General features: G+C 40.6%; 2 protein-coding genes and 2 long non-coding RNA genes across 10 annotated transcripts in view; 2 read left to right on the forward strand and 2 right to left on the reverse strand.

The window, feature by feature from the left end:
• The window catches only part of LOC119722106, a 1,731-nt gene extending 741 nt beyond the window's left edge, over positions 1 to 990 (reverse strand). Inside the window, exon 1 of the long non-coding RNA XR_005270408.1 lies at positions 937 to 990. This is a non-coding gene — a long non-coding RNA (uncharacterized LOC119722106). The remainder of the gene's footprint in view (positions 1 to 936) is intronic.
• A 3,416-nt stretch (positions 991 to 4,406) lies between these two features.
• LOC119722112 lies at positions 4,407 to 13,037 on the forward strand. Of its 2 annotated transcripts, none has more exons than XR_005270409.1 (2): positions 4,407 to 12,555; positions 12,732 to 13,037. XR_005270409.1 is itself a non-coding variant. In XM_038192141.1 (2 exons), the coding sequence occupies exon 2, from the start codon at positions 5,809 to 5,811 to the stop codon at positions 12,139 to 12,141; it is 6,333 nt and encodes a 2,110-aa protein (XP_038048069.1). In that variant the 5' UTR covers positions 4,407 to 4,588; positions 4,765 to 5,808; the 3' UTR covers positions 12,142 to 13,037. The 2 variants fall into 2 exon arrangements, 1 of the variants encoding a protein (XP_038048069.1); XM_038192141.1 differs by having other exon boundaries at positions 4,407 to 4,588; positions 4,765 to 13,037.
• Positions 13,038 to 17,131: 4,094 nt separating this feature from the next.
• On the reverse strand, positions 17,132 to 53,552 carry LOC119722134. Of its 4 annotated transcripts, none has more exons than XR_005270413.1 (8): positions 53,137 to 53,552; positions 46,133 to 46,317; positions 40,708 to 40,850; positions 29,669 to 29,818; positions 28,836 to 28,884; positions 28,444 to 28,507; positions 18,995 to 19,030; positions 17,134 to 17,169 (listed from the first exon to the last, which is right to left on the reverse strand). It is a non-coding gene; the product is annotated as an uncharacterized LOC119722134 (long non-coding RNA). The 4 variants fall into 4 exon arrangements; XR_005270414.1 differs by lacking the exons at positions 17,134 to 17,169; positions 18,995 to 19,030 and adding exons at positions 26,069 to 26,108; positions 28,147 to 28,182; XR_005270416.1 differs by lacking the exon at positions 28,444 to 28,507 and having other exon boundaries at positions 17,132 to 17,169.
• A 19-nt stretch (positions 53,553 to 53,571) lies between these two features.
• LOC119722121 lies at positions 53,572 to 60,355 on the forward strand. 3 transcript variants are annotated; one of them, XR_005270410.1, is made up of 5 exons: positions 53,572 to 53,672; positions 55,131 to 55,332; positions 57,866 to 58,070; positions 58,848 to 59,038; positions 59,631 to 60,355. XR_005270410.1 is itself a non-coding variant. In XM_038192159.1 (5 exons), the coding sequence occupies exons 1-4, from the start codon at positions 53,658 to 53,660 to the stop codon at positions 59,007 to 59,009; spliced, it is 576 nt and encodes a 191-aa protein (XP_038048087.1). In that variant the 5' UTR covers positions 53,574 to 53,657; the 3' UTR covers positions 59,010 to 59,038; positions 59,631 to 60,355. The 3 variants fall into 3 exon arrangements, 1 of the variants encoding a protein (XP_038048087.1); XM_038192159.1 differs by having other exon boundaries at positions 53,574 to 53,672; positions 57,866 to 58,062; XR_005270411.1 differs by lacking the exons at positions 53,572 to 53,672; positions 55,131 to 55,332 and adding an exon at positions 56,518 to 56,759 and having other exon boundaries at positions 57,866 to 58,062.
• The last annotated feature ends 6,639 nt before the right edge of the window (positions 60,356 to 66,994 follow it).

Consider the following 66,994-nt stretch of genomic DNA (forward strand, 5'->3'; position numbering starts at 1 on the left):
TCCAACTTTCACTCAGGAGGTAACACACTCATACAGTGTTTATACGTCAGTGTTTATACGTTGGTTATTTGATTAGAGTTTTATTCAGCATGCAGAGTCCTGTGGTCAAAAGGTTCCTGTGTTTGACTCATGCACGATGTTATGTTGAGTCAATCTTGACAGGGGACACGGTGCTGGTGTTCTTGGGCAAGATACATTACTACAATTGCCTCCATTGAGTACATGTGGGGGGGGTGCAGACCAGATAGGGCTGATCTCGAGCTTATAGCAGGAAAGTGTTCTCATGGCCTGATGAACAGGGGTAATAAGTGTGAGCAATCTGAGAGTGTTGTATAAGAGTGCTATATGAACACTGCACTATGATCATCAAATATCTTAACATCAGCACAAGGTGTTGGGCGACAATGCGTTCAAGAGTTCCCCCTAAACCTTTTCTTAAGAGGTATTACTGGGCAGTGTTGTAGGACTCGAGTCTAGGACTCGGACTTGAGTTGGACTCTAGTCACATTGGAAAATGACTCAGACTTGACCATGACTCCTCGAACTCGATGACTCGCGACTCGAGTCACGTAATTTCATCAAAAGTAAAAACCTAACGTAGGGATGGGAAAGGATCATTGAGGAATACTGTTTGGATGATAAAACATGGAGGGAAGGGTTGGAGGAAGATTTTTTAGGGATGGGAATTAAAAGGAAAACACATTTTGGCTGTAAACAAAATGTACACACACTACTATATACACTGGGATTTACTTAAAAGACAGAATGGAGGATCGAAAAATAATAAAAAAAAAACTATTAGTTCGGTGAACAAGTGACTTGTGTCTCGGACTCGGACTCGAGGCTTGTGACTCGAGACTTGGACTCGGACTCGGACTCGATGTTGGTAACTCGACTACAACACTGGTACTTGGTCACAGAGTCCACTGTACCTACCAGGTAATTCTGAGTTGACCACCCCAGGGTAGACAGGCAAAGGCCCCCATGAGGTGACGACATGAAGCTTGTCCCTCAGCTCAGGATGGCCCTTCATCTGTAAGGCCAGGGTGTTGGAGTTGATGCCTGTACCGTCTGCCGTCTTATTAAGGATCATCTGGATGGACTTCAGATGGGAACCTGGGCAGGAAAAAAAAAAATTATGAGATGTAAATTAGCCTTTTTTATATTTGATTTTTTGTTTGCCCTTCGCTGACATATTTTGTAAACACTGTGCACTTAGTGTTGTCCGAAGGCTTAGGTGGGACTCAAACTAATGACCTCCTACACAAACAAAGTTGGGTTAAGCGCAAACTCAGTGGTCGAGTGGTTAATGCGTCTGCACTAGGAAGCAGAAGGTTGGGGGTTTGTGTCCAAGCAGAAGTATGCTTGTTGATTTTTTTTCTTGCAAACCCTCGGACAAAACTCAATGTGTACAGTGTTTGTAAAATACTTCAGGGAAGGGCAACAAAAAAAATACATATATGAAAAAGAAGATCAATAATTATATGGATGAAATTGAATAAAGTTGATTCCTACTTTCTAATTCACAATTTCGAATTTCACAACTATTCACATAGAATTGAGATGCAGACCAATTGCAAAGGAGTCTTCACAGATGTTTGTGTTACCCGACTGGATAATTTTACCGAAGAAACTGGCCTTGTTCTCTCCTATCTTTTCGAGTCCTCGATGGGTAATCCCGAATCCGCTCAGTGAATGGACGTCATTGTAGGCCCAAACAGATCCACGTAGGTCCTCAAACACTTTATATCTATCAATGAAATATATTCAATACAATTATGATTAGCATTGAAATATTTACATAGAATCAGGGGGGGATGTCAGGGGAAGAAAAGGGGATGGGGATTATATTCCCCCCCCCCAACAAAAATGGACAAACACACTTTCCCCTTCCCAATTGTCACATTTGTGGAAGACAGTGTTCTAGTGAAGGTTTGCAGTTTGCAGTAACACCATGTAGGCATGTAGAGTCTCTTTTGGGAAGATGTGTGGTTCTGAAAAGAACCACACATCTTCCCAAAAAAGACTTCTACATGGTGGTACTGCAAACTTTTACTAAACCATGCCACCACGTAATTAGACCAAGTAGTTAGCCCTTGCAAATTGTCTTGCAAAGATGTTCAATCAACAAAACTGAGAACATGACAACATCAACTTGATCGTAAGGCAAGGCAGAGACTGATTTCAAATAATATAATAATAATAACGTAAATTTATACTGCGCCATTATCCGCCATAAATGACACTCATGGCGCAAACAAACATTATATCAAATCAGAAATAACAAAACAATTAAATGTAACTAAACCAGAACATTCTGAGTGTTCTGAAACACATAGGTCTTTAGGGCAACTTTAAATTCAGAAAGCGATGAGATATTGCGAATGGCGAGGGGTAGTTTGTTCCAAAGATGAGGACCTGCGTGAGAAAATGATCGATCACCCCAAGATTTGTGAGTGTGAGGGACAACCAGCAAAGAAGCATCAGAAGATCTCAATCGCCTGGATGGATTGTAAGGAGTTAATAGGTCTATGTTGTATTCAGGAGCTGAATCATGAATGCAATGAAAAACAAACAGTAACAGTTTGTACTTAATCCGGTCAGCAATGACAACAACCCCAGAAAGTGAAGAAGAAACTCTGATCAGATGACAACCAACATTTGCCCAGGAAAAAAAAAAAGGCAACTGATGAACAGAAATCAAATTGTGAATTGTGAATAAAAACTTCCATTTGACTTCATTCCTTATCAGATCAAATTGAATATCAAACAGAAGGGAATTACAGAATTGTTGTATGGGTAAATAAATCAACATCCAGGGGAAGAACACAATTCATTATGGGGAAAAGACAAGAAGGATTGATAGAAAAGAAAATCTCCTCCTTTTTTGCTGTTGTCTACATCTACATATACCTTTGTACAAAGTAAAATGAGTGCTTAAAGATGTTTTGAGTGAATGTTACTTTCCGTCATCAGTAACATGACCAAATTGAAACCAACTACCAACTACCTGCTCCTCCGTCCAATCACATCCATATACTGTCATTATCCCCAAAGCCATTTTCAGGATGTATTCATCAAGTTTATTCCCATGTGAACGGTTGAACCAACTACAGGATGAGTCAAAAAGAAAGTGACCGAATTTGAAAAAAATGTTTCAAAAATTTGGCTTGTTTTATGTTAATAAAAAAACATGGATAAAGTATATCTTATCAGACTTGTATGACTCGTGACTCGGACTCGGACTCAAGTCCAACTCGAGTCACATTTTTAATGACTCGGACTGGGACTCGAGTCACTTTGATTTACGACTTGGACTCGGACTCGGGGCTACGGACTCGGACTTGGACTTGAACTGACTTGTGACTCGATGGAAATTACCGCACTGCACACGCGCACATATATAATTCGATCGTTTTCTTTACTGTGCAATACATGTACAGGGCGCTCGATGTGGTGCGTGCGTGGCCGTGGCCGGTTACCGATATATTGACTTATAGAAATCAATGCACTGAAACTTGTACCCCGCCATCAACACGCAATACTGCATTGGTGCAAGATTGATAGGGTAAGGTACCAGACTTTTCTTGTCAGACGTCCTGTCGTTCACACGTGTATTGCTGTCGCATCGCAATAACGCAATATGAATAGTCTGCTGATCTGCCCGTTTCGGTAACGTTACATGCAAGTTGCAACGTACGTAGATCATGATGGCATCCACTTCAAAAATTGTCAATTTTGGATATCTTAACATCAAGAGAAATGCCAATGGAAGATCAAGTGCAGAATGCAAGTTCTGCAGGAAGAAAATAGAGGAGAAAACCGGCACTACGCGTACATGTACGTCCAACTTCAATCGCTACCTTTCACGACGTCTATAGAACTTAGAAGTCTAAAAAAAGATATTTGAAACGCCTGAACTTCAAATGCAAAAGTTAGGCCAATACCAGTTTTGTCTGAATTGCCTTTATAACTGTTTTTGCAAATGAACTCCTCATTTCCAGAGAAAATTAGAGAAAAGCTGTGGGGAAAAATGAAAATTTACAGCACCTGAAATGTACGTATTTCCATACTATATCAAAGGTGACTCTGAATCTCTGAATTCCCTAAAATGTACGTTTTTTGATACAAAGAGGTGACTCGTGACTTGGACTTGGACTCAACCTTTGTGACTCTCTGACTCGGACTTGAACTGGAGGACTTGGGACTCGGACTTAGACTCGAGAAATGTGACTCGAATACAAGTCTGCATCTTATTGACTATTAACTGTGAAAATTTCACTTAAATTGCAAACTCTATTCCCAATTCATGTCTATTTCAATAAAACGATCGCAAAACTTGGCTGTCCACCAAAACTGTACCGTGCTGCAAACTGATAATACATCGCCCAATGAGGATTGTAACTGCAGCCTCTGCAAAACCTATAGGGCGCCCTCTTTTGACAACTAGGATTGTACTTGTTGAAAGCACATTGTTTTTAGTAGCCATCTTTATTGCATGTTGTAAATTGTACTCCAGAGCATCTAAAAGGACCACCAGAACCTGATTGTTTTTAAGGCCTAAATAACCCCCAGAAGAAGCAAGGAGGTATTGTTTAATGATTACTCATATCATTGAGGACTTTCTAGAGTCTTTTGAAGCTTTAGTTTATTCAGTTTTTATAAGAAAGGCACTGGACTCTCATTTATATGTTATTTGCATGTAAACATAGTGTAATTCCATGATATTGAACTTTGTATTTGGATTTGTTCTTGTAATTGCAGTTTTCACGGAGCTTTGCCAGTTCATGTTTCGTATTCAATGGATGGAACTGTAGCCTAGATCACAGAGCCTCAATTATTGGAGATTATTTGAACTTGAGCCTGTGTGCTGATCCCTGATCCTTGAATCTTTGTTCTGTACTGGAGCTGTTACCATACTGAAGTGAGAGCTTTACAATACATTCTTGAAACAGCAAGCTTCTGTCGAGACCCTTGTTTATTTGTCTTCATCTTATTTTGCGAGACACTGCGCCCCCTAGTGGCACACCTTAACATAGGCCACCGACTTCATGCGAATCGATAAGGCTGCCGCTACAGTGAAAACTCCGAACATAACTTGAAATCATCAAGAACTACGAGATTAGCCTGTCCTCATTTGGAACCTGGAATGCTGAAACATCTTGAGACGAGACTTTCTACCAACTCACCTTAAATCCATCCTGGCTTTGATGTGTTTCCTGCGAACAACTGGAACTACAGTACATGTACCTGTCATTCCTGTGTACTACGAGTGCGACAGTTTTGCGAAGTTTCCTCTCACCGCTGCCCCCCCCCCCCCTGTCATCATCACTGCGAGAACAGCCAAGCAAGAGGACATGCACCGACACCGTAGGAGAGAGGGATCATTCTCTGAAGCTGTATTCTGAACTGCTGGTCCCAAGAACTTATTTGAAATAACTTTTGTTACACAATCAAGTTAATTTGTGTGCCTTGCGTATAATTATTGTAGATTTGCATCACAAATTGTAAGCATAAAATGGGAATGTTTCCATCAGCAGTAATTGTGTAACATACAGACCTGCATATTACAGTATTGCGGAATTACATTTGCTCATCATTGTATCATAACGTGTATTGTACATGCGTTTCATACATAACCTTTTGTATATGTAAACAAAAATGGGTTTGTGTATACTGTACAACATACATGTATCCTGTAGGTTTAACCACTGTTTATATGATGGTGCATACTATTAATATGAATGTACATTGATGCGCACACTTTCACTTGGAGGTTTATCCCAATACAGTAAATAGGTTTTGGCCATGTCACGCACAGACACAGACGAAAGCAATGCTGCGACTGCCCAGGCTGAGGGAGGTGAGGATGGAAATGGAGTCGAAACCGCCCGAGAAAGACAACTCACAGAGAAAGGTTTACTGTGGCAAGTCAGCCTACATGAGCGGAGGTTCCGAAGTTCCCTGTCAGCCTGGCATAGATGTGCCAACCAATTGGAGGAATTATTATCAGATTCAAATCAAGTCTCTGCAATTAAAGCTGGACGAGATGCCATGCATAAAGCCATGCAACAGCTGCAGGAGTCAAGTCACCAACTTGAAGAATTGCAGGCAGCAGAATATTGGGTCAGTGAACTTTGTAGAAAATATGAGAGGACTGAAGAGGAAAACCATCATCTTGTGAAAAGAGCTTGCGAACGCATCATCGACCTTGAAGATAATCTGCGTGAGATGAGATCCAGAATGTCTGAAAAAAGTCATTATTCAAGACGATCTGCAAGCTCGAAAGGTTCCGGTGCTATTGACAGAGCTGCTGTTGCTGCTGAAGCTGCAGCCCTTAAAGCCAAGCTGAAATTCGCTGACATAGAGGCAAACAAACGAGCAGAATTGGAACTTAAGAAAGCAGAACTCGAGCAACTAAACACAATGAAAGACTTGCACGCTGCAGAGGCAACGTTAGAGGCAATTGATCAGGCACAAGACCAACACTTGTTTGGCTCCCAAGGGAGTCTGGCTGGTATACCTGCACAAGAGAAAAGTGCCCTTGTTGCAGATTACTTGATGAGACAAGGGGAGCTTGATACTTCAAAGGGTGTTACTAACGACACAACACCTGCATTTGGCATGAAGCCACCGGCAGATACGAACAACCATGCGAACAATTCTCCAGTAGAGATGTCTCACACTCCAGCATCTAAGGCAAATGTTGAGCAGCCAATGACAGGATCGATGTGCCACCCTCAGACCATGCAAAATTCAGACAAGTGTGGAGCCACTAAACCTGCCAGCAACTCTCAAAGCACTACTGAGAGCACGAACAATTCACCACCTCTTGCAGTCACATCTACAACCCAAGTACATACTACTGAAGCGGTTTCAAACGAACCACAACAGCAGCTGATAGACTTTACCAAGTCCCTTGCGAAGCAACTGAGCTTAAGTCGGCTGCCCCCTCCAGAACCAGGAGTGTTTGTGGGTGATGCACTTAAATATCCCAACTGGAAAAGTGCATTTGAAACACTGATTGAACAACGTGGGATTCCCTCATCAGAGCAACTCCATTACTTGAAGAAATACACTGGAGGTGCAGCAAGAGAGGCAATCGAAGGCTACTTCTATCTCACTACCGACGATGCATACAACCAAGCAAAGAAACTACTAGAGAAACGCTATGGAGATCCATTTGTCGTCGCAAATGCCTTCAGGAACAAACTGGATTCTTGGCCAAAGATCCCCACTCGTGATGGAATAGCCCTGCGAAACTTTGCGGATTTTCTGAGACAGTGTGAAACCGCCACAAGGAGCATTGGCACCTTAGATGTTCTCAACGATGAACGCGAAAACAGAAAGATGCTCTCAAAACTCCCTGACTGGTTAATCAGCCGATGGGCCAGAAAGGTTGCGGATAAGAAGGAAAAGGATGGAAAGTTTCCTACCTTCTGTGAGTTTGCTAAGTTCATTGAAAAGGAAGCAAACGTTGCGTGCGATCCCGTGACCACCCTGCAAGGCCTGAAGGGAGATGACAAACGATACAAGTCTTCAGAATCTCACAGCAAGCCTGACAAGAATGTCGGAAAACGAACTCCAGGAGCTAATTCCTTCCCTACCAGAGTAGATGAGTCTCCATCCAAGGGACAGAAGGGAAACCACATGCAGCAATGGAAGGAGTGTCTTCTATGCAACAAGACCCACTACCTAGACTCCTGTCCTATCTTCCTGTCGAAGGAAATAGGCGAGCGTAAGGAGTTTGCAAAGAAGAAAGGCTTATGCTTTGGATGCTTGTCAAAGGGGCACATGTCAAAGTACTGCCGACGAAGACTGACCTGCAGAACCTGCTCTAAACACCACCCTACATCCCTGCATGGCGACACCAAGGAAGAGGTCAAGATAAGTGTGAACTCAAGTGCAGAAGGAGCCCAACAAGAACATAAAGCAGTCAGCTCAAACACTCGAATAAGTCTCTTCAGCGGAGTTGAGGATTGCAGCCAGAGCTCAATGACTGTTCCCGTATGGATTTCCCATTGTGATCGACCAGGACATGAGCGACTAGTCTACGCATTACTGGATACACAATCTGATACCACATTTATCCTAAGAGACACATGCGATGCTCTTGGCCTGGATGGACCAAAGGTTCATCTTCTGCTTTCTACCATGACTGCAAAGGAGCAGAGGGTATCAAGCCGCAAGATTAATGGACTGCTCGTGAGAGGATACAACAGTGAGACCAAGATTCCACTACCGAGTACATACTGCAGAGAAGCCATCCCAGCTAATCGTGATCACATACCGACGGCAGACATGGCCAGAAAATGGCCTCACCTCGAAGGAATGGCAAATCACCTGATGCCTGCAACGGAATGCGAAATAGGTCTCCTGATTGGGTACAACTGCCCACGTGCTCTTGCGCCACGTGAAGTCATCCACCCAGCAGAAAGCGGCCCATACGGTCAACGAACAGACCTCGGATGGTCTATTGTTGGCATTGTCAACCCTCACTTTGGAGAAGACGAGGGAAATGACCCCATAGGAATCAGTCACAAGATAGTCACCTGCAAGGTGCACCCTTTGTCGGAAAATGATCAATCGACAAGTAAGCACGTGATCTTTTCTATCAGGAACAAGGTGAAGGAAATCACTCCAACTGAATTTTCACAGATGCTGGAGTTGGATTTCCCCGAGAAGAAACCAGACGATACCAACCTGTCGCAGGAAGACATCCAGTTCTTGGACAAGATCAGAAATGGTATTCATCAACGAAATGATGGTCACTATGAAATGCCATTACCATTCCGTGGGTCTGAACCGGATCTCCTGAATAACAGATTGATGGCACTGCACCGCCTCGAACTTCTCAAGACTCGCTTCAAGAAGAATCCCACGTACCACTCGGACTACACCAACTTTCTACAGGACATCATTAGTAAGAACCATGCGGAGGAAGTGCCTGGCACCCATGTCAGCAAATCAAGTGGAGTGTGGTACATACCACATCATGGGGTTTATCATCCCAAGAAACCGGGGAAGATTCGCGTGGTGTTTGATTGCAGTGCTCAGTATAAGGGAGAGTCCTTGAATGACCATTTACTTCAAGGTCCAGACCTAATGAACAGCCTCGTCGGGATACTCTGCAGATTCCGATTGCGTCCAGTGGCATTCATGTGCGATGTCGAACAGATGTTCCACCAGTTTAAAGTCGAAGCAAGGCATAGAGATTATCTGCGATTCGTATGGTGGAAAGATGGCAACTTCAACAACGAACCCACAGAATACCGAATGGGTGTACACCTCTTCGGTGCAGTTTCATCACCCGGATGTGCAAACTTCGGCCTGAAACAGATCGCAGAAGACTACGAAGCTAAGTACGGCTCTGATGCTGCAGACTTTGTTCGACACAACTTCTATGTTGACGACGGCCTAAAGTCAGTCTCGTCCACATCTGAAGCTGTCACCTTGATTAGACAAACCAAAGAAATGTGTGCACAGGGCGGACTACGACTGCACAAGTTTATCTCGAATTCCAGAGAGGTCATGGAAAACGTCCCACTTGAAGACCGAGCCAGTAATGTGAAAATTCTTGACCTCCTCCACGATGCCCTTCCCATAGAAAGAGCACTCGGAGTTGAATGGTGTGTGGAATCTGATGCATTCAACTTCCGCATTATCTTGCGAGACAAACCTTTGACGAGGCGTGGAATTCTTTCCACCATCTGCTCCATCTACGATCCTCTTGGCTTCGTTGCTCCAGTCATGTTGGTGGGCAGACTCATTCTTCAAGACTTGTGTAGAGTTCAAGCTGACTGGGACACCCCCTTGAATGAAGAAATGAGATCACGCTGGGAAAAGTGGAGAAAGGACCTACCTCTTCTAGAGAAACTCAAGATTCCACGATGTGTTTGTCCAGAGAAGTTTGGGAAGGTGATTGCTACAGAAATTCATCACTTCTCTGACGCGAGTGCTTTTGCTTATGGTCAGTGCTCGTATCTCCGTCTCATTGATGACAAAGAGAATGTCCACAGCACATTGATAATGGGAAAGAGCAGGGTCACTCCTCTTAAGCCCATTACCATTCCTCGTCTGGAGTTGACCGCTGCTGTCGTCTCAGTGCGAGTCAGCACCTTACTGCAAAAGGAGCTCGACCTAGATGCCATAACCGAAGTCTTTTGGACAGACAGTAAAGTGGTTCTAGGCTACGTCAAGAATGAATCGCGACGGTTTCATGTGTTTGTTGCCAATCGGGTGCAACAAATAAGAAGTCGCTCTGATCCTGACCAGTGGAAACATGTGGGGACGAAGGAGAACCCGGCAGATGAAGGATCTCGAGGTTTGAGAGTTGAGGAAATTCTCACCTCGAAATGGCTGAAAGGGCCAGACTTTCTCTTGGAAAGAAAACTACCACCTCAAGAATCAACCGAATATCAGACTTCTCCAGAAGATCCAGAAGTAAAGAAGACAAGCGTGCTGCTGGTGCAGACAGTGAAATCTGCCGTAGAGCTTGAGCACTTCTCCAAATGGCGCTCTCTTAGACGAGCCATAGCAGGATGTCAGAAGTTCATGTCTCGACTGATGGAGGCTGTAAAGGACCAACGTGGAGAGTTGACTGAGAGTTACAAGTCAGAGGCCAACCATCTTCCTCACTATTCCCCGGCGACTGTTGAAGACCTGCAGCGATCCGAACGAACTATCATCAAGCTTGTACAAAGCGAATCCTTCCCAGAGGAGATACGGATACTCACCAGTCTAAATGTCAACGACGGTGACATAGATAGACACCTTGCACGGAAGCGGAACAAGTCAATGAAGCGTACAAGCTCACTCTTCAGGCTGGACCCCTTCATCGACAACGAAGGCATCTTGCGTGTTGGAGGACGTATCAGAAAGGCAGACATGTCATTCGAATTCAAACATCCAGCCATCCTTCCAAGAAGACACCACGTCACTAGCCTGATAATCCGTCATTTTCATGAGCTAGCAGCTCATCAAGGTCGTGGTACGACGACAAATGCCATACGGTCAAATGGATTCTGGATACTGGGATGCAGTGCTGCAGTTGCCACTCAGATCTCCAATTGTGTCAGATGCCGAAAGTTGTATGGAAGGGTGCAAGAGCAAAAGATGGCCAGCCTACCTGATGAGAGACTTCAGCCAGCACCTCCTTTCACATTTTGTGGTGTAGACTACTTTGGTCCATGGCTGATCAAGGAAGGACGGAAGGAGATTAAGCGTTACGGGGTCCTCTTCACTTGTTTGGCCTCCCGAGCCATCCATATTGAGGTTGCCAACTCGTTGACTACAGACTCCTTCATAAATGCCTTACGCCGATTTACAGCCATACGTGGCCCAATGCGGGTGCTGAGGTCTGACCAGGGAACAAATCTAGTTGGCGCAAGGTCAGAGCTAAAGCGAGCACTAGAAGAAATGGATCATGACAGGTTGCGACACTTCCTCATTGAAAGAGGGTGCGACTATCCAGAATTCAAGATGAATGCTCCTACAGCGAGTCACACTGGGGGAGCATGGGAAAGGCTCATTCGGTCCGTGAGAAGAGTTCTCCAAGCTCTCATGGAACACTCGGGAACCCAGTTGGATGACGAGTCTCTCCGAACCTTCATGTGCGAAGCAGCAGCAATAGTGAATAGCAGACCATTATCGGTAACCACTCTGAATGAGCCCACCGCCTTAGAACCTCTGACACCCAACCACTTGCTCACTCTGAAATCAAGTGTGGTTCTGCCACCTCCTGGCGAGTTTCAGCGTGTCGATGTCTACTCCCAAAAACGTTGGCGAAGAGTGCAGTATCTAGCCAATGAATTTTGGAATCGCTGGAAAAGGGAGTTTGTGCAAACTCTTCAAGCAAGACAGAAGTGGACACGCAGGGTACCTGACGTCCAAGTCGGAGATGTTGTCCTGATTGTTGACAACAATCTACCCCGAAACCAGTGGCAACTTGGTAGAATCTCCGAAGCTATTCCTGGCACTGACGGCCAAGTCAGAAGAGTGAAGCTTGTTGTTGCCGACAGATCCTTAGATGTCAAGGGCAAACGAACACGACCAGTGACAACCCTGGAACGCCCCATCCAGAAGCTTGTCGTGCTTCTTAAGAGTCAGGAGCACTGGGGATTCCCCATCGGGGAGCCTTAGTCCCAATTTAGAGTTTCTTGTTGATGAGTTGTGTTTGACCAGTGTTCGAATTATTGAACTTAGATTTGAAGAGCTCTTTAACTAGTGTTTTTTGGCAAGTTGTTGAACAGTATAGTTTATACCTTTTGATCTTAACATGTAAGTGACGAGTAGGAATTGATATTCAATGTCAGTTTGTAAGGCTTTGAAATGGAAAAATTAGAAGTCACTAATTTTGGGGAGCCATGTAACTGCAGCCTCTGCAAAACCTATAGGGCGCCCTCTTTTGACAACTAGGATTGTACTTGTTGAAAGCACATTGTTTTTAGTAGCCATCTTTATTGCATGTTGTAAATTGTACTCCAGAGCATCTAAAAGGACCACCAGAACCTGATTGTTTTTAAGGCCTAAATAACCCCCAGAAGAAGCAAGGAGGTATTGTTTAATGATTACTCATATCATTGAGGACTTTCTAGAGTCTTTTGAAGCTTTAGTTTATTCAGTTTTTATAAGAAAGGCACTGGACTCTCATTTATATGTTATTTGCATGTAAACATAGTGTAATTCCATGATATTGAACTTTGTATTTGGATTTGTTCTTGTAATTGCAGTTTTCACGGAGCTTTGCCAGTTCATGTTTCGTATTCAATGGATGGAACTGTAGCCTAGATCACAGAGCCTCAATTATTGGAGATTATTTGAACTTGAGCCTGTGTGCTGATCCCTGATCCTTGAATCTTTGTTCTGTACTGGAGCTGTTACCATACTGAAGTGAGAGCTTTACAATACATTCTTGAAACAGCAAGCTTCTGTCGAGACCCTTGTTTATTTGTCTTCATCTTATTTTGCGAGACACTGCGCCCCCTAGTGGCACACCTTAACATAGGCCACCGACTTCATGCGAATCGATAAGGCTGCCGCTACAAGGATAATGAAACATCAATTGTTTTCCCACCTCCATGAATGAACAAGAACTTGCAAAGGAAAAGATACAAAATCACCATCGATATTTCGAAGAAAAAAAGAGAGTTAACTTGCTTCTCATATTCAAAAAACACAACCTGATAGTAAAAATTCTCTTGATTTCAATTATTAAAATCTCATTTGTATTTGAATACTTGTGTGTAATCTGTAATTCTCACTTAGCTCATTTAGCTTTCAATATTATCGCATTCCTTGCACAGCTACACAAACAGGTTCTTTTTAGTAAAACATGCATAACTTTGGATGGCACGATCAAATTTAGTGATTGGGTTTTTTTCAGATGAGTGTAAGAACATGCTCTTTTAAGACATATTTCTTCGGGTGTATCTAATTTGATTGCTTAAGTAAAAAAACAAATCTTGAGTGCGGGTCACTTTTTTTTTAATCACCCTGTATAAACACAATGTGAACATGCATCTCTCATACACACTAAACTTAATTGTCTTCATTTTCTATCATCCTCTTTTTTTTCTGTCTTTTCTTCTTGTGCGGTAGCCCTCACATTGAGTGGCAGTTATGCCTTGTGAAGGAACGACTTGTATAAAAAGAACAATTACATGTACACAATACGCATGTTTAATCTGGAGCCAATCATTAAAACTGAAACAAATTCAATTCTCAGATTTCATGTCAGTGCAAGTAGTGAAACTGACTAACATGCATCTGCTTTGGTTACAGGAACTGATACCACAAGATAGTCACATGCATTAAAATCGGACAGAAATGTTGGGGGAAAAGAGAAAAAAGAACAAGAAACTTTCTGTTTCAATTACACTTTGCTCAAGGTCTCACAATCCCTGTAAGTATAAATCTGGAGTGATCTTGAAATAGAGAAGAACATTCTTTGCTGCATCTGAATGAAATGTAGCTCACGAAGCTCAATGCTACATTGTGCATGAACTATGGGTGATGGCTACCAAAACAGCTCCACTCCATCAACTGGGTGGAAAACTGAAGTTGAAAAGCATATTGAGAACTATTACATGAGTGAAGAAAGAACTAATCAAATATTACGGTTAAGTACTGAAATCATTACACCAATCGGACTCTGCTTAAACTTTGTCTTTCTCTTCACAGTCATTCTAGTGAAGTCCATGCGTACAATCATCCACATCTACTTATCCAATCTGGCTGTGGCTGACTCCCTCTACCTTATGACTTACTTCATATTTGCATTGTTTGCACCTATAGAGTACAACTTATTGGTCTACAATGCAATATCAAGTGTCCGATGCACGTTCATCGCTACTTCTAATTTTTTTGTGGTTACCATAGCAGCTGAGAGATTCTCTGCAGTACGAAATCCTCTAACATTCAAGGAAAAAGCCTCTAAATCTCGAGCAGCAAAGATATCAGCAAGACTCTGGGTGCCAACAATTATTGTCAGTGTGATTCTGATTTTCTTACCATTAACAGAAGCTGTCTTCGCTAAAGTCTACTTTTGGATTCTTTGCATTATCAACATTGCCTCTTTGATAGCAACTCTTGCTTTGTACATCTTTGTAGTAGTTAAAGTGTGCAAGCAATCAGCCCTGTTGCCGAACCGTCCCAAGCGAGCAGGCAAGGTCCTCTGCATGGTTATCATCAACACTGCTGTCTTCTTCATTCTAAACTCACTGTACACTGCAGCTTCAATTGTGGTAATTCATGCAGGTGTAGTGGCATCAAAGTATACTTCAAGTGCTCAGACTGTTGCCGTTCTGGAACTTGGAGAGACAATACATATTCTGACTATATGCATTGACATTTTGCAACTGATCAATAGCTCAATCAATTCCCTGGTCTACAGTGCCACAAACGCTGACTTTCGTGAAGCTGTAGTCAAGGCTTTCTCATTCCTCAAACTGTGCTGTCGTTGCTGCTCAAGACGGAATCCCAGCCGACCATCGCAGCCAAGGAAGCAGATTGAGCTTCATGTGATTCCACAGGCAAAAAATGACAAAGAGCACCGTGCTGCCAGGCCAAGCAGCAGCAAGCCACCAGGCCAAAGGCACACAGCAAGTCAGCAGTCACTGGACAGCTGTCAAGAACAATGTTCCAGGCAAAGCAGCAGCAAGGCATCCATGCACAGTCAGCAGCATGTTCAAGTGCATGTTGAGGTACATGCAGAACCAGCAGGGACCCCAGCGATTGTAAGTTCTCATCAGGAACAATGCTCTAGTCTGACTGACTGCAAGCCATCTATGCAAGGAGAATAGTGTGAACATCCAAAACCAGCAGAGAGCCAGCAGTCACTTGCAAGTACTCAGGAACAATGTCCTGGGCTGACTGGCACTGAGCCATCAGCACAAGGGCAGCAGTATGCACATCCAGAACCAGAAGGGATTTAATCTTTGGAAAGTTGTCAAGAACAATGTTCACTGGTACCTGATAAGTGCAAGCTGTCTTTAAGGGCAGCAGTGTGTAGAGTGAGTGCTGCTTTTGAACTTGCTGTGTTCAAAGTGTAGAGCAGATTTAAGGCCGTTTCATACATCTTCTTCATTGGAATGCCAATGAAGTAGATTTGACATCGAGAAACATTAACAACACAATATGCTGGAGTTGAAATGTGTTTTACTTCAGCGAATTGCCAATACATGTACGCACCATGACATCAGTAATGTGCAGGCCTGCCCAGAGCAGATTGCAACCAACTATCAGTAAAGGGAACAGCTGGTATTCATGCAATGTATGTATGTAAAAGGTTCAGAAATGAACAAATCCCAAATAGTTTAATTATTTGAATCAAACATTTGTTCGTGTTTAAAGGTAGAGTAGATCATTTGCAGCTACCCAAAAAGTAACTGACAAAATTACTGTTAAAAGGCTTTTGGTTTTAATTAATGGCACTAAACTCCCTGTGAAATCATTCTTTCTGGCATGCTGTCATTTTGAAGGAAACAATGAGATACAGAAATTTTCAACGATGCATCATGTTAGTTAATGTAGTTGGTTTGTAAATTTGGTGAATCCATGAATATGTGCGCAAGCGTCGACACGACGCACACGCACACTAGGTTGCTATTATATGTCAGTTCAGTGCATGACATCGCGTAGCTGCAATTGACTGAATGAGAATGTGTCCCTGGGGCTGAATTCGGACGCAATATAAAACATGACTCAGCAACTTTTGAATTGAACCTGAGATCTCAGAGTATATGTTTGGAATATACTGCATTCACAGAGCTAAAACTTCATCATGTTAGTTGTTAAGCACCCGTTTTTAAATTTTGAACACTTTTGTAGCTTCAAATGAAAAAAAAAAATGCACAAATGACAAATGATCTACCTTTCCTTTAAATGAGCAAGTTTGTTACTTTTTTCAGTGTGAAAATGTACATGTATTGGTACTAACATATGGATAACCCTGAAAGTTCACTGTAAATAAAGATTTTTTTTTAAGTGCTTTTGAAACAGATTTGGAGGTTTTTATTTTAGGAAACGCACCTCTGTATTCCAAGTCTTTGGATGTTTCAGGCTTTTACATATTTTCATGATGGTGCCAAGATGTATGTTCATGAGAAATACAGTGATGTCATGAGCTGGAACTTCAGTGTCACTGCTGTTTGAGGGGAAAATAATGATAACAAAAGTGTTTTGATCAAGTTTGATGTGACTGTTACATTCATTAGCACATACCATGCAGCCAATGAGATATTTAAATGTACAAACTTTTAGACATGAACAATGCAACTAATTTTAGGTTCATTTAGGTGCATTGCAAAAAAGAGTACGTTAAATGTGGTCAAACAAACACAGGGCTTGGATATTTCATGTTTTAGTGAAATTCATTTTACAGCCTTTTGATTCTGTTATTAACAGACCTTGACAAATCCCAAGCATGGAGCACAATACATACATACTCCTAAAAGGCACAAACTGTATGGTTATTGTTATTGAGGGTTCAATATTTAGGGAGCAAACTCACCGCAAATCCAAAATGTCTTGGGAGGTTTTGGATCTCAATCTTGAAGATCTCTGAGGTGAAGTGCTGTTGCGTCAGATAGTGATAAGGATCCGTTATGGCAGCGCCAGTCACTGGTACGTCATAGGTGCTGGTGGAATGGTTCTCTTGTGGGTCAAGACCTGATGCACAAATGAACAGATTACAAAAATTGATATGGCTAGAGCTATATTGTCTAGGTCTTCACCCAAAACAATTTCATGGGATCAATCTGACAATAGCCGTAGCCATAGCTCTAGAAACGCGTTTCAGACACAGTCTAAGTAACAGATCAACAAAGTTGCAAGTTATGCATTAGGAGCATCCGATTCCAAATGTATACCAATCTTTGTGCATACATGTAGCACAATGTGGATAACTTTTTTTGAAGACCAAATAAAGTGCTGTTTCTTATTCAAAGTTTCTTGAAACATCCTTTAGCAAGGAGAAATCCAGGGTATAGGTTTTTTTGTTGCAGAGCACAGATATATAACTTAAACAAGACCATTGTAGGCTTTAGATGTACCGTATGGGATTTAAGTCTGGAGGATCAAAGGTGTCTTCACAGCTACTAGCTGGAAAAAATGCAGTTGATAGTTAAAGTCAGCAATTTGTACTCCACTTCTGTCAATAGAGCGTGCAAGTTGACCTCAAAATCCTAGGTGATTTTACTAGGTTTATCCAGTCAAGGGCAAAGAATGGGTTCTGAACAAGAAATAAACCATTCCAATTTACAACACATTCAAAAAATATTGCAAGTTGATTACTATAGTAAATCGAAAAAATGTTGACCTCCACTTCCGTTCATTGGGTGAATTGGGTGAATTCAAAGACGGGAGTCTGTGGCTAGACTAGTCAGTGTTTGGTACCAAGATGTTCACATGAAAAGTGAATGTGAACTGGCGAGACTTGCATGCTCTATAATTGTACATAATCTGTGTAGCCTCACTAGTCTGTTGTATTACATTATGAGCTCCATGTCTGTATGATGTTTAAATGCAAAGCAATATTCTAATATTTCTTATAGATGGACTCAAAGGTACTTCGAATTTGGGTAATTGAAAAATCAATGCTGTAAAATATGAATGTCGTTGTAAAGTTAGCATCACACAAGATGTATCTTAATTTGCACAGTATCCGAGGAATTGCTGCTTTTTATATGTTCATTAACCCTAACCCCCAAAGGGCTGTTTGGGGGTCAAGTACCAAATACCACAGAATACTACATGTGCTGTGCACACTTGTATGGAAAGAAATTAATACTACAGGTTACTACTCAATGGTATTTTGTAGCATTGGGGGCGGTTAGGGTTAAAGCTGCTATTTCCTTGCGTTTTAAACTCTAAACACAAATAATACAGAAATGTACTATCACCAAATTGGTGTTTGAGCTCTTGCATCTTTCTGACACCTAGTAATATTTGAGAAAAAAAAAATTGCAGGGCAAACCATGTTTCTAAAAGTCACATACTTTTTACAGGACAAACAAATCTGCGTGTAAAAGCAAGATCAGTGATAAAATACACAAAAGTGTACACTAGCAACATTTAAACAAACAGTGATTTTCCTGAATTTTGTATTTAAAACCTAATTCTTGCTTGTACAAATGTAATTGTTGAAAAATCCCTACTGAGTAAAAGAGCTTGCTGGTCAATGTTGAAAGTACAAACATATACCCTCAATATTCATGCCACAAAAGTAAGCCAACATATTGGTTAGCAAAGGGGATGACAAGGGTTAAAGTCTTTTGTGGCTTGTTTCTTTCTTCTCAATAATTAATTCCTGACAGACATATTAGACAGTGCACAATATGTACACCTGTCAATCTTTCTTAGTGTTGCATTCTGATTGGTTGGAATTGATCAGCATTAGCTACTAATAGGCCACGCCCCTCGACAGCCGATCCAATCAAACATGAAAGCTGATCTACGTCTTTTGCAAAAAGGAAACTTCTGAGGAAATACTTACCCTTGTAAGCGCCAAGCCGGAAACCAACAGTGTTATCTGTCAATGAAAATAATAAGACATGAAACTGAAACGTTTGCACAATTTATTCAGGCCCAAGTTTCATGAAGACCAACAAGAAATTAGGGAAAAAACTGAGAAAAAAAATCCAGAAACTTTCTGTTGAGGTGTTCATAACAGGCACATTGTATGAAAATATGCTATGTCCATTCCAGGTAATGTGCACTTTTAACTTAATGATGCAGTGCCTTGAACACCAATACTGGTGGATAGGTGTGCTCTATCCTTAAAAAAAAAACAAGAAAAGAAACACTTTTATGTCAAATTTTACTTTCATTTAAGATTGCCTAGAGTTACTCTTTGCTTATTTCAGAACTACTTCAACTTCTTTGTAAAGCCATGCTGACAGGATTCAATGAGCAGCATTTTCCCCAACACATGATAATGCCATTGCCCATTTCCCCACTGCCCTGGTCAAAACATGGATAGGGATAAATCCCCCACCCCCTGGTGTTTATGCCGTGAGACCCAGTTTTCCAGTGGGTCCACGGACAGTTGGTCTCAATCTACTTCTGAATGAGAGAGTTTCTATAAGCAGGGGGATGGGGTTCACATCCCACCAATGACACTTCAGAGTTGCCCAGAAATCATCAAATCAAAGGGATGTAGAACAAACATGAAAAGATTGGATATAAATAAAAATGAATGTCAGTTTAACTTATCGATGCCATCTACACTCTTGCCTATGGTAAACTCACACTTGTGGCGTATAATACTGGCTGTGAGTGGGGACACAAAAATGAAAATGAAGGAACAAATGCAGCCTGACTTTTATTCAGTTCTCATGTGGTTGACTGTTTCCCACCCCTATCAGAATATACAATGACCAGGAACCAGTCTACTCAGCAGGAGGGTCTCATAGTGTGCAAATACAACCAAAAAGAACTTTTTTTCAGAGGGTTGCATACAGATGACTAAAATGGCAAAACAAGTACAAGTACTTTTCCCTTAAAATAAAACCTAGCAGTTGAAAAATTCATCAGCAGAAGAAAACATTGTTGAGGATAGGCAGCACTGACTTTTAAAATGAAACTTGTCTTTTTGTTGTTATCTACCATACAAAGATCCGCATACATGAACAATGTGAATTCTACTTTCCATAATCAGTACCATGAACAAATTTAAACCAACTGGTTGGTGATTTTTGTGATTTAAAAAAAATAAAAATAAAAAAAATCAGATTTATTTGATTTAAATCAGATTTTTGAGTGGTCGGGCACAGCCCGACCACTCTGGATTTGTTGCGATTAATCTTTCTTTCTTTTTTTTCTGGGCAATACTTCTCCGTGGGTTTTCTCTTAAACAGTATATGGTATGAACTATGATTGGAGACTCGGACTTGGACTTGACGTTGGTGACCTGACTACAACACTGGTACTTGGTCACAGAGTCCACTGTACCTACCAGGTAATTCTGAGTTGACCACCCCAGGGTAGACAGGCAAAGGCCCCCATGAGGTGACGACATGAAGCTTGTCCCTCAGCTCAGGATGGGCCTTCATCTGTAAGGCCAGGGTGTTGGAGTCTATGCCTGTACCGTCTGCTGTCTTATCAAGGATCATCTGGATGGGAACCTGGGCAGGAAAAAAACATTACGAGATGTAAATTATCTTTTTTTATATTGGATTTTTGTTTGCCCTTCCCAGACATATTTTGTAAACACTGTACACTTAGTGTTGTCCGAAGGCTTAGGTGGGACTCAAACTAATGACCTCCTACACAAACAAAGTTGGGTTAAGCGCTGCTACATCAGACTCCAAATGGCCAGCTGGCCACAGCAAGCTCAGTGGTCGAGTGGTTAATGCATCTGCACTAGGAAGCAGAAGATTGTGGGTTGTGTCCAACCCGAAGAAAGCTTGTGTTTTTGCTCCGTGCAAGCCCTAGGACTACAATCGAGTGTACAGTGTTTGTAAAATACATGTACTTCGGCCAGGGCAACAAAAAGTACATATATGAAAAAGAATAGCAATAATTAAATGGATGAAAACCAATTGTACTGAAGTTGATTCCTTCTTTCTGATTCACATTTTCAAATTTCACAAGCATTCACATAGAATTGAGATGTGGACCAATGCAAATGAGTCGTCACAGATGTTTGTCTTACCTGCCTGGATAATTTTACCAAAGAAACTGGCCTTGGTCTCTCCTATCTTTTCGAGTTCTCGATGGGTAATCCCGAATCCTCTCAGTGAATGGGAGTCGTTGTAGGCCCAAACAGATCCATGTACTGTAGGTCCTCAAACACTTTATATCTATCACTGAAACATAAACAATGCAATTATTGAAACATTTACATAGTATCAGGTGCGGGGGGGGGGGGGGGGGGATGTCAGGCGAAGAAAAGGGGTTGGGGATTACATTCCCCCCCCCCATAACAAATAAACAAGCACACTTTCCCCTTCCCAATTGTCACATTTGTAGAAGACAGTGTTCTCGTGAAGGTTTGCAGTTTGCAGTAACACCATGTAGGCATGTAGAGTCTCTTTTGGGAAGATGTGTGGTTCTGAAAAGAACCAACCGGTTCTTTTCAGAGCCACACATCTTCCCAAAAGAGACTTCTACATGGTGGTACCGCAAACCTTTACTAGTTCATGTCACCACGTAGTAAGGACCAAGTAGTTAGCCCTTGCAAATCGTCTTGCAAAGATGTTCCATCAACAAAACTGAGAATATGACAACATCAACTTGATTGTCAGGCAAGGCAGAGACTGATTGCAAATGACAACAACCCCAGAAAGTGAAAAAAACAATAACCCTCTTATCAGATGACAATCAACATTCGCCCAGGAAAGAAAAAAAAGCAACAGATGAACAGAGATCAAGTTGTGATTTGTGAATAAAAACTATCGATTTGACTTCATTCCTTATCAGATCAAATTGAATATCAAACAGAAGGGAAGTACAGTATTGTTGTATGGGTGAATAAATCAACATCCAAGGGAAGAACACAATTCATTTTGGGGAAAAAAGACAGCATGGATTGAAAGAAAAGAAAATCTCCTCTTTTTTGCTGTTGTCTACATCTATACACCTTTGTACAAAGTAAAATTAGTGCTTAAAGATGTTTTGAGTGAATGTTACTTTCCATCGTCAGTAACATGACCAAATTGAAACCAACTACCAACTACCTGCTCCTCCGTCCAACCACATCCATATACTGTCATTATCCCCAAAAACATTTCAGGAGGTATTCATCAAGTATATTCCCACGTAACCAGTTGAACCAACTACAGGATGAGTCAAAAAGAAAGTGACCTAATTTAAAAAAAAATGTTTAAAATATTTGGCTTGTTCTATGTTAAAAAAAAACACGGATAAAGTACATCTTATTGACTATTAACTGTGAAAATTTCACTTAAATTGCATACTCTATTCCCAATTTATGTCTATTTCTATAAAATGATCACAAAACTTGGCTGTCCACCACTTATCAATTACCGTGCTGCGAACTGATAATACATGTACCCATTGAGGACAATGAAACATCCATCGTTTTCCCACCTCCGTGAATGAACCAGAACTTGCAAAGGAAAAGATACAAAAATTACCATCCATATTTCAAAGAAAGAGAGAGTTGACTTGTTTCTCATATTCAAAACACACAACCTGATAGTGAAAATTGTCTTGATTTCAATCATTAAACTCTCACTTGTATTTGAATACTTGTGTGTAATCTGTAATTCTCACTTAGCTCATTTAGCTTGTAATATTATCACATTCCTTGGACAGCTACACAAATGGGTTCTTTTCAATTTTAGTAAAACATGCATACATGTAACTTTGGATGGCATGGATCAATGTTAGTGATTGTTTTTTTTTCAGATGAGTGGAAGAACATGCTCTTTTAAGACATACTTCTTCGGTGTATCTAATTTAATTGCTTGTTAAGAAAAATACATCTTGAATGCGGGTTACTTTCTTTTTAACTCACCCTGTATAAACACAATGTGAACATGCATCTCTCACACACTAAAATTGTCTTCATTTTCTATCATCCTCTTTTTTTCTGTCTTTTCTTCTTGTACGGTAGCCCTTACATTGAGTGGCATTTATGCCTTGTGAAGGGATGACTTGCATTAAAAAAAACAATTACATGTACACAATATGCATGTTTAATCTGGAGCAAATAATTAAAACTGAAACAAATTTAATTCTCAGATTTCATGTCAGTGCAAGTAGTGAAACTGACTTACATGCATTTGCTTTGGTTACAGGAACTGAAACCACAAGATAGTCACATGCATTAAAATCTGACAGAAATGTTGGGGGAAAAGAGAAAAAAGAACAAGAAACTTTCTGTTTCAATTCCACTTTGCTCAAGGTCATACAATCCCTGTGAGTATAAATCTGGAGTGATCTTGAAATAGAGAAGAACATTCTTTGCTGCATCTGAATAAAATGTAGCTCACGGAGCTCAATGCTACATTGTGCATGAACTATGGGTGATGGCTACCAAAACACCTCCACTCCACCAACTGGGTGGAACACTGAAGTTGAAAAGCACCTCGAGAACTTTTACATGAGTGAAGAAAGAGCTAATCAAATGACATGGTTAAGTGCTGAAATCATTGCACCAATTGGCCTCTGCTTAAACTTTGTCTTTCTCTTCACAGTCATTCGAGTGAAGTCCATGCGTACAATCATCAACATCTACTTATCCAATCTGGCTGTGGCTGACTCCCTCTACCTTATGACCCACTTCATATTTGCAGTGTTTCCACCTATAGAGTCCAGCTTATTGGTCAACAAGGCAATAACAAGTGTCCTATACACTTTCTTTGCTACCTCTAATTTCTTTGTGGTTACCATAGCAGCTGAGAGATTCTCTGCAGTGCGCCATCCTATAACGTTCAAAGAAAAGGCCTCTAAATCTCGGGCAGCAAAGATATCAGCAGGACTCTGGGTGCCAACAATTATTGTTGGTGTGATTCTGATTTTCTTACCATTAACTGATGCTGTCTTCACTAAAGTCTACTTTGGGATTCTTTCCATTATCAACATTGCCTCTTTGATAGCAACTCTTGCTTTGTACATCTATGTAGTGCTGAAAGTGTGCAAGCAATCAGCCCTGTTTCCGAACCGTCCCAAGCAAGCAGGCAAGGTACTCTGCATGGTTATCATCAACACTGCTGTTTTCTTCATTCTGAATTCACTGTACACTGCAGCTGCAATTATGGTAATACATACACTTGCATCAAAGTATACTTCAACTGCTCAGATTGTTGCCTATCTGGAACTTGGAGAGACAATACTTATTCTGATTACATGCATTGAAATTTTGCAACTGATCAATACCTCAATTAATTCCATGGTCTACAGTGCCACAAACACTGACTTTCGTGAAGCTGTAGTCAAGGCTTTCTCATTCCTCATACTGTGCTGTCGTTGCTGCTCAAGACGGAATCCAAGCCGACCATCGCAGCCAGAGAAGCAGATTGAGCTTCATGTGATTCCACAGGCAGAAAATGACCAAGAGCACAATGCTGCCAGGCCAAGCAACAGCAAGCCACCAAGCCAAGGGCATGCACAACACACAGCAAGTCAGCAGTCACTGGACAGCTGTCAAGAACGATGTTCCAGGAAAAGCAGCAGCAAGGCATCCATGCACAGTCAGCAGCATGTTCAAGTGCATGTTGAGGTACATGCAGAACCAGCAGGGACCCCAGCGCTTGCAAGTTCTCATCAGGAACAATGCTCTAGTCTGACTGACTGCAAGCTATCCATGCAAGGGGAACAGTGTGTACATCGAGAACCAGCAGAGAGCCAGCAGTCACTTGCAAGTACTCAGGAACAATGTCCTGGGCTGACTGGCACTGAGCCATCAGCACGAGGGCAGCAGTATGCACATCCAGAACCAGAAGGGATTCCATCCTTTAAAAGTTGTCAAGAACAATGTTCTCTGGTAACTGATGAGGGGAAACCATCCACATAAATTGGGCAGTATGCACAGTCAGTGTGCCTTGAACTTGCAGTGTAGTGTTCAAACTGTAGAGTGGTTTGAAGGCTTCTCTTTTTCATACATCTTCTTCATTGGAATGTCAAGAAACATGAACAGTATAATATGCTGCATTGAAAATGAAAATTCCTTTTGAGATTGCCAATACATGTACAAATCATGACATCAGTAATGTGCAGGCCCAGAGTAGATCGCAACCAACTATCAATGTATGTGCAAGTGGTTCAGAAATTATTGTAATTGTTACTTGAATGAGGTTTTGTGTACATGGTTGTATGTTTATATGAGCAAGTTTCTTCTTTCTTTTCTGTATGAATATATACATGTATTGCCACTATTAACATATGGCCCTGGCATTTTCCACTGTAAATATGCTTTTTAAGTGCTTTTGAAATAGATTTTGTGGTTTATATTTCAGGAAATGCACCTCCGTAATTTACGTCTGAGGATGTTTCAGGTTTTAAATATTGTTATGACAGTGCCAAGTTGCATATTCCTGAGCAATACAGAGATGTCATGAGATGGAACTTCAGTGTCACTGCTGTTAGAGGACAAAAAGTTACAAAGTGCTTTGGTTGCGGTTGATGTCACTGATTTGTTCATTATTTAGCAGGTACATGTAGTCAATGACATACTTTAATATATGCACAAACTGATATCTCTGCATGTATAAATTATAGGTTCAAAAATTACAAAGAAAATTCCAAAGATTTTAAGAGTAAAATACCTAAATCGACATCACGGCTACATTAGAAACAATTGTGCAAGTGCACAGGCATTGCAAAAAGTGCGCTTCAAAAAGATACCAAGTGTGGAGCTGTTTACCATTACTTTCATATATGATTATTTTCATGTTTCATTTTCAAATTCATTCCACGGCCCTTTAATTCAGTTGCTGTTTGTTTATCATAATCGAGGGTTGAATGTTTAAGGAGCAAACTCACCGCCAATCCAAAATGTCTTGGGAGGTTTTGGATCTCAATCTTGAAGATCTCTGAGGTGAAGTGCTGTTGTGTCAGATAGTGATAAGGATCCGTTATGGCAGCACCAGTCACCGGTACGTCAGAGGTGCTGGTGGAATGGTTATCTTGTGGGTCAAGACCTGATAGACAAATGAACAGATTAAAAAAATTGATACGGCTAGAGCTATATTGTCTAGGTCTTCATAGCTCTAGAAGCCCGTTTCAGACACAGCCTAAGTAACAGATCAACAAAGTTGCAAGTTATGCATTAAGTGCATCTGATTCCAAATACATTACACCAATCTTTGTGCATACATGTACATGTAGCACAACGTAGAAAATACTTTTTGCAGACCAAATGAAGTGCAGAATTTTTGTTCAAACTTTCTTGAATTCTATCTTTGGCAAGGAGAAATCCAATTGAATAGATGTTTTGCTGCAGAGCACAGGCCATTGTAGGCTTTAGATGTACAGTATGGGATTTAAGTCTGGTGTATTAAAGGTGTCTTCACACCTACTATCTGGGAAAAAATGTAGTTGATAGTTGAAGTCAGCAATTTGTACTCCACTTCTGTCAATAGAGCGTGCAAGTTGACCTCAAAAACCTCAGTGATTTTACTAGGTTTATCCAGTCAAGGGCAAAGAATGGGTTCTGAACAAGAAAAAAATCTTTCCAATTTACAACACATTAAAAAAATATTGCAAGTTGATTACTTTAGTAAATTGAAAAAATGTTGACCTCCACTTCCATTCTTTGGGTGAATTGGGTGAATTCAAACACGGGAGTCTGTGGCTAGACTAGTCAGTGTTTGGTACCAAGATGTTCACATGAAAAGTGAATGTGAACTGGCGAGACTTGCATGCTCTATAATTGTACATAATCTGTGTAGCACCACTAGTCTGTTGTATTACATTATGAGCTCCATGTCTGTATGATGTTTAAATGCAAAGCAATATTCTAATATTTCTTTGAGATGGACTCAAAGGTACTTCGAATTTGGGTATTGAAAAATCAATGCTGTAAAAAGTGAATGTCGTTGTAAAGTTAGCATCATACAAGATGTATCTTAATTTGCACAGTATCCGAGGAATTGCTGTTTTTTATATGTTCATTAAAGCTGTGATTTCCTTGTGTAATTTAAAACTCTAAACACAAATCGGTGTTTGAGCTCTTACGTCTTTTTGATACCTAGTAATATTTGGAAAAAAAAATTGCAGGGCAAACCATGATTCTAAAAGTCACACACTTTTTAGAGGACAAAAAAATTTGCGTGTAAAAGCAAGAGCAGTGATAAAATAATAAAATTGTACACTACATGTAGCAACATTTAAACAAACAGTGATTTTCCTGAATTTTGTATTTAAAACCTAATTCTTGCTTGTACAAATTTAATTGTTGAAAAATCCCTACTGAGTTAAAGAGCTTGCTAGTCAATGTTGAAAGTACAAACATATACCCTCAATATTCATGCCACAAAAGTAAGCCAACATATTGGTCAGCAAAGGGGATGACAAGGGTTTAAGTCTTTTGTGGCTTGTTTCTTTCTTTTCAATAATTAAAGGGAATATACATCATTTGTTCGAAAATGCTATAAAAACCAAGAAAAACAATCATTTTCCTGTAGTCTGCTTCCCTGACTCCATTTAAGAAGAAACAGAGCAGTTTACATATATTGGGGAATTGTAAGGTCAGGGAACCAGTCTAGCTGGCTTGTACCCGTTCATAGGTTTGTAATCGATTGCAAACAAGTGTGATGGTCAACTGGGGCCAGTATTTGAAAAAAAGCCATTCTTTTCCAACGCTGATCGGCCGATCAGCGTTGGAAATTGATACAAAAATACCACTTTTCTTGAAAATGACAGTATAGTAGGTGCCATGATTTTACAGGATGCTTTACACTGTCATTCACTAACAGTCCAGCAAGGTATTTCAAAATGATTTGGTAGTTTTATTTTTTGAAGTTTGCAAATGTTGTATTTTCCCTTTAATTCCTGACAGACATAATAGACAATGCACAATATGTACACCTGTCAATCTTTCTGTGTGCTGCATTCTGATTGGTTGGAATTGATCAGCATTAGCTACTAATAGGCCACGCCCCTTGACAGCCAATCCAATCAAACATGAAAGCTGATCTACGTCTTTTACCAAAATGGAACTTCAGAGGAAATACTTACCTTGGTAAGCGCCAAGCCAGAAACCAACAGTGTTATCTGTCAATGAAAATAAGAAGACATGATACTGAAACTATTGCACAATTTATCCAGGGCCAAGTTTCATGCAGACCTGACAAAAAAATTAGGGGAATAACTGAGAAAAAATCCTGGAACTTTCTGTTCAGCTTTCATAACAGGTGCATTATTGTACATGTGTGCACACTTTATATCCAGGCGAGGGGGTACTTGTGAATGGAGCACATACACGCAAAAAATGAAGAGATTGCATAAATAAAAAAAAATGCCAGTTTCACTCACCGATGCCATCTACACTCTTGCCGATGGTAAACTTACACTTGTTGCGATAACTCTCTCATACTGGCTGTGAGTATGCAAACAAACAATGAAAATGAAAGGAACAAATCAGACATCTCCAATGTCAGGAATATTTACCCCACAAAAGATTCACATGCTGTATAGTTTATCTAACAAGAAATCCAGGTTGAAATATAAATTTAGTACAAGTACGGTGACTCTATCTATCTATCTACCCGAGTTCAAAGATCACACCAGTCAAGCTAACCTAACACTATGTGCCAATGTGAACTATTATTGAGATTATAATTCATAAAATCATTCACAATACTACAAATAAATTTAAATAAAATCTATATTTTTATCAACAAATATTTGTCACCTAGCTTACTCACCGATGGCTTAATTGGCTCCAACTCACATGCCATCCTACTGTGGTTCTTCCTGTCAATCAAATGAAGAGTGCACTATTAAACATGAGGGTGTGGGTTCGAATCCCACTCCAACAGGCTTGTGAATTTCTTGTGGTAACCACAGCTATATATGCACAAGATTCAAACTGGCCCACTAACCTTTGCAAGCTCTGTTATTGAGTGGTTAAGATGTCTGCACTAGTAAGCAGGAGGTCATGGGTTCATGTCCCACCCAAGCACTCTCAGAGAGCACTGAATATTCAGTGCATTCAAATTTACATTGGTGAAGGGCAAAACCAGGTATTCACATTCAGAACTCCCCTACGTAAACAATTAATTAAACTCATTGATTGTGGCACCTGCTATATCAGATTGGGACCAGCCAGCCAACCCCAGCAAGCCTGATGGTCAAGTAGTTGAGACATCTGCACTAGGAAGCAGGAGATTGTTGGTGGGAGTCTCACTCGAGCAGCTTATGAATTGTGAAGTTTTGGTTTTGTGTTCATTTTTCTGCTTTTTGTTTGTAAACATTTTTTTTACCAACTCCCCCCCCCCCCTTTTAATCTTTGGGACTTTCGTGTGTGCAAAGGAAGTTTATGTCAGAAGTTGGCCCAAAGTTTGCTGAGTTTTAATTGATTCTCAAGAAAAATGAGGCATCATTTTCTGAACTTTTAATGAAATTTCAGGGCAGCTGTACATCATGTACATGTAAGTCCACTTGCCAGAAAACTGTGTCTGGAAACAGTTACTTGTCAAGGAAGATCACATTTCCATTCTGGCCCACAACCACCCCGTGTCTTTGGCGGGTAGCTCACCTTTGTTGCTTCAGCCACGGAGACATCTCCCCAATGTTCCGTTGCAGCATCTTGGATAAATTCCTCAGAAACTCCCTGGTGTTGGTCTATTTGGTGGATAGCTGGTCCTCATACAGCTGGTTCCACAGTGGAGTCACCATGTTGTTTAACCTGTAGATTGGGAAAAGATGTGAAAAGCACATTCAGTATTTCAGAGTCTTAACAATTTTGGAAAAAGTGAATAGCTCAACTGCTCTAAGCCTTTTGCGATATGGCAGACACAATACAAGGGTGTTATTTGATTTGGGTATATTGGGGTAACTTATGCAATAGACTTAGACCCAAACCAAATAGAGCCCTCGTATTGTGTCCACCGTATCTCCAAAGGGTAATGGATTGGGTGTGGAACTTGTCATCTTTCTACATACAACCATTCTCCTAACTACAGTACATAGTTCTGGTAGTGCATGAGCAAATTAAAGATTAAGCTTGAAACAATGAGGGTAATGTGTTCAACTTAGACAGTTTATCAGATAAAATAAGAATCATCTGAAACTGTGAATCGCACACACACTCTACACAGACATGCAACCTTTAATGCTGTACCTTCTAGGGAAAAAAACAAGGAAAACTGACCACATAACAGTTTTGCTCAACAAATGCCAGATGAGGTACTGAATTTTCGAGATTCATCCCGAAAAATAGATTTCTTTACCAATCTGCTATTTTTCAAGCAATACAAAAGTTACTCACTTTTGAATGAAACATTAAACACAAAAAGGCTCACGTTCAGTTATTGAATTATTACTTTACAATTCTAAATTATTGGCTGCCAAACATAATTTCTGTTCTTGCTGGATGGGCTGGTCCCCCCCCCCCCACCACAATCAGTATCAATAATGTACGGACGGGAGCCAATCATGGGTAATTTCTTAGTATAACATTTGATAGCAGAAATCTAAGTACACTTTCAATTTCAAGCAAGACAGTGTAGGAATTCCATGGTTTCAAATCTTTGTTGATGCAGTTGTATCTGTATTTTAAATGTCTTTCTTGATTATCCAAACACCAAATCTAAAGCTTGTGTCAAGTTTCTATATGTGAGATATAAATAAATATGTTGTAAGCAAAATGTAGTGAACGACCTGAAAGATTTTGTGTCATTTTTTGATCTGCATCTAATTTTATTCAGTTACCGATAATTCAAGCGTTACGTTATGTCTGTGATCTTTTATGAGCTGCAAAACTCTACATGTAAAAAGTGCACAGTGCCATTTCACCTTTTTTAAAGAAAGGCCAAAAAAAAAAGTCTCCGGTTTCTGGTATGGAGCTTGCCCAAAAAGTGGTGTGGCGACGCGGCTATTTTTTTTTTTTTTTACCTGGTTTGTTGCTTCAAATGTCGGCTGATGACTGCAAATGGTGCCCGACTAAACTTAGTGCAAATGTATGGGAGTCCAGAGAGGCCACATAAAGCTTTTTCTCGACCATAACCCCATCTAAAAACATGTGAAAATTGTGCAGCAGCAGGATTCCAGTCAAACCGTTGAGTTTGGCAGTTTTGAGACATCATCTTTCATTGAAAAAAAAACTCTTTTTTTTGGGCATAACCTAGATTTGAGCAAAACCTTAGTGACGGATTACACAATGAACATATAAACAAGTATGCCAAAGTCAACTGTGAAACTCTAATGTCAACTTTGGTTTAGTATGCATTCAAAACAAGGAACAAAGAACTTATCCTTACAAATCTTAGAGATAAAGAAACACTAAGGGGAAAAAATGCAGAAGCTTTTTATTTCAATTACACATTGCTCCAGGTCTTATATTCGCTGTTAGTATAAAACTGGAGTGATCTTGAAATAGGACAGAACACTCTTTGCTACATCTGAATCAAATGTTGGATATGGAGAACGATGAAGTTGAAAAGCACCTTGAGAACTTTATCAAGACTCATAAAAGAAATTAACAAATACCATGGTTAATTACTGAAATCAATGCACCAATCGGCCTCCTCTTAAACTTTGTCTTTCTCTTCACAGTCATTCGAGTGAAGTCAATGCGTACAATCATCAACATCTACTTATCCAATCTGGCCGTGGCTGACTTGCTCTTCCTTATGACTCAATGTATATTTGTATTGTGTGCATCTGAAGTGTACAAAGCATTCCAGAGTGTCAAATAAAACCCGGGACATACCGTTATTTCGTTTTACCGTTTTGGATTTCCTCAAAAACAAAAACAGTAAACGAACCATTGACCGTTTTGTCGTTTTACAGTTTTATAAAACGACAAACAGTATTAAGATAAATACGGTTTATCCGTTTTATAAGTTTAGGAAAATTCATTATAGCACAACGATCCATTATTTTTGTTTTACAGTTTTACACAAATAACTTTGAAAAACAGCAAAACGGTCAGTATTGAATACACACTGTTTTTTTATTTTAGTGTCATAGTTAACAGTCCGTGGTGCATTTTGTGGCGGTGGGCAAGGGGGTGGAGGGGGACCCTGCTTTACACGAGTGTTGGCTCGGCATAATTAATGCGTGGTGTGATTCCTGGCGCGGACCCTGACCCCTTCTCATGTGATTCAGTTGGTGGGGCTTAAAGAGTTGCAAGCAAAAATGGCGCTGGAAAACTGCAAGGGAGGGCATTACTTTTCACAATGGATACAGGATGGTAAGACGTTTGATGAAGTTGCAGATATTTTGAAGGAAATTGGAGTTTAAGTCGACGCGGCTCTTCAATAGCTAATTCGCAAATTCTGTTGTGAGAACGAAAATGTAAGAAGGCCCAGGCAATGACTCGATCCCAAGGACGCATTAACATTCCTAGGTGCATTGCTTAATTGCCGAACCTAAATCCAAATAAATGGTCGGCAAGACTATTGACCGTTTTGTCATTGTCATGATTTTGTAAAACAACACTCTAAAAATAAAGCAACTAACCGTTTAATGCTTTCTACAATTAAAAACAACAACAAAAAGTATTTTTTGTGTGTCGACTTAATACCGTTTTACAAAACTGTAAAATGACAAAACGGTCAATTGTTCGTTCACGGTTGTTGTTTTTGAGGAAATCCAAAACGGTAAAACAAAATAACGGTATGTCCTGGGATTCAAATACATATTTGTTGCTGTTTCTAGTTATTTTGTAGTGATCATAGCAGCTGAGAGATTCTCTGCAGTGCGCAATCCTCTGACATTCAAGGAAAAAGCCTCTAAATCTCGAGCAGCAAAGATATCAGCAGGACTCTGGGTGCCAACAATTATTGTTGGTGTGTTCCTGATATTCTTGCCAGAGACTGTCTTTAAAGACATCATTTTTTCGATAAATATCTTACCACTCGACCACCAAGCTAACGGGATCGGGTGGCCGGTTCGAATCTGATGTACATACATGTAGCAGCGGGTACCACTAAACTATTATAAGATGGAATTTTCCGTTCAAACTGGCCACCCGATCCCGTTAGCTTGGTGGTCCAGTGGTAAGACATCTGCACTAGAAAGCAGGAGGTCGTGGGTTCGAGTCCCACCCAAGTGATTTTTTCCAACTTTCACTTGGGAGGTAATACACTGAGTATACAGTGTTTAAAAAACGTCGGTGCAGGGCAAAACCTAATTTGATTTATATCACCCCGACGCAAAATTCCATCTTATAATAGTTTATGCGGTACCCGCTGCTATGTACATCAGATTCGAACCGGCCACCCAATCCCGTTAGCTCGGTGGTCGAGTGGTAAGACATGTGCTGTCCTTGCTTCCCAAGACGGAATCCCAGCCGACCATTGCAGCCAGGGAAGCAGATTGGGCTTCATGTGATTCCACATGCAGAAAATGAGCAAGAGCACCATGCTGCCAGGCCAAGCAGCAGCAAGCCACCAAGCCAAGGGCATGCACAACACACAGCGAGTCAGCAGTCACTGGACAGCTGTCAAGAACAATGTTCCTTTTTCTCGGTGCTTGCACACGCGGTACACAACGCATTGATATTCATGTATGAGGCAACTTTCTCTCGGGAGGTAAAGCCCCTGTCACACTGTCTGCGATCTTATGTGCGCTCTTACTGCATCCTTGAAAAATAGCTGGGGCGCAAAAACAACTACTAGATCGCAGCGACAACAACATAGGTCGCCAGATGGGCGCCGGAGGGTCTTAATGGTCTCCGATGAGCGCCAAGGTCTTTGAACATGCTCAAAACAATAGCAACACCTCTGCGCTCTGGCCAGGGCGCAACTCGGGCGCTGTGCGAGCGTGAATCGTGCGACATTGAAGTGGCATTGAGGCAGCCTAGGCACAAGACAGTCGATGTAGTCTCCATGAGAAAGTAACTTGACTGCGATGAACTTGTAGAATAATTTTGAAACTGAACTGTGTATTGACCGTTTTGTCGTGGTATTTATACTGCGCAAGTGACATCACATGAGCGTATTTTAATAGAGAGCGCGACGTGAGCTACAAGGACATATCAACAGCAAACAGAGTGTAGTGTGAGCGCAGTGACAGCGCAGCGGCAGCGACTAGATCGAGTAATTGAGCTTGACGGGGGCGAATAGAAAGCGAGTTGAGCGCATCGTAAGCGTGGGAAGAGCACAGTATGAGCGTAGCTTGAGCTTCTTTGATACAGAAAGTTGTCATTTTCTTGCGTCCTCGCTGCGATTGTTAAATTTATGAAATATTTTTGGTCGCCGTCTCCTATGAGATCGCATATAATGTGACAGGCCCTTAACACACTGAGTAAACAGTGTATATACGTCGGAGAAGGGCGAAACTTAATTTGATTTTCATCTGCAAAAATTCCATCTTGTGATTGGCGCATATTACCATGAAACACCTTACTGGTAACGAGAAACATTCACAGCATATTATCAAGAATAGAAACGTATTTTACTTTAAAGTAGGGAACTGTCAATACTTCCTGTGTCATCAGTAATGTGCAGGCCCAGAACAGATTGCAACCAACTGTCAGTGTCACATTCCCTGGTTTGCCCTTCCCCAAGAAATATGACCCTCAGAAGTCTGGTACACCCGTCACACAAAATAAATTGTCACACAAAATAAATTGTCAATTTACTCGACAATTTATTTTGTGTGACGGTGTACCAGACTACTGAGGGTTATATTTCTTGGGGAGGAGCAAACCAGGGAATGTGACAAATGGGGGCTCGTCTGGGAAATGAAAAAAAAACAAATGTAAAAAAGCCAGTAGTCTTAGGTGTGTGGTTATACAGGATAGATGTTCAAGGTGGTTTATGGAAGCCCTTGCTAGGCAGCATGCATTGAGAAGCCCAAATTGCGATACCTAGACAGATTGTCATGTCATGTTGGCGATTATGTAACGTAAAGTCACATGGAATCAAGCTGTTGTTGCGTAAGTTACAAATGTAGGTATTTCTGGAATCTCCCCTCACAAACGCACTTGCACTAGGATTACATTGTAGTTTGATAGTGCTTGTATTGTTCTTGTTCATACGGCTATGTAGCTCAATCTGCCAGTCTGGAAGTAACAGAACGAACCGACGAAGAAACAGGGCAAGAAATTCAAGAAGTTGCTGGGTGCATAACCAAAAATTCATCGCTATCAGGCCTCAATCTTTACCGCGGCCAATGGCCGCATGCCCTTCCAACTTGGCCGCAATGCCCCTTCAAAAAATACACGTCGCGGCCAACTTGGCCAGCGTGCCCTTTTGTCATGTTTGTATTTTACCTCTGCATGTCCCGTCATGACAATCACACATCACGGATATTGTGTAGAGGATCTGTGCATACATGTACAAACACCATTCAACAAACGTCTAGTCGCGGCGAACTAATACACGTCTTTTTATGGTTATCGTTGTTGTGTTCGTACGTACGTACACACGCGGGTCATCTCATACACCATACCCCGGCGCGCAGCCCTTCCCGATCTTTCGGCTACGGCCCAACATACGACGCGGTGCCACTGTACGATGTACATTATGCATATATGCCAATGCAACAACCGCTAACCGGAGCGTAATTATCATACTACACTAATATATTCAACTACCAGGAAAACCTTAGCGTTGATTGGTCAATATTGCAACGTTAATATCATGTGTATTTTCACGTGACTGACATATTGTGCGGGCAAGTTGTCAAGTTGATGAGTGCAGTGAAATCTGTTCAATGACGTGTTTGTTTTCAATCAACTTTTTAGAAAATTTTTATGTCTTTCTGCACCACGAAAGGTACAGAAAATAGCCCCAAAAATTTTAACACAAATGGTGTAAGGCCGACACGATACTTAAAAAATGGGGGAATCGCCGCGCTGGACAAGTGACTGTCGTCATGTTTACCGCATGCCACGCTACATGACCGGCCGGGGCTGCGATGTCAAACACAGCATGGCAACACGCATCACACGGTGAGAGGCTCAGACCACGAAGAGTGAAGGCTCTTTGTAGCACGCGGTTTTTGCTGAGGCGGATGTTGTACGTGACCTTAGAAACTAAGATAAACTGCTTTGAGTTGAACTTGCTATACTTAAAACGATGTCTGGACGCTCGGTAGTTTTATTTTTTACGACGGCCGGACCTCCCGTGGCGAGCGACCGTTTTAACTTTTACCGTTTTAGCTAACACGGTGTCTGAACATGGCCAAATGAATGTTTCACCTGCATTAATTAAAGGTTTATTTATTTCAAACATGAGGAAGTCTAGTCTTTAGTTTATGTTTAGGTAGACTTGCATTGAATAGTTTTTAAAGAAATTTTTTATGAGTAAGATATAATCAATATCCTTATTCATGCAAATTGTTTGATTGGGTTTACCACCCGCAGGAAGACCTCTGGTCATTTTTTTGATAACTTTAATTAAGATGTATTAAAAATGGAGCATTGCAGCCACATTTATTTGTTCGTATAGCCCGTCTATGCATATTTTTGAAAAATACAGTTTTGTAATGAAAAATGCAATTTTTGGAGATTCAGAATACAGTTTTTTGATCCCAAAGGTTGGTGGGTCTGTGCTTATCGAGCCGCATTCAGAGCCGTCTCAACCTCGTCTCAATGGGTATCGGGCAAGGCAATGTTTGGACAAAATGCAACTGCGAGTTGGTCCCCATGAGGAGGAGGTTGAAACCCATGAGGAGGAGGTTGAGGCGGCTCCGAATGCGGCTCGATAAGCTAGTCTGGTTCCCAGACCAAAAGATTTCTGACTATTCCTGATGAATCTTAGGTCCGATAGCCTCCAGTAATACATTGTATTACAATTTACGTCACATGACTAAAACGGGAGGAATTCCTCCTTTTACCGAAAATTTCTGAAGTTTCGCCGACAATCGGATAGCGCCCGAGTATAATATAGTTTAATTAACTGCTAACTGCTAATTAATTTTATTTTAAATGAGTTGATAATTCATATTCATTGCTTTCGTTTAGAGAAAACTGTGCATCAAATATACTGGGATCGTATGGGCGAATTTTTTGCTGTGTTATGTACAATTTTGAATTTGACGACCGTTACCGAGATTTTCCAAAACTCGGTCTTCTTCGGCTCCGCCTGCTTACAGTGCTTTTTGGGTGCCTAAGTTTGAAGATTCCAGATCAACATTAGTCAAATGTTATCTTACAGAAACATCAACTGTATTATATTACAAAGAAAGCGATTTATTTAAAAATTTGATCAGAACATTAAAAGCTACAAGCGATAAAGCGAAATCGGAAACGAAGCTCTTTGGACATGGTGTACATTTGTACGAGAACTGAATACTCTGAGATTGTTTATGTGACCTAGAAAATAGGCGCGTGTACACTGGCTGTAAATAAATGTAATTTAAAGGTTTTGAAATGATTAGCCTTGGTGCCCCCTTGAGTTGGCCTTGGTGCCCTGTGGAATGTTGATGGGGGCAAGGCCAAAGTGGCCTGCCCCTTTTTTGCCCAAGATCGAGGCCTGCGCTATGCGAATGTGCAGGTCAAATAGGAGAAAATTTGAAACTGTCTTGTGGGCATGAAGTCCCCATGATTAGTGTCACGTGTACAATCGGTAATCAAATTCCAGTAAGGCAACAAAACGGTTAAGGTTCTGCGTGATAGCGGATGTAGTACGGTTATCGTCAAACAGAGTTTAGTTAAGAAGGAACAAATGTTGGAGCCAAAACAAAAGTGTGTTCTTCTAGACAGTACACGGAATGTTTCAGTCGCGCGTATTGAAATAGATTCGCTGTATTTTGTAGGAACCGTGAATGCATTGTGTATGCCAAATCCCTTGTACGATCTTATAGGGAAACATAACAGGTGTTAGAGACCCGCGTGATCCTGATCCCAGTTGGTCAGGTAAACGAAATGACACACCGGAACAGAAATGCCAAAGCCCTCGCGACGAGAAAACAGCTGCAGTTGAGACAAGAGCACAAAAGCTAAAGAAAGTCACGAACTTGCGTCATCTTAAAGTTCCCGAAGTGCAAAATCTCTCCAAATCTTGTACGGAAATAATTAAAGCGCAACATGAAAATCCGTTGTTGGAAAAGCTATTGACCCTCGCGGAAACAGGTCAAAGCCGACGAAAGGGTAAGGATAACGAAACTAGGTATTACGTCTCGGACGGATTACTCTACCATGAATTCGCTTCACCGTCGACAGAAAACTATCGTGTAATCACACAGTTGGTACTCCCAAGGAAAATGCACTCGCAGGTATTGAAGCATGCACACAATTCCACCATGGCAAAGCATCTCGGTATCAAGAAAACAACAGACCGCGTACTTGCAAATTTCTTTTGGCCAGGTGTGCAAGGCGACGTCCAAAGATACTGCATTTCCTGTGACATATGCCAAATAACGGTCGCGAAAGGTCGTGTCGGCCAGGTTACTCTACATGTAGGTAGAATACCTTTATTGATACGCCGTTTAGACGAGTAGCCGTAGACTTGATAGGACCAATTCACGCCATCACGGAACGAGGCAATAGATACATTCTGACTTTGGTCGACTATGCGACGCGCTAGCCGGAAGCCGTAGCCCTATTGAAACAGAATGCGTAGTGGAAGCGTTGTTTGAAATCTTCACTCCAATGGGCGATCCAAATGAAATGCTATCAGATATGGGCGCACAATTCACATCGGATCTAATGAAAGAAATAGGCAGACTTATGTCAATGAAACAACTGCAAACTACACCCTACCATCCAATCTGTAATGGACTTGTTGAGAAATTCAACGGTACACTGAAATGAATGTTAAGGCGCATGTGCAGTGAGAGACTGCGTGATTGGGATCGGTATATCCCTGCGCTGTTGTTCACGTATCGAGAATCTCCGCAAGAGAACACGGGGTACTCTCCCTTTGAGCTCATGTACGGTCGTTCAGTACGAGGTCCTCTTACTATCCTCAGAGAGTTATGGACTGGAGAAAAATTAGATGAAGAGGTAAAGACAACTTACCAATATATCATAGACTTGTGTGAACGGCTAGAGTCTACTTGCGAACTAGCTTGAGAAGAACTCGCAAAGTCCAGTACTCTCTATAAGAAATACTACGACGCGCGTACTTGATGTATCGAAAGTTTGATACCGGCCACTGAGTATTAGTTGTCCTGCCAACTGATGCAAACAAATTACTCATGCAATGGAAAGGGCCATTTCCTGTATTACGGAAAGTTGCACAACACGACTACTGGATTGAGATGAACGTAAGCCACACACATTTCACGCAAATCTCCTCAAAAAGTACATAGTTCGATTCACTGTGTTACCTTTCAGAACAGTAAATGCACCGGCTACTTTCATACGCATGATGAGAAAATTGCTGGAAAACATACAGCATGTCGTGAATTTCATTGATGATATTCTGATATACACGGATACTTGGGAACAACACATCGAAACAATTCAAGATGTTTTGAACCCTTTGCGCAAGGCAAATTTGACTGCTAAACCAACGAAATGTATGGCCGGATATGATTCCCTTGATTTTCTAGGGCACATTGTAGGAAACGGTGTTGTAAAGCCACAGACGGAAAAGATCTCAAAAATCCTCGTCCACGAATGAAAAAGGAAGTTCGATCACTAATGGGCCTTGTGAATTACTATTGCAAATTCATTCCGAACTTTTCAGCCATTGCAGTGCCGATTACAGATCTGACTAAGAAAGGAAAACCAATCATGTGAAATGGGAAGAGGCACAGGAACATGCATTGAGCACGCTGAAAGCGCCACTTGTATCTGCGCCTATCTTGCATCTGCCAGATCACAGCAAATCTTACATTCTTGGTTCAGAAATACTTGAAAATGATTGTCTAGGAAAATGGATTACAAAACTGCATACTTATGTACAGGTTAAATGTTACTTGAATGAGATTTTTGTGTGCGTTTAAATGAGCAAGTTTGTTTTTAAATTTTGTCTGTGTGAAAATCTACATGAATTGGCACAAACATCTACACTGTACATTTGTATGTATAACCCTACATTTTCCACTGCAGATACTTAAGTGCGTTTGAAACAGATCTTGAGGTTTTTAGTTGATGAAGGGTTACGATGCTCTAGGCTTTGAAATATTTTTTAGAAATAAAAGTGCCAAGTTCCATATTCATGAGCAATACAGTGATGTCATGAGCTGGAACTTCAGTGTCACTGCTGTTTGAGGACGAAAAGTTACAAAGTGTTTTGGTTGGGGTTGATGTGACTGTTTGTTCATTGTGCACGAGGCACAGGCAGTCACTCAGCTACTTTAACAACAAACTGCTACGTGTACATGTACATTTTCAATCCAATGAATTTTAGTTTTACAAGTTACACAGAAAATACCTAAAGCGATATCGCAGCAACAGTAAAAACAACTATTAAAGTGTACAGGCATTGTAAAAAGTGCACTGGAAAAAAGATGACAACTTTCTACATGCAGTTTACCATTACTTTCATATAGACATGAGGCTAGGATATTTCCAGGTTTTAGTGAAATTCATCCAATTGCCTTTAAATTCTGTTATACAAAATTACAAAAAGACCCTGAGAAATCTTCACCATGGAAAACATAGTGAACTCTTAATAGAGCACAAACTGTATTATCATTATCGAGAGTTGAATGCATAGAGAGCAAACTCACCGCAAATCCAAAATGTTGAAGATCTCTGAGGTGAAGTGCTGTTGTGTCCGACAGTGATAATTATCCGTTATGACTGGCAGCACCAGCCACCGTACATTGTACGTCAGAGGTGCTGGTGGAATGGTTATCTTGTGGGTCAAGACCTGATGCACAAAAACAAACAAATTAAAAGACCAACTCCAATCAGAGAAAATAAGTTTACTTTGATTTTTTTTTAAGCATGAGATATTTGTAAGTTTAATTATGAGTTTTCAAGTGAGACACTGCATAACAAAATCAGTTCACACTGACAAACAGATCAATGAATTGCAAATTTTGAATAAGAAACATCCCAAAGTTGAATACTGTTAATATAGATGTACAACAATTGTACACAGTACCTGAAAAAAGATTAATGCTTTAAAATATGAACCTCATTGTAAAGTTAGAGATAAACCTATATATAAATATCTTAATTTGGACGGTTCCCAAAAATGACCAATTTCTACAAGCTGCTGTTTTTGTGTGCGTAATTCAAAACTGCCAAGCACAAATAATGCTATGTACTATCACCATTCTGGTATTTGAACTAGTATGCTTTTCTGATACTTGATACTTGATTGATGCCTCATAATATTTTGATATATTTATTTGCCTTTTTTAATGGGCTTTGTATTAATCAACAAAAGAATGAATCAAATTAGGTTTCGCCCTGCACTGACGTATAAACACTGTATACTCAGTGTGGTACCTCCCGAGTGAAATTTGGAAAAAAATCACTCACGACGCAAAATTCCATCTTAAGCCGTGTCCGCACTGGACTTTTTTGGGGGAAGGTTTTACCGAGACGATGGTAAAATGAGAAATGGTCAAATGTGACCACTGTCCGCACTTGGACTTTCGACACGGGAAATTTTACCCAGACCATGCAGACCGTGTGGGAGAAGTGACCGAGCTGTCACAGTCACGCGCACAGGAAATAAAATGCCGATCACATTTTTTTTCAGCCCCCGATACGCACAGTATAATATTACACACACCATTAAAATGCACAATATAATCGTAACATACGATGTTATTTCATCTTGACGATAAATCTTGACGAAAATGCCTACTATTATGACGCATTTGTGATGGACGACATCGAAGCCATGCGGCAGCAGTTCCATCGGTAATCGCTGGTTCCCACCGCATGCTAACAGAATCAAAGCTATGATGTACACTGTAGGACCGGAACCAGGGACTGCGGCCTACGTACGGTGCCATGCAGACTATACGGCGTAACAGGACGAAATTGGATCGTAGATAATACAAAACAAACATTGGTGGAGAAAAAGAATAACTGCAAAGTATTTCCCAGACATGCCAGAAAGTGATCTTGATATTTTCTGTGAATGTATTCTCCGTTAAAATATATTTATAACAAGATTTTACCGCTCGGACTTGACACACCGCAGCGTACGTGTTTCCACAAAATGTTCGGCCACATCACGTGTGGGATCGTGCTGTTTCTGTATGCATAATACTCGCACTCGGGCCGGATTTCACTTTCCTGAGCCACTTTTACCGACTCGCACTGGACTTATCCTCTCGGGAAAAGTGACCTGGTCAATTTTCCTGGGCGCGTGGTCAGTTTTCCTGGGCAGCAGTTGGCCAGTAAAAGTAACCGCTGGACTCAGGAAAAGTAACTGAGAGGAAAACGTCCTAGGCTGTCCGCACTGGACTTAAAATGGGAAAAGTACCCATAGTCTTGGTAAGTTTGACCAAAAAAAGTCCAGTGCGGACAGGGCTTTATAAAAGAATGAATGTTTTAAGATATGAATGGCTTTGTAAACTTTGCATTCATTCATCAGAAATTCACAAGTTTGACAGTTGAACGAAGGTTCAAGGACAGAGGAAACGACAGACGTGGCGGAGGTGTCTTTATCTTGGTTAAGGATGGTTTCTCAGCCATTGAACTTTCTGAAGATGGTTGTGAATTACTCGGGTGCCAACTACCGCTCAAGCCAAAAGGAGAGGACATCTTCATCTCTGCTATTATAGAGCCCCCGACTCCTACAGGCCAAAATCTCTAGAAAACCTAGACAGAAGTCTGAGTAAATTGCAGGCTCAGGTAAACTCCCCATTCATCATTCTTGGAGGAGACTTCAACATCCCAGGCATGCTTTGGAACTCAAGGACTGGTACATGTACTTTCTCGGCAAACGGTATTCAATCCAAAATTATCAACATCGCAGATGACTACAATCTCGAACAAAAGGCAAATTTTACTACAAGGAGAGACCCAGTTACAGGAACAGATAACATCTTCGATTTGCTCTTCACCACACGTCCAACTCTGGTTTGTAATGTTTACAGCAACTCCGGAATTAGTGATCACGCAACAGTGTTAGCTGACATAAACATCACCGCACCTCGCTCTGTCAAGCCCCCTAGGACCATCTTTAAGTGGAATGATGTGGATGAATCCAAGCTGAAAAAATCTGTCCTCAAGCTTAAGACCGAATTCATGCAGTCATCTCCAGAAACCAGAACAGTTGAGGCAAATTGGAGTATTTTTAGGGACAGGCTGAAAACTAACGAATTAGTACCACAAAAACCAGTCCAGGGACATTCTAGACCCTCATGGCTCACTACTGTCCTAATCCGCTGCTGCAGGAAGAAAGAGCGCAGCTATGTGAAGGCAGTAACAAGCGGTCTACATTCAAACTTTTGCAAAAGCAAGTGAACAGCGAAATCCGAAGGGCTAAACGCACACATTTACAAGAAACTACATCTACAGGTAACCCCCAGAAATGTTGGCGCTACATAAACAGCACTCGTAAAGACAACACAGGGGTTCAGATTCTGAAACCCAACGGGAAAAATATCACATCTGACCAAGAAAAAGCTGAAACCCTACAAGACCAATTCTGTAGTGTTTTCAGCAGGGATGACACCGATGTGCAGCCAGTTCTACCACCGAGTCCCAACCCAGACTTGACAAACATCACCGTGTCTGTTAGAGGAGTCCTCAAGTTACTGACGTCGCTCAACTTGAAACTAGCTGCCAATGAAGTTGCCCCAGTACTCGCATTCATATTCCAACAATCACTTGACCTGGGTTCTCTTCCATCTGACTGGAAGAAAGCCAACGTAACACCCATTTTTAAGAAAGGCTCTCGTGCGGACCCGGCAAACTACAGACCTGTGTCGTTGACCTCTGTTTGCTTTAAGTTATTAGAGCACATCATTGATAGCCAATAAATGAAACACCTCCAGGAACACGACATCCTGAACGAAAACCAACATGCTTTTCGTAAAGGCCTGTCCTGCAAATCCAAACTCGTAACAAATCACCACAGATATGGCAGTACTTGACTTCTCCAAAGCATTCGACATAGTTTCTCATCAAAAACTGGTCCAAACATTAGACTACTACGGGATAAGGGGAAAAACACAGAGATGGATCAGGGAATTCTTAACCAACAGGTCACAAAGAGTTGTGGTAAATGGAAAATCTTTGAAATGGCAAAGTGTCGACAGTGGCATACCACAAGGCACCGTGCTTGGCCCCCACCTGTTTTTACTTTTCATCAACGACATCAGCAAATCGGTGACTGGCACAACTTGCCTTTTCGCTGACGACTGCCTGTTATATCGGAAGATCTGCTCATCAACTGATGAACTGATGTTCCAAAAAGACCTGGACAACTTGGCTCACTGGGAGCAAACCTGGGGAATGAAATTTATCTCCAGCAAATGTAACATTATGCGAATCTCCGGGAAGCGGGCCCCCGGCAAAACTAACTACACACTGTACACCATGTTAGGATCCAACCTCGTAGAGAAAACCAACATGACATATTTGGGAATAATCATTCAGAATAACCCAAGTTGGAATCACCAAACAGCACATGCCACTTCCAAAGCAAGTCGTATATTGAACTTCATCAAAATAAATTTTCATTCTGCATCCAGATCAGTCAAAGAAAAGCTGTACTTAGCACTAGTCAGACCACACCTAGAATATGGCAGCATTGCTTGGAACCCTCACATAGCTAAGAACATAACAGCCCTGGAAAAAGTGCAACTGAGGGCTGCTCGTTTCGTAATGCGAGATTATTCCAGACTGAGCAGTGTGACCGACATGTTGACAACCCTAGGCTGGTCTTCACTGGAAGAGAGAAGGAAAGTTAACCAACTTACCTACTAAAATAATACACAACATAGTTCACATTAACCCATCATCCATAGTCCCCAAACCAGCACCACCTCGTAGACTTCACAACCACCAGTTCACAGAAATTGCTGCAAGGACAGACATTTATATGCAGTCATTCCTACCCAGAACTATCCGGAAATGGAACAAGCTCCCTCAAGACACCACAGACGCCCCAAACCACAACACCTTTAACCCTAACCCCCTAGGCCCTTGTTGCTTACAACCATCCTCAATCCTCCAAAATCCTCCAAAATTTTGCAACTCCGCCTAAATTTTTCAAAATTGTCAGACAGTCCTGCCTCAAAATGCATTCATCCTCAATCCTCCAAAATCCTCCTCATCCCAAAACTTTGCACTCGTGTTTAAATGAAGGATAAACCAACGCCAAATCCTTCAAAATCATCAGACAGTCCTGCCTCAAAATGCATTCATCCACAATCCTCCAAAATCCTCTTGTTCTTCAATCACCATTCATCCTCAATCCTCCAAAATCCTCATGTGCTTCAATTACCATTCATCCTCAATCCTCCAGAATCCTCATTTGATTCAATCACCATTCATCCTCAATCCTCCAAAATCCTCTTGTTCTTCAATCACCATTCATCCTCAATCCTCCAAAATCCTCATGTGCTTCATATACCATTCATCCTCAATCCTCCAAAATCCTCATGTGCTTCAATCACCATTCATCCTCAATCCTCCAAAATCCTCTTGTTCTTCAATCACCATTCATCCTCAATCCTCCAAAATCCTCTTGTGCTTCATATACCATTCATCCTCAATCCTCCAAAATCCTCATGTGCTTCAATCACCATTCATCCTCAATCCTCCAGAATCCTCATTTGATTCAATCACCATTCATCCTCAATCCTCTAGAATCCTCCAAAACCGCCAGGAGGATTTTGGAGGAGTGAGGTGGGTTAGGGTTAAGGATTTAATTTAGCTCCACTTCCCCAAGGCCTCCTTGCTAGACTTCCACGTGGAGTATTCAGGATAACCGCCAAGTACCAAGTACCAAGTAAAGGTGCAATTTTTTTTTATGAAATTGAACCCTCATTCCCCCCAATTTAAAAAACTTACCTGGAAAGCAACTAAACTATTTTGCAGCAAAATTAATTTCACTGGGTTAAAGTGTTAAGTTTCCAATAAGCAAGAATGGACAAAATCACATGAATGGGATTACACTTAGCTGACCTGGCAAAGGAGCAAACGTCTTCACCAAGTAAAAGAATAACAAGTCACCTTTGGATTTGTCCTCCTCATCTTCATTGGGAATAGCATCCATAGTGATGGCCACATCTGTTGGCATCTTGACAACATCACCCTCTGTAACTGTGGTTGACGTTACCTCCCCAGTTGGGACATCATCAGAAGTTGGTCCCTGCTTCTCATCCATTTTGGTGTTATTACGTTGGACCAAAAACACACTGGAAATATAAAGCAACTGCACATTAAGCAGTTGTATACTATTGAAAGCCATGACCAGTGGGATATCTAGGGGGAGGGGTCAAAATTTGAAATCACAACGTGCACCTGAAAATAGTATGGTAACCATACCGTGTACATGTCTCTATCCAGTGCGATGTATATGTGGATACCATACCAGTTTCAGATGCGAGCTGTAAATGTCGCCACAACACGGCTGCGACGCGACGGTTCTATCTGAAAAGCCACCAAAATCATCATTGTTTCCCCATATTTTAGCCAGTGTAGTTCTGTTTCAAGTCGATCCTTTGCTTTGTGATGACTGCTGCATGGTATTTAGGTGAGTTTAATCTCAACTAGGTTTGGATAATCAGGGAAAAGGACAATTTCAGTTGAGGCAATTTTTCATGGCCTCCGTCATTTTCTGACTGCTGGGGAAAAAATAGTTGGGGAAGAATTCCATACATATTGCATCGACATTACTAATATTTCCCCACAGTGACCTATCAGCCATCAGAAAGGGATAACAAGTTTAAAAGTCAAATTTTGCAGGAAAAATATTGAAGTTTTTACTGAGAATACACTTCAAATTTATCAGACTAGTCTCATAGGGTTTGTGCACCGGGTGTCAAGTGATGTCCAGGTATGGAACTCTTTCCAATAGTTGTTCCCCCAGCTCTAGCTTGAGAAACGCTAGTCCAAAAATTTGGAACTCTCTATACTGTCTATGACAGTCCCAAAAATTAAGGTTTTGAAAACTTGCCATACAAGATGGAGATGAGAAACTCCAATGCTCATCACGAATTAGACATGTAGAGCTGGAGGCACATCTAGTTTTTGTCCAGCAGTTGGAAAATGGCGGAGGCTGTGAAATTTGGCCTATACTAAACTTTTTCCCCTATTATCCAAACCCAGATGAGATTAAACTTACTTCACGCCATGCAGCAATCATTTACGAAACAAATGGTGGACTTGAAACAGAACAATGCTTAGTACTAGCTTGAGTAACTCCAGCTCCAATGCTCATCAGGAATTCGACATGGAGCTGCATGGAGCTAAAAGTATGTTGTAGATTCTAAGATGCCCTGAAAAACAGGGCTCTCTGTATCTGTATCACAATCTGGGTTGGGATTAATAGAGGGGAAAAGGACCATATTGTGATACAGACCTATACAGAGAGTCCCGTTTTTAGGGCCTCTTAGAATCTAGTATCAATTTCAAACACATAAATTTCCTCTTCATGACAGAAATGAAAAATAATATTTATAGTATTAAAATATAAAGGTCTCTTGAGGTGGCAAAACCTTGAAAGCATAAGATTTCCATGTTCCCGTATATTCCTGTGCCTGTGCACAACACAGTTTTAGCGCTATATGTTGAATTCCTGATGAGCATTGGAGCTGGAGTTACTCAAACTAGCTTTATTAAACTAAAATATGAAAAAAAAACATGATTTCAATGGCTTTTCCGAGGCCATTTTTTACAGCCTCTGCCATATTTTGGTTGCTGGACAAAAGCCAGATGTGTGCCTCCAGCTGTAGTCCGATTAACTTGAACCCAACTTATCGCCCTTTTAACATTCAGACATGGTCTGGTGACCTACTTGCCAGACCATGTCTGAATGTTGAAAAAGCGATAAGTTACTTGGACTACCACCAGCTCATATAATGTTGAATTCCCGATGAGCATTGGAGCTGGGGTTGGAAAGATTCCCGTATCTGGCCATCACTTTTCACCCTGAGCACAAACCGTATGAGACTGGTCTGAAAATTTCTGTGTTTTCTCAATTTCAAAAACAGGCCTACTTCAACATTTCCCTGCTAAATCTGACTTTTTAGGACACAGGCCTATTATCACTTTCTGATGGCTGATAGGTAACTGAAGGGAAAAATAGGGCAATGGTGTAGTGTAGGGCCCCTGTTTTGTTTTTATCAAATTAGAATCAAGAATGTTTTTTATTTCTAAAAAATGATATTGTCAACTTTTAAAACAGACTTCTCTCAATGTTTTGACACATTTTTGGCAATTTTTGAAAAGTTACTTGGGGTAGAAATTACGATTGTCCTACGCGGTTTACAGGCCAGTTGGTGTCGTGCAGCGCGACTTGTGTGCTCATGGTACACATGGTCCATCGCGCGGTGATCGCCATCTTTATATTCGTGTTGCGTTTTGTCGTTGTCGTCGTCATTTTACTCCCAAATTTTCTTCATATATTAAAAACACTGCCCTTTATCTATGACACACCTATATGGGGAATCCTTACATTTAGGAACCTTTCCTATATTTGAAAGACTCATCAAAACAGCCGACTAAATGACACTAAAAAGTGACATTCTGATATTTCTTGACACATCTGAACAGGTGGTAATGACACCTTCTTTATTATCAAAACTTTAATTTTGTGGAAAGAGGGCAGGGCTTTGATTTACGAGGGAAATTAAGGGGTAGAACTAAAAGACGACGACAACCAGAAAACAGACTCAAAAACCAAGATGGCAAATGTGAAAGCTAGATGCAATGTAAAAGCTCACTGCTGATTGGCTGATAAAAAAAAATATTTTACTTATTTTTTTAGCAGCCAATCAGCATTGGGCTTTCATTGTGTTGGGCTATCACTCGTGTTGTGAGAAATACAATGGGCACATCTCACGTTTTACTCCTAGAACTATGAGGCTCCATGAGGCTCCACGTAGATGAAGAACCCCGCAAAATTGTTTGCAGCACAAAACACTAATTAAGTACAAAAACGTCCATCAAAATGCAGACATTTCCCACAGAACCACTGCACAGTTTGCCCCTAAACTCCGTACTACACCTCATGACATACTCACGTAATATGCACAGAACAAACATCGCTGGATTTTGTCGGTTTTTTGGCTAAAATGATGAAAAATATGCCCTCTCCGCATTGAGCCAACCTGACACTTGAAACGTGCACGCATATGAATGATCCAGCAATGATTTTTTGGTTCGCTCAGAGTGCGCCGCGGGGGGTACAGTACTTGCATTTGTACGCATGCGCATACTATCATTTCTTTTGCAACTGAAAATCATCGCTGGATCATATGCGTGCACGTTTCAAGTGTCAGGTTGGCTTAGTGCGGAAAGGGCATATTTTTCATCATTTTAGCCAAAAAAACGACAAAATCCAGCGATGTTTGTTCTGCGCATATTACGTGAGTATGTCATGAGGTATAGTGCGGAGTTAAGGGGCAAACTGTGCAGCGGTTCTGTGGGAAATGTCTGCATTTTGATGGACGTTTTTGTACTTAATTAGTGCCTAGGAGTACTCACGTCTGACTGCAAAAAACGGTAGGAAAGTCACATTTTCTTTGAAAGCGTTTCAAAATTTCAAACATGAGTTTATTGGAGGGAAAAATGCTGCTTTAGCCTGCAAAAGTCACTTTGGTAATGGACAGTCATCTGCAAAAGTCAGTTTTGAACAGAACTCGTAAAAAAAAGAAGTGTCCTAAAAATAAGGATTACCCTAGCTCTACTGAGTGGAGCGTTGAATTACAGGTACCCACGCGAGGACAAAAAGACCCCCCAAAAAACGGTAAAGAGAATACAAATGAGAGAGACAGTTATCCTGCATTGATCTATACATTCTTGACATTCCATGAGACCCCTTATATTGTTCCCAAACAGCGAAAAATTTGAAAAAAAAACCAGCAAAATAGTCTGAAAACTTACAGCTCAATGTGTTTGCAGGGAGGCTCAGTTCTTGAATCCACTTGTCGAATGAGGGCGTCTGACGTGACGTCACCGTCGTTGCTCGATCGCGAAGAAAAACAAGTCGCGCTTTATCCACGACTGTTTCGTGTAATAATACGTGCTCCGATCCGCGCCGCGCCGTACGACAGTATGGGCTTTGAACACACCCAAGGAGCACGTATCATTACACAAAACAGTTGTGGATAAAGCGCGACTTGTTTTTCTTCAATCGAGCAACGACGGTGACGTCACGTCAGACGCCCTCATTCGACAAGTCGATTCAAGAACTGAGCCTCCCTGCAAACACATTGAGCTGTAAGTTTTCAGACTATTTTGCTGTTTTTTTTCAAAATGTTCGCTGTTTGGGAACAATATAAGGGGTCTCATGGAATGTCAAGAATGTATAGATCAATCCAGGATAACTGTCTCTCTCATTTGTATTCTCTTTACCGGTTTTTTTGGGTCTTTTTGTCCTCGCGTGGGTTGGTGACTATGCTACTGTGATGGTGTCACCAAAGTATGGCGAATCGGTGGAGCGTTGGTATGGAGGGGTACCCGTAATTCAACGCTCCACTCAGTAGAGCTAGGATTACCCCTATATTACTTCTGAAATCAGAAGGCTTCTCTGACGGAGAGAAGCCTTCTGATTTCAGAAGTACCCCTATATATGTTCTCAATGTCGCCAACTAGTTGGGGTGGTCAGAAAAAATTCCATACTGGGCCACCACTCAGAGTTCCTGCACAAAGTCTATTAGCCCCACTAGTGTGGCCGTCGGTATGCTGCGCTGAACCTAAGGCCACACACCGTGGTCCGTGCACTACTGAGGACGTTTTCATAAAATTTGCAGGGAATTTCTTACATATGGTTGTATTCTACGATGTCCCATCTATCACTTCTGGGATGCTTAGGTGTAATGATGTTCAATTTTCCGAGATATTCTTGAATCTTTCCGGAGCCCATATGCACTCGTGAAACGTCCGGTGATGGCAGCCATTTTGAATGTGACAAGAGATGACCTCAAGCTGTGACGTCGCGTTTATGCAAATTGCTTGTCGAGCGAGGGCGCAAGTTGCAAATGCGACGGCTGTTTCCTGTACCATTCATTTATCGTCTGGGGGCCACGTGCACTGATCTCTATTCAGGATCTACGGCAATTGAACATCATTACACCTAGCTGGAGTTACCCAGCCCTGAGTTTTATCATTGGGTTGTCTATTAGGGCTGGAGCTAGTTTTTCTCGTAAACGATAGTATAGGCAAAAAATTTTGGAAAATGTTCAATTTTGTCCCTGTTACACACTAATTGCAACTGCAACTCACCCCAAACTTGCCTGGAATAACCATTAAACAGGTCCTTAAAGTAAAAAACGATCCACGATGAAGATTCAGCCTACAATTGCAGTGAAAACAGGAGGAATAACCGCTAACCTGACAACCTTACGGGCATGGCCAGGACCGTAATTGGTTTGTGCACAAAAAAAAATTGTGTACAATGAATGGCGGTCGGTTACCGGTACCAGGCTGTCAACTAGTCGTTTTTGCCGGCTGGCGGTTGGCTGTTGGCGCATGACGTCGCGCGGAAGCGTAACACCCATTGACTGTTTCATGCACTATCGGTTGCGGTTCCAGTACCGCAGCTGTGATGCGAGTGGTAAACTTCATATGAGTGCATGAAACAGTCATCGGGTGTTACGCTTCCGCGCGACGTCATGCGCCAACAGCCAACCGCCAGCCGGCAAAAACGAATAGTTGACAGCCTGGTACCGGTAACCGACCGCCATTCATTGTACACAATTTTTTTTTGTGCACAAACCAATTACGGTCCTGGCCATGCCCGTAAGCTTGTCAGGTTAGCGGTTATTCCTCCTGTTTTCACTGCAATTGTAGGCTGAATCTTCATCGTGGATCGTTTTTTACTTCAAGGACCTGTTTAATGGTTATTCCAGGCAAGTTTGGGGTGAGTTGCAGTTGCAATTAGTGTGTAACGGGGACAAAATTGAACATTTTTTTCCAAATTTTTTTGCCTATACTTTCGTTTACGAGAAAAACTAGCTCCAGCCCTTATAGACAACCCAATGATAAAACTCAGGGCTGGGTAACTCCAGCTACATTACACCTAAGCATCCCAGAAGTGATAGATGGGACATAGTAGAATATAGCCCCATAATGTGGCCAGTTTACTGGACTGCCTCCGTAAACATAGGCCACACATCCACATGTACAAAAATCGTGTCGACGGAGCCAAATTTTGATTTTCACATTTAGGATTAGTTTGTAGGTTTTTTTTGCTTTAGAAGCATACTCACCCTCTTTATAGGCTAATCAGAAAGTGCTGCCTTTTTCAGATGTATATTTTTCATGAAATTTCCAGATTCATTTTTACACGTTTGCGTATCAAAATTTCAACATGAAATTTCACAAAAATTAGACATCTGAAAAAGGCAGCACTTTCTGATTAGCCTATAAAGAGGGTGAGTATGCTTCTAAAGCAAAAAAATCCTACAAACTAAGCCTAAATGTGAAAATCAAAATTTGGCTCCGTCGACACGATTTGTGTACATGTGGATGTGTGGCCTATGTTTACGGAGGCAGTCCAGTAAATAGGCCACATTTATGGGGCTAAGTAGAATACAACCATATGTAAGAAATTCCCTGCAAATTTTATGAAAACGTCCTCAGTAGTGCGCGGACCACGGTGTGTGGCTTTAGGTTCAGCGCAGCATACCGACGGCCACACTAGTGGGGCTAAAAGTCTATGGGCCATGACAGAACACGTATTATCAAAGAATGTTTGCTCTCCTTAAAACAGTGTTTCTTCATCAGATTTACAACTTTTGGCAATGTTTGGTACTTTTCAGGTCATATTAAGGAATATGAGTGGTACCCCAGTATGGACTTTTTTCCAGCATCTCAAACTCTTCACGAACACACATGACGAATTAGATACAATGATACAACGCTATTAATCAATAACGTTGTAAACGCAGTGCCAGTGCGTCTACGGACTACGGGAGTGCGGCCATGACGGCTACTTCTGCGCGACGTTTCACTAAATAAAATAATGCAGATTTCACCAATAGCTATTAAAACAACCAAATTAATGTTACCTTTAATTAAAACAAACTTGTAGTACTGATACTGACTTAATAAGAAAGTTTTCAGCCACTCGGAAGAATACGGGTAGCGCCAGATTTTCAAGCACGTGTCAAGAGTCGCGTGTTTATGTTGTTGAATGCTGCCCTCATGTGTCCCTCACATGCAAGCTGTTTCGAAACCTCGGCCTTCGTCGCAGGTTCGCAGCTTCATCATTGAACTGGCATCCTTCTTTTTTTTAACGAGATGCCTGCGTCTGCCGTAACGGAAGCCCAATAATACCTATTTGTCTCTTCTTATTTGACACCCCACGCTTTCTGAGTAGCTGTGTGGAAATTACATAATTATTCTTCTTCAAATTGGTTTAATAGAACAACCCGCATGGGAATAAATCGAATTTTGGAAAACCCTTTAAACCCACATTTTTCTTTTTTTTCCTGGAGGGCGCTGTTTACACCGAACGTTAGTTTTTCCCCTTGACATTTCCCCCCAGAATTTATTTATGTGATTATTCAAGGCAAAGGAGTTGTTGAATATGGCTATTCATGTGGTAGGTACCCAAGATATTCTGGAAAATTATTTATATTTTGAAGTTGGACACCTCTTGCTCTTCGTATGACTTTTTTTAAACAAAAAGCAAAATGTGAAATCGCCCAGTTTCCGGACACTTCACAATATTGAATGGCTGCTGCTCGCTATCCCTATGGCGGTAATCCTTACTTTTAGGACCCCGTTCCTCTATAGGAAGGGAAAGACTCACCGAAACAGTTGACTAAATGACACTCAAAATTGACATTCTGATACTTCTTGGCACATCTGAACAATGGGCAATGACACCTTCTTGACTTCTAAAGACTGCTTTAGCCTGCAAAAGTCACTTTGGTACTGGACAGACATCTGCAAAAGTCAGTTTTGAACAGAACTCGTAAAAAATAGAGGTGTCCTAAAAGTAAGGATTACCCCTATGGCTAGTGCCACTGCTAGTAGGACTTTTTTGGAAAGATTCCCATATCTGGCCATCAATAATGTTTTCCCTCAGTGACCTATCAGCCATCAGAAAGTATGTCAAATTTAGCAGGGAATTTATTGGGGTATTTACTGAGAAAACACTTAGAAATTTTCAGACCAGTCTCATTGTGCACAGGATGACAAGTGATGGCCAGATGTGGGAATCTTTCCAAAAAGAATATGCTTAGGCCCAAAAAAAAAAGTCTCCGGTTTCTGGTATGCGCGCGCGTCGCTGTAGCCATGCGCGTCGGCAAAATGAAAAAGTTTTTTTTTTTCAATACAAGATGATGTCTCAAAACCGCCAAACTTACTGGTTTGACTGGAATCCTGCTGCTGCACAATTTTAACGTGTTTTTAGAAGGGGGTTAAGATCGAGAATAAGCTTTATGTGGCCTCTCTGGACTCCCATATATTTGCACTAAGTTTAGTCGGGCACCATTTGCAGTCATCAGCCGACATTTGAAGCCAAAAAAAAAAAAAAAAACAGGTAAAAAAAAAAAAAAAGCCGCGTCGCCGCACCACTTTTGGGGCAAGCTCCATACCAGAAACCGGAGACTTTTTTTTTTTGGCCTTAGGGTCCTGCTTTTTGAAAAAAAGGAAGCAGGAGACCCTTCTTTTTTTTTTTCCTCCCCAATGGTCGCCCAACCGGGCTATTTTTCATCAAGATGGCTGCCATTTTTTTTTTTAAATGGCCGCCATTGGACTCAGCAAATTACATACCAGCTTTATATTGAAATGTGTTTATAGCTCCATGATGCAACAGATACAATTTAAGAGGCCAAACTAATGTCACTATTGAAAACTTTAACAAAAAATTGGTTTAAAAAAAAAAAAACCTAAGGAGGCAGCCTCCATAAAGGAAGCAGGCGGGGACGCTAGACATGTTTTTTTTTTTTATTTGGCCTAATTTGTTTCCCCCTCTCCACTTTGAAAACTTCTGTGAAGATTTAATTGGTGTTGCCGTTTCATACATTTACATTTTTTTTTTTTGCAACTGTAGGCGCATCCATCAGTGCGAATGAAAGGCGCTGAGGCAGACTGGACGCCCATACAATGCACAGACAGGGAGTGTAGCCACTCCTTGATGAAGGCTCCGCATCTGCACTGTCCATTCTGCTCCCAGGAAAGTCTCTTCACTGATGAGATTCTCCTCAAGGCACACTACAGGGTCAAGCACGTGGATAAAGGCATCAACTTTGGGGGTGAGTTTGCATTTGGGAACAAGACCAAGCTCTTGCATACTTGTGACTGGATCCCAAGAAATAAGTTTTAGGTTAAGGACAATGTTTTCACTTTCTGTTCATGATCATGAGTCATGCTACAAGATGACTTGTGGTCCGTGTTTGTGAAAAGGATTGTGAGTTGAATTAAGATAAGTTGAAGGTAGTGGACAGCAGGACACAAGGTAGTGGCATTTGTGGGAGTTTTATGAAATTGACAGATACCTGGGCTGGTTATTCTTAGCAGATATCAGTGTTCGATGAACTCAATTGTCAAGGCCATGCCCAAATGCCGACTGTGTCTTGGGAAAAGCTTTGCATCCGGCCTGCCTCAACAAGAGTCCTAACTCAGGTCAATAGCTTACTTGTGCCTGTTATAGCAAGAGAACCATATAAAAAGATCCATAGTTCATGTTTTGTCAAAGTGCATATAGCTGTCAGCTTTTGTCAAAATTGCCAAACCAATCCTCTCCTGTATCCCTCCCCAGGTCTTAAAATATTGCGGTGTTGTAGATCCTGCATCGTCCACGGCATCATTCACGGCCTACGTCCCCTGCTGGGATGGCGAGTGTGAAGATCTACTTTGCGCCCATGAAGAAGCAACGACCAACGAAGACAGGGATAAAGCAGCCAATGATCTTTTCGGTAGGCTCTATGAGAAATGAAGGCAGAGATGGACAGAGACTGTGGAATCGATGGATTTCACCCATTCCAGCTGTTGGGCATGGCAAACCATCAACAACTCACGGGTAGGTCCACAACCCCAACACAATGTCCAATTACTGCAAATTCCATCGCGTATCAGCTGTTGAGCAACTGTCGCTTCCCCAACGCGAACAAGAACTTTACTAGAGTCCCATCGGCGAGTCAAGGAGCTGTGCCATGCGCAGGGGTGTGATCCCAACCTTTCAGGCGACTTCACGGCACACAAACTCCAGTTGGCCATCCAACGGCTAGAGACCAGCAAGGCTCCAGGCTGTTTGCCACACACGCCCACAAGCTGCTCACGACATCAGCAGACGTCTCTAAGGTCGCCTGGGTAAAACCAGCTGGAGAGTCTGGTGGACCTCAGCAGAACCATCTACCTAGGCTACACCGCTTCATAAACGACCCTAAGGATGTGTGCGGTCAAGACCTCCCACGAAAGCAGTGGACGACCCTTCTGAGGACTGGAGTCGGATGCTATGGTACATCCATGAAAAGCTGGGGATTGGCAGACAGCACTTCCTGCGACTGCAGAGAACCAATCCAGACAGTAGACCACATCATCACCACCTGCTCAAAACACTGGCCGCCTGATCAATCTGGAGGATGACACACTGGCCTGGCTCACCTCGACAGAGCTGCAAGTCTAAGGACATACATGTACAACAGAAGAAGAAGTCCTAAATTAACAACGCAATCTCCAGGTGCGTCTTGCACGACATCACGCAGTACATGCGAACGCACACGCCAATCTCCATAAAAGGAGTTGTGTACATCTTACTCGCGAGCTAGACACTCCATTATTTAGCTATAGAGGGGTGTTTAAAAAACATGAAGTCAACTTGTTGAACAAAATCGGGGTTTTTTTACCAAAAAGTTTTGAATTCTTTTACCGAAAAAGTATTTATGAATGGGAATAAATATGTGCTTGGACGTCGGTATTAATCACTCTGTTTAAAAACTGGTTGGAGTCTGGGTGCTGATAATTACCCTCACCTTCGGCTCGGATTAAAACCGACCAAGCGCACGTTTATTCCTTTTAAATTGCATCAATAAAGCTGATCAATGTTTTCACATGTGGTTAAACTACCATGGTTCACTCAGAAAATGTTGTAAATTCCTGATGCTTGAATTCCTAAACTCATTGGACTTATTTATAGCTTTAACCATAACAGAACTCAACCCATCAAACTCCAACGACATGTTTTGTTGGAATCTGTCAGGATGGGTACAGTACCCCTAAACTGACAGTCTTTTACATTGGGTTGGCACACCTCCAGAATCAAAGTCAGAAATATGTGTGTGCTCAGTTTCCCATATGGTGTTGGAATTTGCCAGGATGGGTATGGTTCCTAGTAAATCATGCTAGGGATTTAGGGTCAAAAGACTCTGTGAAATAAATTTCGCAATCAAACATTTGACTCAAGTATCCATTCTTTTGAGAATGATTAGACACACCTTTTGGCTTAAAATGTTTGAAAATGCACTTATTTTTAGCCTTCACAGTTTCAGTGCTGCTTCAAGACAACTGAGTATGCTGTTGCTGTAATGTAATGGTCCCCTTGAATTTGCATGGAAAAAAAACCCATGAAATAATTGTAATCAGTTGAAATTTATGTACCTTGTGAGCAGGTATGGTAGTTCTACAAGGATTTGGGTGGATTATATCAAATGCCAACACTTCGTGCCTTTTATAATAATTAATTGTGAACCTAATTTTATCACTGTACGTTTGTGTCGTAAATTGAATCTTTTGGTTTAAGTCTCATTTTATCAACCTTAACGACTTCACTCCACCATTTTTACCCAGTATGTCAACCAGATCTTCACCACATACACCGACCCAGCACCCAACAGTACCAGCCTGGTAACACACCTCATAGTCCCCCAGTCACAGCAGCCATCGGAGACAGACACATCATCCCCGGGGCTTTGAGCAGACTGACGGGCAGCAGTACCAGTACGCCTGCATCAATGATCCGAGCCAGAGCACTGCCAATGGGGAAGGTAAGATGGTAAGAATATTAACCCTGACCCTCCAAGAATCCTTCAGCATCTACCCAGAGGTTAAGGTGGATAATGCCACCAGCAGTGAAGGATAATTAGAAAAAGCTGACCAAAAAGCCAAGGGGGAGGCATTTGATACAAGGAAGAACTCTTATCCCCCCCCCCCCCCACCCCCACAATTGATATATCATGAATCCATACGGAAGAAGGAAATGGGTAGACAACAGCATGTTTAAAACAGCTGTCTTCACTCCTGCACTTGTTTGGTCAATAAAATAAACAAAACAACAACCAAAATTTCAGCATTTTTTTAAGGGGGTTGGGGCGGGTGAGGGCCATATTGACAGTGGATTTTACAAATTGGAATTGGTGTTTTTAAATTGATGGATTTTAGAAAATTTAATGAGTCAGGGTGGCAGTGCATTTTGAAAGCGGACTTCAACAGTTAATTAAATATTGGAATTTGTCCTTCACCTTGCCCACCTAATGTTAGGAATATGGTTAAAAAGTGAGTGATTGCTTACACCCAGCTACAAGGAATTACATGTTCTTGACACGCACTGCATCACTGGGGTCTTTCTTGCCTGTATCCTGTTTTTACCGCTACATATTATCTGTCCCTTTCCAGTGCAACATATATGTCAACCTTTCCACTCCAAAAACTCCTCCCGTCATTTCCCCTCTTTGTGTAGCCCACACCTGGAGTGACCTTTTGATGAGCGACTTTCATTATTACAGGAATTATTATCCAGGATAATTACTTAACCTTTCCCTCTCGTAAACAGTTGTCCTTATTGAGATACCAGACGAGGGAAGCAAAGGGGATTTGGAGGACGAGACTTGCTACACAGAGCACAACTTGTCGCTGCTGCTGCAGGAGAAGGAAAGTCTGGAGAAGACTCTTGAGGAGGAGCAGACCACGTTGGCCCAGACAGAGCACAGGATGAAAGGCACTATAGAAAGGCTTCGTACAAAGGTGAGTGGGCATTCCATCTGGTCTTGGTTAAGAATGAGTTTGGATCTTGTTCCCTGAGTGCAACAGGTACCAAGGGCGTCAATCGCTTCTCAAAAGTGGGAGGGGGGACATACCTTGATCAGAACTAATGCAGGCACACTAATGCGACTGCGTTCTTTCAGTGGTCAGATTTCTGTTAGGATGCCAGCTGTCATGGCTGTGGGCGATCATGGTGTGCACTGTTGTTGTCATTGCTCTACATTTTCTACACGTTCTACGTTGTTCTATGCGCTGACGCTGCTTATGATAAATGCAGACAAACCGTTGCACACATTTTGTACACAAGCTCAGATGTGTCGTTTATCCTTGTGTAGAGGATTCGTGGTTTCACTCAAACTCTAGTTGCACTAAATAACTGGGTAACAACACATGTGCCTTCATAAGCATTCATGCTCCAACTGCACACATCATGAAGTGCATAAATGTCAGACTTTGGTGTGCGCTGTCATGGTTGTGATTGGTTACACATCATGGGGCAGAGCCTAATGGATTGGTCTATTAAAATTCCATCTGTAAACAAATAATTTCTCTGCCCATCCGTCTTGCCCTCCAGGTTGAGTATTTGTCCAACACAAACATGTCACTCAAGCAGCAGCTGTCCATGATTCACAAGTCCAGTTTGAAACATCTAACCAACAACAGCTAGAACCAGTCCATTTTGCAAGAGTTACTGCAACACATGTCTGAGGAGCACACCCAGCTGCTGCACCACCATCTAGCACAGCTACGGCTGTACACTCAGGCCTGCGCATTATCCAAATCAGCCCCCGAGGAATCTGCAGCTGAATCTACAGTCTTGGTACCAGACCTGGCTGACCAATCACAGGACATCTCACACATGGCCATGATGTCGTCCTCGGAGGGCACCCTTGGGAACATGGAGCAGACAGTCGTCATGACGATAACGTCTGAGGAGGATTCGGAGCCGCTCGGCAACATCGTGGATAACCCCGGAGATACTGTGGGACATGACTCCTTGACTTTGGATAAGGACGTTCACTTGTCACCAAATGACATTCTGTACCAACTGACAAGCGAGGGACTGTCACCAAGACATGCCACCTCTGAGTCGGGTCACGTTTATCAATCAGGTAGAACTCATTCACATCACAACACAGGCTGTGATGTCACGCAACAGGATTTTCACAAGAACAAAAGTTGAAAATTGGTTCTTTCCAACAGCATGCCAAATGAGGGACCACCATTAAAATGTGGGAGAACTAACAGCCTGAAAGCCACTTAACTAAATAAAACCGGACATATTTTGTAAACAGTGTACACTCAGTGTTGTCTTAGGGCTTAGTTGGGGGGGGGGGGACTTGAACTAATGAGTTGAGTCTTCATGGAAGTTTGTCTTACCTGAATGAAAATTTTACCAAAGCAACTGGCCTTGGTCTCTCCTATCTTTTCGAGTTCTCGATGGGCAATCCCGAATCCGCTCAGTGAATGGGCGTCGTTGTAGGCCCAAACAGATCCATGTAGGTCCTCAAATCTATTACTGAAACATAAACGATGCAATTATGATTAACATTGAAACATTTGGTCGTATGTATAAAAATTAGCATTTGCTTTTTTTTTACTACATATTTTTAAGCATAACTTTTATTTGCATGAATAAAAATGAGAGCAAATGCTTTCACTATTTGCTTCAAGCTAAAAGTATTTGCTTTTTTACTTTTTGGCTTTTGCTAGACTAGAAGTGTGGACTGGTTTCAAACTTGAAAAAAATATAAATTTCAATTGACCTCAAAATTAATAAAATTTTAAAATCTAAAACTCCAACTGTGCGACTTGAACCAGCAACCTTCAGAAGTTCAGATTTAGGGTCATCAGTCCGTATTACTTGATTAAGCACAACTTCACACTATTTTGTGGTTACAAAATTAACTGTAGAGTTTCAATTGACCTAAAAAGTAGTAAAATTTTGAAATCTAAAATTCCCAGCGTGGGAATGAACCTGCAACCTTTTGATTTAGAGTCAGCAGTCTGAACCACTGCACTAAGCATAATTTCATGCTTTTTAGTGGTTACGGAATTAACTATCAAGTTTCAATTTACCCAAAAGAAATAAAATTTTAAAATCTAAAATTTCCACCCTGGATATGAACCCACAACCTTAAAATTTAAAGTCAGCAGTCCGTACCATTGTACTTAGCATAATTCCACTGTTTTTATTGGTTAAAAAATTAACTATAAAGTTTCAATTTACCCAAAAAGAAATAAAATTTTAAAATCTTTAATTCCCTTCCTAGATTTGAACCCACAACCTTCAGATTTCGAGTCAGCAGTCCATACCATTGGACTTAGCATAATTTCACACTTTTTACAGGTTACGAAATTAACTATGAAGTTTTAATTTACCCAAAAAGTAATAAAATTTGAAAATCTAAAATTTCCACCCTGGATTTCAACCCACAACCTTCAGATTTTGAGTCAGCAGTCCGTACCATTGGACTAAGCATAATTTTACACTTTCTAAAGGTTACGAAATTAACTATAATGTTTTAATTTACCCAAAAAGTAATAAAATTTTAAAATCTAAAATTCCCACCCTGGATTTGAACCCACAACCTTCAGATTTCGAGTCAGCAATCCATACCATTGGACTTAGCATAATTTCACACTTTTTAGTGGTTACGAAATTAACTATCAAGTTTAAATTTACCCAAAAAGAAATAAAATTTTAAAATCTAAAATTCCCCCCCTGGAATTGAACCCGCAACCTTCAGATTTAGAGTCAGTAGTCCATACCATTGGACTAAGCATAATTTCACACTTGTTAAAGGTTACGAAATTAACTATAATGTTTTAATTTACCCAAAAAGTAATAAAATTTTAAAATCTAAAATTCCCACCCTGGATTTGAACCCACAACCTTCAGATTTAGAGTCAGTAGTCCATACCATTGGACTTAGCATAATTTCACACTTTGTAGTGGTTACGAAATTAACTATAATGTTTAAATTTACCCAAAAAGAAATAAATTTTAAAATCTAAAATTCCCCCCCTGGAATTGAACCCGCAACCTTCAGATTTCGAGTCGATAGTCCATACCATTGGACTAAGCCTAATTTCACACTTGTAAAGGGTTACGAAATTAACTATAATGTTTTAATTTACCCAAAAAGTAACAAAATTTTAAAATCTAAAATTCCCACCCTGGAATTGAACCCACAACCTTCAGATTTTGAGTCAGAAGTCCATCCCATTGGACTAAGTGTAATTTCACAATTTTTAAATGTTACGAAATTAACTATGAAGTTTCAATTTACCCAAAAATATATGAAATCTAAAATCTAAAATTTCCAACCTGGATTTGAACCCGCAAACTTCAGATTTAGAGTCAGCAGTCCATACCATTGGACTACGCATAATTTCACACTTTTTAGTGGTTACGAAATTAACTATGAAGTTTAAATTTACCCAAAAAGACATAAAATTTTAAAATCTAAAAATTTCCACCCTGGATTTGAACCCACAACCTTCAGATTTAGAGTCAGTAGTCCATACCATTGGACTAAGCATAATTTCACACTTTTTAGCGGTTACGAAATAAACTATATTGTTTCAATTTACCCAAAAAATAATAAAATTTTAAAATCTAAAATTCCCACCCTGGAATTGAACCCACAACCTTCAGATTTCAAGTCAGCAGTCCATACCATTGGACTAAGCATAATTTCACTCTTTTTAGTGGTTACGAAATTAACTATGAAGTTAAATTTACCCCAAAAGACATAAAATTTCAAAAACCAAAACTCCACCCCTGGATTTGAACCCACAACCTTCAGATTTCAAGTCAGCCGTCCGTACCATTGGACTAAGCATAATTTCACACTTTTTAGTGGTTACAAAATTAACTATCAAGTTTAAATTTACCCAAAAAGAACTAAATTTTAAAATCTAAAATTCCCCCCCCCCCCTGGAATTGAACCCGCAACCTTCAGATTTCAAGTCAGTAGTCCATACCATTGGACTAAGCCTAATTTCACACTTTTTAAAGGTTACGAAATTAACTATAATGTTTTAATTTACCCAAAAAAGTAATAAAATTTTAAAATCTAAAATTCCCAGCCTGGAATTGAACCCACAACCTTCAGATTTCGAGTCAGTAATCCATACCATTGGACTAAGTGTAATTTCACAATTTTTAAAGGTAACGAAATTAACTATAATGTTTTAATTTACCCAAAAAAGTAATACAATTTTAAAATCTAAAATTTCCACCCTGGAATTGAACCCACAACCTTCAGATTTCGAGTCAGTAGTCCATACCATTGGACTAAGTGTAATTTCACAATTTTTAAATGTCTAGAAGTGTGGACTGGTTTCAAACTTGAAAAAAAATATCAATTTCAATTGACCTCAAAATTAATAAAATTTTAAAATCTAAAACTCCAACTGTGCGACTTGAACCAGCAACCTTCAGAAGTTCACAATTTTTAAAGGTAACGAAATTAACTATAATGTTTTAATTTACCCAAAAAAGTAATACAATTTTAAAATCTAAAATTTCCACCCTGGAATTGAACCCACAACCTTCAGATTTCGAGTCAGTAGTCCATACCATTGGACTAAGTGTAATTTCACAATTTTTAAATGTTACGAAATTAACTATGAAGTTTCAATTTACCCAAAAATAAATAAAATCTAAAATTCCCACCCTGGATTTGAACCCACAACCTTCAGATTTAGAGTCAGTAGTCCATACCATTGGACTTAGCATAATTTCACACTTTGTAGTGGTTACGAAATTAACTATAATGTTTAAATTTACCCAAAAAGAAATACATTTTAAAATCTAAAATTCCCCCCCTGGAATTGAACCCGCAACCTTCAGATTTCGAGTCGATAGTCCATACCATTGGACTAAGCCTAATTTCACACTTGTAAAGGGTTACGAAATTAACTATAATGTTTTAATTTACCCAAAAAGTAACAAAATTTTAAAATCTAAAATTCCCACCCTGGAATTGAACCCACAACCTTCAGATTTTGAGTCAGAAGTCCATCCCATTGGACTAAGTGTAATTTCACAATTTTTAAATGTTACGAAATTAACTATGAAGTTTCAATTTACCCAAAAATATATGAAATCTAAAATCTCCAACCTGGATTTGAACCCGCAAACTTCAGATTTAGAGTCAGCAGTCCATACCATTGGACTACGCATAATTTCACACTTTTTAGTGGTTACGAAATTAACTATGAAGTTTAAATTTACCCAAAAAGACATAAAATTTTAAAATCTAAAAATTTCCACCCTGGATTTGAACCCACAACCTTCAGATTTAGAGTCAGTAGTCCATACCATTGGACTAAGCATAATTTCACACTTTTTAGCGGTTACGAAATAAACTATATTGTTTCAATTTACCCAAAAAATAATAAAATTTTAAAATCTAAAATTCCCACCCTGGAATTGAACCCACAACCTTCAGATTTCAAGTCAGCAGTCCATACCATTGGACTAAGCATAATTTCACTCTTTTTAGTGGTTACGAAATTAACTATGAAGTTAAATTTACCCCAAAAGACATAAAATTTCAAAAACCAAAACTCCACCCCTGGATTTGAACCCACAACCTTCAGATTTCAAGTCAGCCGTCCGTACCATTGGACTAAGCATAATTTCACACTTTTTAGTGGTTACAAAATTAACTATCAAGTTTAAATTTACCCAAAAAGAACTAAATTTTAAAATCTAAAATTCCCCCCCCCCCCTGGAATTGAACCCGCAACCTTCAGATTTCAAGTCAGTAGTCCATACCATTGGACTAAGCCTAATTTCACACTTTTTAAAGGTTACGAAATTAACTATAATGTTTTAATTTACCCAAAAAAGTAATAAAATTTTAAAATCTAAAATTCCCAGCCTGGAATTGAACCCACAACCTTCAGATTTCGAGTCAGTAATCCATACCATTGGACTAAGTGTAATTTCACAATTTTTAAAGGTAACGAAATTAACTATAATGTTTTAATTTACCCAAAAAAGTAATACAATTTTAAAATCTAAAATTTCCACCCTGGAATTGAACCCACAACCTTCAGATTTCGAGTCAGTAGTCCATACCATTGGACTAAGTGTAATTTCACAATTTTTAAATGTCTAGAAGTGTGGACTGGTTTCAAACTTGAAAAAAATATAAATTTCAATTGACCTCAAAATTAATAAAATTTTAAAATCTAAAACTCCAACTGTGCGACTTGAACCAGCAACCTTCAGAAGTTCACAATTTTTAAAGGTAACGAAATTAACTATAATGTTTTAATTTACCCAAAAAAGTAATACAATTTTAAAATCTAAAATTTCCACCCTGGAATTGAACCCACAACCTTCAGATTTCGAGTCAGTAGTCCATACCATTGGACTAAGTGTAATTTCACAATTTTTAAATGTTACGAAATTAACTATGAAGTTTCAATTTACCCAAAAATAAATAAAATCTAAAATTTCCAACCTGGATTTGAACTCGCAACCTTCAGATTTAGAGTCAGCAGTCCATACCATTGGACTAAGCATAATTTCACACTTTTTGTGGTTACGAAATTAACTATAAATTTAAATTTACCCAAAAAGACATAAAATTTTTAAATCTAAAATTTCCACCCTGGATTTGAACCGACAACCTTCAGATTTAGAGTCAGTAGTCCATACCATTGGACTAAGTGTAATTTCACAATTTTTAAAGGTTACAAAATTAATTATAATGTTTTAATTTACCCCAAAAAGTAATAAAATTTTAAAAACCAAAACTCCCACCCTGGATTTGAACCCACAACTTTCAGATTTCAAGTCAGCCGTCCGTACCATTGGACTAAGCATAATTTCACACTTTTTAAGCGGTTACGAAATAAACTATATTGTTTCAATTTACCCAAAAAGAACTAAATTTTAAAATCTAAAATTCCCCCCCCCTGGAATTGAACCCGCAACCTTCAGATTTAGAGTCAGTAGTCCATACCATTGGACTAAGCCTAATTTCACACTTTTTTAAAGGTTACGAAATTAACTATCATGTTTTAATTTACCCAAAAAAGTAATAAAATTTTAAAATCTAAAATTCCACCCTGGAATTGAACCCACAACCTTCAGATTTCGAGTCAGTAGTCCATACCATTGGACTAAGTGTAATTTCACAATTTTTAAAGGTTACGAAATTAACTATATTGTTTTAATTTACCCAAAAATAATAAAATTTTTAAAATCTAAAATTCCCACCCTGGAATTGAACCCACAACCTTCAGATTTAGAGTCAGTAGTCCATATCGTTGGACTTAGTGTAATTTCACAATTTTTAAATGTTACGAAATTAACTATGAAGTTTCAATTTACCCAAAAATAAATAAATCTAAAATTTCCAACCTGGATTTGAACCCGCAACCTTCAGATTTAGAGTCAGCAGTCCATACCATTGGACTAAGCATAATTTCACACTTTTTGGTGGTTACGAAATTAACTATGAAATTTAAATTTACCCAAAAGACATAATTTAAAATCTAAAATTCCCACCCTGGATTTGAACCCACAACCTTCAGATTTAGAGTCAGTAGTCCATACCATTGGACTTAGCATAATTTCACACTTTTTAGTGGTTACGAAATTAACTATAATGTTTAAATTTACCCAAAAAGAAATAAATTTTAAAATCTAAAATTCCCCCTGGAATTGAACCCGCAACCTTCAGATTTTGAGTCGATAGTCCATACCATTGGACTAAGCCTAATTTCACACTTGTAAAGGGTTACGAAATTAACTATAATGTTTTAATTTACCCAAAAAGTAACAAATTTTAAAATCTAAAATTCCCACCCTGGAATTGAACCCACAACCTTCAGATTTTGAGTCAGAAGTCCATCCCATTGGACTAAGTGTAATTTCACAATTTTTAAATGTTACGAAATTAACTATGA

Source organism: Patiria miniata, unplaced genomic scaffold, assembly GCF_015706575.1.
Source record: "Patiria miniata isolate m_02_andy unplaced genomic scaffold, ASM1570657v1 HiC_scaffold_1, whole genome shotgun sequence".
NCBI classification, from domain to species: Eukaryota; Metazoa; Echinodermata; class Asteroidea; order Valvatida; family Asterinidae; genus Patiria; species Patiria miniata.

What these genes read in the sequence shown, in the direction of transcription:
- LOC119722121 (XM_038192159.1), top strand. An exon ending in TAAAGGCATCAACTTTGGGG is followed by an intron (nt 55,333 to 57,865) that starts GTGAGTTTGCAT and finishes ATTTTTACCCAG; the next exon opens with TATGTCAACCAGATCTTCAC. An exon ending in GAGCACTGCCAATGGGGAAG is followed by an intron (nt 58,063 to 58,847) that starts GTAAGATGGTAA and finishes TCTCGTAAACAG; the next exon opens with TTGTCCTTATTGAGATACCA.
- LOC119722112 (XM_038192141.1), top strand. Translation starts at nt 5,809, where the DNA reads ATGTCACGCACAGACACAGACGAAAGCAATGCTGCGACTGCCCAGGCT.